We start from the raw sequence: 72,089 nt of genomic DNA, 5'->3' as shown, positions 1-72,089 counted from the left end.
TTCAAAAGTCAGTGTGGATTCTCGACAGGAAAACACTTCATGTAGTTGGTCTTAGTTTTTCCTTTGTTTCAACCAAAACAACACAACTACCAATTCCAAATGTGGTAGAGTAAGAAAACATTTTCACTCCACATTTCATGAGGTTTTATAAACCTACTTAGCTTGAAATAAGTTTCTAGATACGATTTGTAGTTACTAGAGTATGACTTTAAAACTTGATTTGGAAACGAAGTATAACTCATCTCTTGATTAAACCATTTCAACAATATCCGATTTCTCTTCTTAGTCATACAAATGCACTAAGATGTCCTTAGAGGATCAATTGTGACATGGTTGCATAATCACTAGGATGATCATAAAACACGATACTAAAGTATTTTCCTTTCATTTCAGATTGGAGAAACCTTTATCTTTCTGCCTAACAAATTCTTCATATTCATTCTATCACTATTTGAAACTTTTCAAAGTGTCAAAATTGTGCTTAATCTTATAAACACAACAATGTTTATTGACCATCAGTAAATCACGACGAATGTACTTATAGTCCTTTGTGGTGGATTTAAATAGTCCACATCAATGTGTACTATATCCTTTAGTCCTTCACTTTGATTCATATAAACATGTGATCAATGAATTAGTCTTAATTTTCCAATGATCAAGATTCTCATACATCACACAATTCGAATTGTATGACTCCAAGTTTCCATCCAATTGAAACTTGGGTGATGAAAATTCTCTTTTCACTTGGTCAATTATGACATTACCACAAATGATATACCAAATAATCAAATCCACTGTTAACATTGTTAATAATAGAAATATAACCACCAATTTCAAAAAATATCATTGTTAGGAAATATTCAAAGTAAACAAGATAAAACGAAAAATTTACTTTATTGATAATGTGTGGAAAAATTTGTCCTTACAATGCAAATACATATGGAAACTATGTTTCTACATATTTACTAAGCAATCTATTAATCTATCATAACTCCTAAGCAACAACTTCAAATTTCGATCATCAAATCATGTGTTTGAAATCCATCTCTCACGATCAGAATTAGTTTACTTCTTCTTAAGCTTCATCCTTTCTCTTAGATACTGCAAAATATCAAAATATGACTATCACATCATGTAATAAGAATATATGAATAAAAACTTAATAAAATAGAGTTAGATAGTGGATGTACATGAAGTAGAGTCATACAACTTGACTTTACTATTTTTGTGATCTTTCAGGTAAACAGGGCAGCTTCGCATCCAATGTCCTTTCAATTGGCAATAGAAACGTCTGGACTCTTCAGGAACAACACATGGGACTATCTCATAATTGTCCTTTCTCTTTACCATATGGTCAAACGGTTTGACCTTGGTCGATCCATTTCCATTGGGAAGAGAAACCTTTTATGGAATACCATTTTTGCTATTTTCCATGGAGTTTTGGGAGACAGATCCTTCAAACACATTTGCTTGACCAGTGCTCTTCAGCATTTCTGCTTTAGCAGCAATTATCAAATATGTCAGATCAATTAGGCTCACGTCGTGGTCCCTCTCACAGAAGTCTTTAATGAACTGACTATACGAGTTAGGAAGCGAAACTAGAACCAAGTCAATGGCCAACTCCCTTGGGAAAACGACACCCACCATTCCTAATATGTTAATGTGTGACTTCATTTTTAGAACATGTCCACACACAAAATTTACATCCAAGTGTTTGCATACCAACATGGTTTGAGTAACCTTGAACTTTTCAAATTGAAGAAAACGTGGGTCGGGGAGAATTACCGGAGGATATGGATAAAGAGTTGGAGAAGCATGATTTCCAGTTCTACCATATGAAGAAGGGAACATTCTTTGAACTTGATGGACTTGTGGAAGATCATCTTCAGATCGAGAAGGAAAACTATTTCCAAAAGGATTAAGAAGACCATTATTGTCTCGACTCGACATCTATAAATGGAGAAAAGAGTTCAAGTTAGTTGATCTATTTAATCCGTAATTATTAACCTAAAATTTAAATTAAGGATAGGATCCATATTTTCGATTCGAATTCTGAAAAGGGATGCCATAATCAAATTTGAATATATTTTAGGTAGGTAAGCATTTATCAGTTTTAATCTAATGAAACTCCTAGATCTTTTAAGATTCATTGAACTATTCAATGGCATGTTTAATCTCGATTATGCTCTCACTTTGTGACTGGGATGACGAGGATCACGAACGAGATGTGAATAACCATGCAAATTAGCTTGATACTCTCTGTAACACCGTAAATTTCAAAATAATTTTTCATTTTTAAACCACATAATGTATCACATCACAAATCAAAATCCATAATCAATTCTGTTTTCAAAAACAAATCCCAAGATCTCTACACATAAAAATCTCCAACAGTGTGCGTGTACGTGTCAAGCCGTCGCCTTCCCACGGTCCTCGCTGGTACCTGAGACATCAAACATAACAATTGTAAGCATAAATGCTTAGTGAGTTCCCCAAAATACCACATACCATAAATACGCCACTCGAGGCTAACCCGACCCTCTGGTCAAGATGTCTCGGCGGGACCCTCCAGTCCCGCAGCTCGTCGGACCCTCTGGTCCAGTCATAGCTCATTGGGCCCTCTGGCCCGTTCTAATTCGTTGGACCCTCCGGTCCGGTCTATATAGTCATACAGCATACAAATAACACATAGCATACAATCTCATAAATAACACATAATCTCATACATAGCACATAAGACCCTCTGGTCAACTCATAATGCCACTCAAGGTAACGTATAGAGAGAAGACTCACCTCGCGTGTCTCGGTAACTTGTAAAGCTCTCAACCACTAGTGCTCGATCTCCCGAGCTATCGTCCTCCTACAACACAAGTGTATTTCTACTTAATACTACTTGACCCTGGCTGACTAATACCACGAAGTCAAACCAGTCAACACTGGTCAACGGTCAACCCGACTCGCCGAGTCTGGCGTGGACTCGCCGAGTTCCTACGGGAACCCGATCCCTCTGAATCTCTTCCGACTCACCAAGTCACTCACCCGACTCGGTTACTCAACCCTTGGTTCGTAATCGACGAACAACTCGCACCAACTCGCCGAGTCTGGGAAATGGACTCGGCGAGTGCATTCCATGCACATCCCCAAATGACCTTTTGAGGTCAGATCCGCTTCACTAACTCCTAGATCCAGTCTCCTAAAGCTTATTGACCACGTAAAGTCCAAGTCTTGATGCTCATCAAGCATTGAATAGCTCATGAATGGTGTTTTAGCCTCAAATACATTGATCCCAAGCCAAAACCTCCATGGATGCATATAAAGCTTTGGCAATGAGGTGCTCTGGACCTCTATGGGTCCAGATCCAGGACCTTAACTCGCTATGGGACCATGAGGACACTAGATCTAGCCACAAATGGGTCCAAAAGCCCTAAATCTACATGAACATCACAACAACAGAGAATGATTCGAGATTATACCTCAGATGTGATGTTCCGGACCTCAAATCTTCAAGAATCCACCCTTCTCTTGCTTCCTCTTGGCTAGATCTCCTCTTTCCTTGCTAGACAACAACTCCAAGATCAATAATGGCTCCTTCCCTCACTTGAATCACTCAAACGATCTAGGGTTTCACTCTGGGGATTGATGAGTGCAAATGACGGCCATAAGGCCCTTTAAATACGCCTCAAACCTGAGAAATTAGGGTTTCATTAAACAGCGCGGACTCGCCGAGTCCATTCTTGGACTCGTCGAGTCCGGACGCGAACCTGCGTCCAAATCCGCGAACATACTCGGCGAGTCTAGGCTCCAACTCGCCGAGTCCCCTCACCAATTACCAAAATAAATAAATAAATAATACCTGGGAATCCGGGCTGTTACACTCTCGATGTCATTTATCATCTAAAATTAACATGCCGGTTAACCACACGCACTCCATTAACTTAATGATAATTTACAAGACACCCATTGCCAACAATATTAGTGTGCTAGTTAACCACACATGCTCCACCAACGATCAATAAGGTGCAATGTGCAATTTCATAGATTAGCATCAAATTCACATTTTTCCTAAAGTAACTAAGAGTGGGATGTTTAGAAAACGGTTTAGTTACTTTATCATTATACTTTAAATGAGAGTTTAGTGTTCTATCAAACCCGTTTGGCTAACAACCCTCCACTGTTCAAGAGAGTTGTGGGTAAGAGTGGATACTCAATGACGATCATTTTACAGACCGCTTCCTTAAACTTCCCTTATAGACCAGCTTCGTGAATGAGGCCTACTAACCGTAAGAGTGACTTTTCTTATATATATATATATATATATATATATATATATATATATATATATATAAATTAAACTTTTAAATTTTATATAGTATAAGGGTGTATTTTAAACTTTTAAAATACTAGGGATTTAATCTTTTAGTAAATTAAACTTTTAATTTGATTAAATTTAAACCTTTAAAATACTAGGGTTCTAAAATTTAAGATTTCAAAATTAAACTATTTAATTAAATTTTAAATTCCGAAACCAAAGGGACATTTTTTTAAAACTTTTCAAAAATACTAAGTTAAATTTTTTATAACTAAATTAACCATTAATTTTATCTTTATCAAAAATTAAACCAAATCATTAAATTTGATAAAGATATACAATTACCTTAAATAAAAATTCAATTTTAGGCAGAAAAACGAATTAACTTAATAATCCTAATCAAGTCAAGATTATCAAAATCGAAAAAAACATGTATCTGACAGGCCAACTCGTCGAGTTTGTGCAATGCACTCGTTGAGTTGGGCCAACTCGTCGAGTTCCACATATGAACTCGTCGAGTTCTATGAACAGAATGACGATTATGATACATTCTCCTTTGAACGATTCACAATTGCATCAAGTTCAACTGAAAAACAACCTATGCTCTGATATCACTGATGAGTTATGAACATAACTACAAATCTTATGTGTTCGTGTAACCCTATAATTAAGGATCTAGGTTTTCACTAGTTGAACATGCAAACTTGAATACAAAAGAGAAAACCCTAAGAAGCAAGTATATAATTCGAAATTTATACAAAATAGGATTCAGATGTGTACCTTACTTGTTATGTAGTAATAACAAGAGAAACCTTGTAGAACTTTAGCTCTTGAAAGCAAGTGCCTCAAATGTGACACCTCTAAGGGCTTACAAACACTCTTTGAAAGAGGATGAGAATGAGAGGGAAGGAGGCACACCAAAATTTCGGATCTTATGGGGTTAAGGTGAAGTGACCAAAACTCCAAGGAGTTACCCTCCTCATATACTTGTGGTTGCTTAGTCCCAAAGCTAGGGTTTGTAGGTGGAAACTCTAATTTCCTACTTAAGGCCTAAGCAGCCCATTGACTCCCTAATTAGAAGCATTGGAAGAAAACTTATAGGGCCACCCTATAATTTTCGTCCACTCATATCCAAGGGGTCCAAGAGCCCAGTTTCACAACTATCAATGATTTGAAAAAACAACCCTTGTATATTTAATTAATTCATTTAATCCCAAAATTAATTCCATTCTAATTTCTGTTTAAATATTAATTAAATAACATGATTTCTAATTAATATATTATTGTCAAAACATATTAATAAATCATTTATATTAATTTATTATTCCAAATAATAAATTCAACTTCTCTCCAAAAGTCATTATGTCAACTTGCAAGAGTGAAGGCAACCCAAAAGGACTTGTGCTTCTATCAATTTAAGTATATACCAATTATAGTTATGAGCTTAGACACCTAATCCAACAGAATCAACTCAAACAATGGAGTAATCACGGTCATCCTTAAACATATATCTCTGATCGGAGCCGCGACCGCCTTGCGGCTGAGAGCATCGGTCACCACATTGGCCTTCCCCCGGTGATAAAGGATCTCATAATCATAATCCTTCACCACATTCAACCATCGCCGTTGCCTCATGTTCAGATTCGGCTAATCCATCAGATATCCTAAGCTCTTGTGATCCGTGTAAATAGTACAACGAACCCCATAGAGGTAATGTCGCAAATCTTGAGGGCGAAAACCATAACCCCCAACTCTAAATCATGTATCAGATAATTTGCCTCATGAGGCTTCAACTGCCTCGAAGCGTAAGCTATCAAATGACCCCGCTGCATCAATACTGCCCCCATACCGGAGATCGAAGCATCACAATAAACCACAAAGTCATCAACACCCTCAGGCAGGGTCAGAATCGACGCCTCACACAACCGTGCCGAAGAGTTTCAAAAACTGCCTGCTGCTCAGACCCCTAACGAAATGTCACCGACTTCTTGGTTAGTCGGGTCAATGCAACAACGATCTTGGAGAAATCTTGGATGAATCTCCGATAATAACTAACCAGACTAGCGGTGTTCACAGTCCGTTTTTTCGGTTTTTAGGTCAAACCGAAGCCACATCGTTAGTTATGGTTATAGTCAAGCGAAAACTGAAACCGAACCATTCAAAAATTAAAACCGAACAAAACCAAACCGTTCCTAACGGTTTGGCTCCTGTTTGGTTTCACGGTTTGGGCTTTTTAGGCATATATTAGTCAAGTCTATTAGATTGTTAAAAAAATGCAATATTGTTAAAACAACAAAAATTCTGCCAAATATTGTTAAAAATACAGCAATATTAAAATAGTCAAAACAACAAAAGTTATGCCAAATATCGTTACAAAAACTGCAATTGAAGCTACCAAAACAACAAAAATTCTACCAAATATTATTAAAAAAACTGCAATATTAAAGTTGTCAAAACAGTAAATAAAAAACAGTAAATATTATTCCATTACATCAAAATGTGGACAACAAAGGCTTATGACCGTTTTAATATTGCATTTTGATATAATGGAACAATATTTGCTTTTTATTTATTGTTTTGACAAATTTAATATTGTAGTTTTTTAACATTATTTGACAGTTTTTGTTGTTTTGGCAGCTTCAATTGCAGTTTTTTTTAACAATATTTGGCAGAATTTTTGTTGTTTTAACAATATTGCAATTTTTTTTAACAATCTAATAGATTCGATTAAAATGGGCCTTAAAAGCCCAAATCGTGAAACCAAACCGGAGCCAAATCGTTAGGAACGGTTTGGTTTTGTTAGGAACGGTTTGGTTTTGTTCGATTTTAATTTTTGAACGGTTCGATTTCGATTTTCGCTTGACAAAAACCGCAACTAACAGTGTGGCTTCAGTTTTACCTAAAAACCAAAAAAACTGGATCGTGAACACCCCTATATTTCACCAGTCTTTTATTTCTAACTAGTGTTATACCCGTCCGATGGAAGGTTGACCGGTGTAAGAAAAAAATATATATTGATTTTACTTTGTTCTACATTATTATAATATAATTTGTTACCATGCATTATACAACGACAAATCTACACAAATAAAGAACATATGAATGAAAAAAACAATAAAAGACAATAAAATAAAAATCATAGCAATCGATTAACATACAATTAAATGAAATTAAGTTAAAAGCGAAAAAATTGAAATTTATTGTTTAATTACTTTAAACTCAGTTAGGAATAACATCATCATAGACTCCTCACACAATTGTGGAAGCCGACATGTCTTTGGCGTTATTGAAGATATAAACGATTTTTCAGAAGAATCAACTTCAATTTGAGCGGAAGCCGCCTAATTGTATAACCCACAAATGGTTTCTAAAACGTAATCTAGACATTGATAATCTAAAAATGGATGAAAGTAGGATGCTAATCTTTAAGAAATTCACATAAAAGACATTGCACTTTATATGATAACATAAAACTTCTAAATGTTCCTTTATGTGCTATATTTCCTAGGAAATAAAAAAAATGGTCAATCTGCTTCAAAATATGTTAAATGCAATAATATTACAAATTAATAGAAATCAATATTTACTCCCTTTGTTCGAAAAAGTTAACTTTGCTAACTCTTAAGTGGCCTTATATAATTGTGCGTAACTTTTACAAAATAATAATATGAATGGCAATTTATATGATTCCTCATGTTTTGTCTCCCTTGAACCATTGAACCATTTACAAAACATTCGATTATAGCTATATGGAAACTCAAATGAATACACATATTGTTTAATATATATGTAAAGTGAATTATATAAGTCTATTAAATAATAAGAGCACAAAATAAAAATTCAAAACCTAAACGGTGTAATATCATTTTTAATGTAAATGGAAGGACACGAACATATATCTTCAAATATTTTTACCAACGCAAATTAAAATTTGAGAAGTTAAAAATTACTAAGTAATTAGAATAACAATATAACTTAAAATTCCTTCAAACTAATTACCCGTCAAACTGATTACCAATCCCAAAACAGATCTAAATCGATTTGGTGAACGGTAAACTAATGTAAATTTAAATTTAAAATATATATTATATAAATGATAGAAAAGTAATTTAATAAAGAGTTTTGGTTTTATATTTTATCAACACATAAATACGTATTTTCTAACTCAAAACCTATTATTTTATCATTAAAAAAGATTTTGCATATTATTTCTTCAACAATGCTTAGTGGGTGGTTTTAAATGTTGATGTTGGCCATCAAATAAGCTTAAATGCCACCTAACTCTTATGATTTAAGCTTGCACCTACATACAAAGGGTAAATGGGTCATTTTGCCATTCACCATGTATGCACATCTTAATCAGTAAGCGATCAACATACACCATTAAGAGATTTAAAATCTGAATCTAAATCAACTTCGCTATGTATGCACACGAAACAACAATGAACTTTTATGGTTTATCCAGCAGCAACAAAAGAGCATCCAGTGAAACTTTTGTGGTAGTTAATAGGCTGATTTTGAATTTAAATATTCACATGTTGATTTTAGTTAGTTTACACTGAGTGGAACATGTGTAAAAAAAAGAATTGATGAAAAGTCAAGGGAAAATGTGTCTAAATATCAGATAATTTATGATGGAGCCCAAGTAGAATAAGAATTGCACCCAAGGGCAAATTTGTCATTATGGTAAAAACTTAGAGAAAACCACAGCAACAAACGATTACCATATTTATGTAGCCTATCAGCATTGTGAGAGATCCCTATTCACTGTCTTCTTTAAAATGACTAATATACCCAGGGCCGGTCCAAACGTATATGGGCCCGGGTCGAAGAGAAAAAAAAGGCCCCTAAAATATAAATATAATAAAATTAAAAAAAAAACATCATTTGTTCTTCATTATAGACGCGTTCAATTAGCAATAACAAACAAACCAAATTGTTTATCTTTTGAGATAGCTTGAGTTTGAACCAACTTTATGCCTTAAAAATCATTTAGGTAATAATTTTTTTTATATATACACTACATAGCCCAGAAATTTTGAGCCCCCTGGAGACGTGGGCCCTGGGCGGTCGCCCGAGTTGCCCACCGTCTGGACCGGCCCTGAATATACCCCTCCCCTCCTCCGCTTTGACAACCAACTCTTCTGCCACAACCACATATATATAGATACAGTCAAGTTCATATACACACATACACCCACATATAAAGAAATTTAGATATACAAATGATAACAATCTGCTTTCATTTATTTTTAAAATATATGAACTTACTTTCATCATTATTTTTTTAAACTTTTTTAATTATATCTTGAATTTTGTCTTATTAAACCATTGTACTTTAAAAGTACAATGTCATGACTTTATTTTATTTTCTTGATTTTACTTTATTTTCTATTTCTGTAATTTTATTTTATATCTTTTTCCCATCAAAGCATTGTAATTTGAAAATACAGTGCTATAATTGAGTGGTTGTTTTGAAAGTATATCCAAATATAGCCTTGGAGTGTTATGGGCAAGAATCGGAAATAATTCCAAAATAGTGCAACAATTTTAGCTGATATTCACGTGAGATATAAAAAAATCATATTATTTACATTTACCATAATCGGAAATAAACCAACCATGTCTTCAATTTCTCGAATCATGGACTTAACTTAGTTGATATAAAAAAAAAATTAAATATCCTCCTACCCATTTGAAATGATGATAAGTGTAAAATATGACACTTGTCATTATTTCACATGGGTAAGAATATAAGTAGGAGGAAATGGTAGGAGGATATTTTATTTCTTTAAAAAAAATCTACCAATATATTCAGATAACATGGTCTAAAAGCTGTTTATTTACTGTTACTAAACATATTATTTACATTTACCGTAAACTGATATTTGGTTACATTTTTCTTGGTCCACATGCTTCAACAACCAAACCATGTGATTACCCACTTAATTAAAATCAAAGCCTATGTATAAAATACATAACTAAGATGATAAAGTGTATGAGAACTGATAATTCCTTCCTTTCTTTCTTCTTATCTTTCAATACATACTCCAATTACTCTTACCACCTGATATAGTTAGAATTCTTAAACTGTAAATTTATATTATTTTACTAATTATGTAATTCATTTATACCAAATATTGTATATCTATTTCTTTACTAGTTTACTTATCTTTCCCAAATGCCGAATTAATAAATCGTACCAATTGCAATTGAAAGTGAGATTCAAACTAGATTTTGATGGTCTGACGTGGGTCAAATGGTTCAAGTGGTATTATTAATACAATGCACAATATGAAAGTGATATTCAAACTTGCCTTTTCCAAATTATAACTTTGGTATATGTAATGATTACACAAACAACGTAGCAAATTAATACATAGTATATAGTTTTGCATACATATGAAAGCACAAATAAAGAAATCAACCCATAACAAACGTAGAATCTATTTCTACAAAACAGGACTTGGAAAACCTTACTTAATTAGACTCTTTTAGAATCCAAAGCCATGAAAGTGCTAAGGTTCATTGGTTCCACATACTTTATACCATTAAATATTTCATCCACGATGATTCGATTCGCCCTCTCAGACGGGTGGTAGCCATCCCAAAACACATATGCATCCCTATTTTCACACAAACTTGACAACGGCGTGCAAAGTCCTAGCCCATTATATGGGCCTTGTCCACAACAAGCATCTTTTGATGTCTCAAATCCTACACAACATATTATAAAATCAAAATATATAATATCTAATGAAAACAATTACAAGAAATAGGAAATACTCAAATACCAAATGCTTTGGGATCGTTGATGAAATTCAAGTGCATATAGTTCGTGTTAGCTGTCACAAAGATGTCACCACCGAGCTTTTTGTTGAGTGCAGTGACCATGTCAACAAGTTGCGGGTTAAATAAGTTTGCAGCTTGTTGAAGTTCGTTTGCGCATTCTCCTTGCTTACTATGTAGTGCCAAGATAGCAGGCGCACACCCTAGTGGCCCTGTTCCTGTTACTAATACTTTTCGAGCTCCTAATTCGTAAAGTCTCTATAGATTAATTAAAACGTTAAATATTAGACTTTGGTTGTAAATGTAGAGTCTAATTAATTAAGATGGTTATTAGTTACCATTAAGATCTTCTCGTATTCAGAGATGAGGAATGGGACATAGTCGGGGAGTTTATACTGAATGGACCTAATCGAGTTAGGAATCAAAAAGTAGTTGTTCACGAAATCATTGCCACCACAAGTGATCAAAACCAATGCTTCGTTTACTAACTTTTTGGTTTTCTCCACTCCAACTAAATCAGATACACGTTTTTGGTATGTCTCAAAGTCTGACAATTGAGATGGCATCCGAATAATATTTATCTGCAAACATATGGAAGGAATAATATCTGTAATGATGTTGAGTTTTATTTTTTAAGTGTAATATCTTTAGATCGGTTACTTTACTTTAAATACGTGTAAAAAAAGAAAATATATTAGAAAAGTTAACTTACATGAAACACCGATATAAATAAAATAAATCATCATATAATTAATAAATATTCACCGGAAATTATGAGAAAAATCTCAATATTTTCGAAAAATTTACACTTTAGTCCCAAATCTTTTGAACATAAAATACATGATTATTCCATTTTGGCTCAAATTAACAATTTATGACATATTATAGTGTTTTTACGAATAATTGAGACTTTTTTGTTAAAAAATTTTAAAACTATAGTAGCTTTTCCAAAATATATTGAGACTTTTCTAACAATTTTCCCATGTTACACAAATAAACACATACTATTTATATAATAAATATCCACTTACAAATTGTACTCCGGTATCATTAAGGATCCCAATCCCAGCAGAGGCAAAATTAGCACCATTTAGCAACTTTTCATCCTTTAGCTCCGGAGACAAATATGGCAATAATGGATCAACACCAATGTGTTGCCCTAAAATCATAACATACATATTATCACATAACAATAATAGATCAAGTTGTTTTTCATTACACAAGATATAAACAGAAGATATGATTATGAATTAAGAGATTAACCAATAATATCTGGAATATTGAGGCCATTAGAAAAACGGCCCGTGGGACGATGTGTGGGATAGTCAATCCCATAAGGAGGTGAATCGGCTCGTGCAGTGGTAGCCAAGAAGTTGTTGTTTCCATTGTCGACCAATGAGTCTCCAAATACAAAGAAAGCCCGATGGCTGTTTTCAGTCTGTTGGTTAGTGTTGGATTTGCTTTCAATCCCTAAAACGAGACCAAAAGCAAGAAAAATGAAAATACTAACAAGTGGTAAGGAAGACATCGTTTTTGTGTTGTATTCTTGAAATGGAAGGGGTTCATATATATCATGTAAAGGGACCAAACCCCACAAAATATACACTTATTTATGTAGTGTAGTGTTGACTCCCATGGGTAAAGGAAGTTTCAACAGGGTGAGGTCACTTACTATATATAGCAATACAATTTCAATATGAAATATCAACATTCCTGATTTAGTAAATATTTAACACTTGTCGTAGAGGTAACATAGTATGTCCAATAAATGAAACATATATGAAGCAAGCGGTAATGAACAACTACTAGTATTATTTAATTGTTTTATGTGCTTAATAGTAGTAAATAATCTTTATCTGTTAGTAATGGTTGTAACCAAACACAACTAATGAACGAACACGAAAATATCAAAATTTGAGCATCATTGTAGATTTTTAATTATTAAATATATTTTTTGGGCCTTCCGTTTACCTAATAATGACGGGTTAGGTTTGGGGATCAAAATAATCATCATCATAAACAAACATGAAGGATATGCACATGCATATGACTTGGTGAGTCCATGCTATCTAATTCCTAACTCTAATAAGTGCAAATGTGACTTTTAGTAGTTCGAGAAACATAACTTTTAGTAGTACACGTAATTTATTTAATATGTACGTCGGATTTCAAAAAAGAATGTGTTATGTCTAGGTGACTATTTAACACTTGTAATAAAATCCACCGGCAAAGAAAGTAATGATGCTTCGTTCATTTCAACCAATTCGTTGGGTCGTATTTCAAATGCAATGTGATCCTTACAAACACGAAAACCATCTTGACAGGATTTAGACAACTGTGTATAGAATTCATAACAATACAAATCACACAAGTGTATTTTTCATCGTATATAAATTGTACTTTAGCATTAACTATAGTAGATAGGAATTTGGTAAAACAAAGAAAATCACAATAATAATAATCCATTCAAATTCAAAGAACTTATATAAATAGGAACCCAAATACATTGAATCAATCGTTGTGCATATATAAAATACTTGGAAAAAAAACTTTTGGTTCGATCAATATAATTAAGATCACATGTTCGAGTCGATGGACATGATGACACTAAGGTTCATTGGTTTCATGTAGTTGTGTGTCCCATTCATAATTTGTTGCACAATCAATCTACTTGCTCGTTCAGTCGGATGGTAAGCGTCCCAAAATACATACTCATCTCTATTGGGGCACAAGTTTGCCAAAGGTGAGCATGTAAATAGCCCGTTAAATGGTCCAATCCCACAACAAGCTGTCTTTGATGTAACAAAACCTACATAATCATCACATATACAATTTTAATTGTTAAATTTTTTAAATTAGGTGTTTATTTTAAGTGATTGTAACAATTATATACCATATGCTTGCGGATCCGAAATCATATCATGGTGCATGAGTTGGGTGTTGGCAGCAATGAAAACATTGCCATGATACTCAGTATTGAGGTGGTTGATCATTTCAGTAAGTTGTGGCTCGAACAAGGCCGATGCAGCTTGTAGATCTGTGGCACAATCACCAGTTACACTATGTTGGGCCCGTTCTGCTGGGGCACACCCAAGCGGTCCTGAACCCATTACAATCACCCTCCTTGCTCCCAATTCGTATAGTTTCTGTATCATAACGAATTTTATTCTTTTTTTAATGAACAAACGACTAATATCTTAATTACATCATAAATCAAGGACTGGGAAAGTCTTCATGGCATCACTTTTTATCAACAAAAACCGTCATAAAATAGTCTCGTCTATGGACTCAACTTGTGTCATAAATGTGTAGAATTGTATTCGATCCAAATTACAATATGAAACATTCTAAAATTTTATTATGAAGATTAGAATAATGTTTGGTACAAACTAGCATCATGTTTAGAAAGAAAGAAAAAACACTTACCACCAAGATTTTTCGATATTCGGATATGAGATAGCGAACATAATCGGAAAGTGAAGCTTCTTGAGACCTAACGGAGAACGGGTACAAGAAATAGTTGTTTACAAAATCGTTGCCACCCAATGAAATAAGGACCAACGCTTGGTTCACGAGCTCTTTGGCTCGTTTTTCACCTATTTTGTTACTCAGTCGTTGTTGATATTCTTTGAAGTACTCGAGTTGTAATGGCATTCTGAGTATGTTTACCTGTATATTTTCATATTTAAATCACACAAACAATCAAAAATTACAAATATATTCTTAGATGTTAGATATACCTTTTATCAAATTTGAAATAGTTTAAATTTCATTTGAATTTAAAAACATTAATATGGTGACTAATAAATGTCTTTAAAATCTTTATAAATACAATAACTTTGTTTCTAAATAAATCAAACAAATATTTTATAGTTATTATGTCAAACTAAAAAATTACGAAATAAGTATAATTACATTCTATATTAAGAAATAAAAAATAGAAATGCAATGATTTTGACTTACAAACTCAAATCCAGTATAACAAATATTTTATAGTTATTATGTCAAACTAAAAAATTACGAAATAAGTATAATTATATTCTATATTAAGAAATAAAAAATAGAAATGCAATGATTTTGACTTACAAACTGAAATCCAGTATCGTTGAGTATTCCAACTCCAGCCGAAGCAAAGTTTGCACCAACAAGAAGTTTTTCTCCCTTGAGCTCAGGACTCAAATACGGTAAAGTGGGTTCCGACCCGATATATTCACCTGCAATGACAATAAATCTTGATTTAACACATCGACCCAACTAAATATATAAAAAATCATTATGTTTTAATATCAAAAAAGCAAAAGAAAAATAGAGAAAAAACCGAACTAATAACATCAGGAATGTTGAGCCCATTAGAGAAGCGTCCTGTAGGCTGATGTGTAAGAGAATCGATGCCATAAGGTGGCTTATTAGCCTTTGCTGTTGTAATCAAAAAGTTATTGTTACCATTATCAACTAAAGAGTCACCAAACACAAAAAATGGTCGAACTTGGTTTCCTTTTGGGCTAGCATTAGGATCTATTGGTGTTGCATGGGTCCTACTGGCTGCAACATGGGTTCCATTGGGTTCAACATGAGTCACATTGGCGACAACATGTGTCTTATTGGGTTCAGCAGTGCTAGCTCCTACTGCAAAACACAATCCTAAAGTCAACCAAAGACTAGCCATTTGATAGTGAATCATTGAGAGATTGGTTTTTTAGTGAGTTTGAGGCAACTACAAATATGTTTTCAAACTTGAGGGAGAAGATGCGATTGACAATGGGTTTATATAGATGGTTAGTGTGATAATATTACTGTTTTAAGCAAGCAAATGTGAAAATGAATTTGATGAAATTAATGTTGACATTAAAAGAATCAATTTTGACCAAATATCAATCTTTTGGAAAATGGTATTATCATTCAAGATAGTCAACTAAATAAATTATTATTAAATGAATAACTATATTTCTAATTTTTTTTTTCAAAATATAGATATGAGCAGATTCATATGTATTTTTCTAAAACCATTTTTGACTAATGATACCTTTATTGTAAAATAATAGAATAATACTAAAGGATGGATTTGGTTTTATTTTGTAATGTTTCTCAAACTAGATTATGACCCGCGTTAAACGCGGGAAATGCATAAATAAAATATAAATGTATATAGATATTGCAGAATAATTATTAAAAAATCATGGTTATTGATATTATTGAAATGTGTATAAAATACATTGAAGTTGGTAAATATATATAGTCGTTGAAAGACCTCTTTGTAGACAATATTTTTTGTTTTATTAGTTGAACGACCTTCATCGCCACAAAGTACCTTCAAACCTTTTTTACTTGTGACACCGGAAACAGCTATATATAGTTAACCATGCGCAAAACGGGTCTACGCAAGTATAATCCAACGTTTGACAATGTACTTTCAAAATACATTGTTATTTTATGGTTATATTGCAAAATAGAATTGTTTATTTTAAAAAATAGTAACTTATTTATGTTTATTTGAAATGAACCACATAACCCCCCCCCCCCCCCCCCCAACACACACACACACATACAACATGAAATATAAAAAAACTCTAACAAAGAAATATAAAAACATTTATGCTTGCTCGATTTAGATATTGCCCATAACTCATTGAAAATGTCAAAATACATAATTGGCACACAACTTACTTGTTATTATGAGACGAATTAAACAATTTAAACAAATGATGATTTTTTATTTTTATTTTATGACAATGATAAAATAATGGAAAAATGAATGCTTACTTCAAGACATTTGCGGACGTTTGAGTAAGGTCTATGTTCTTAACTGCTGAGTATTCATATCTTTCACATATATCTATTAAATGGTTATTCAAGATGAATTAAAAGTTCATTGCTATTTCTTACCAATTTAGAAGTATGTTTTCGACCACTTTTGCATCAGATAAAAAACATATAGGTTCTTTTAGTATTACTGCAATCCTACTTTCATATAAAATTACTTTTTTTCGCATCAGACCAAACTCGGTGTTTTTAAGCATTATTATCATCATATATTATACATTCTTGATAGTTTTTAAAAGTTAGTTGCAATTTCTCATTTCTTTTTGAAAGTTCGTTGTTATTTCGTGTTGCTTTTATAAATAAGTTTTAGACTATTTTTTTGTATCAAACCAAATTTGAAGGTTATTTTTGCATTATTACCATCGTATATGTTACATTTCATTTTTATTATTTGAATATAGTTTTTGTAGTTCAAAACCGATACGCATATAAAAATAATGACTACATATTAACCGACTCTCTATAATGTATAATTAAAAATCAAGACACTATAATCATAATTTATTGATGTTAGTTAATATATAATTTATTTGGGGATGAGGTTAGTTTTTGGTTACTTATTTGGGAAGTATAATATGTATTATGCATTACAAGTGTTTATCTTTTAAATTTAGCATTTGTTACTTTAGAATTTTATTTTGGCTTGAAATAACCATGATCATCCCATATTTAGTATTTTTCTTTTCTTACACATTTACTTCCTACTGACTTGCATTCACTAAAACAAGATTTAACATTGTTTTTAAAAAACAAATATGAACAATAAACTATTAAACTCAATGGATATGCTAAAAGAGACATGAGACTTGTCTTTTATAAGATCAATAATACCAAATTGAACAACTTTCTGCAAAATAATTTAAGAACCGAAGAAAACCTGATTGCCCAGATATCTAATATCATTATTTAAGTCATAACCTGTTATATGCCGACAAAATTGAAAATTTCAGCCAAAACTCTGTTACATGCCATCAAAGTTGAAAAAAATCCTTTAAAGTTAAATGATGGTATTAATTTAAAAAATTATCTTTCACTTTTTGTTGGATGTATTTTTTTGATGACAAGAACAATTATCAGTCCAAACATAATCCGTAAAAACCAACATGGCCAAATCATAGATCGCTTCATCAACAAAATAGAATACCACGGTCGTAGATGATAATCCAGTTAGAACATTTTTTTCTAAAAGATCAAGAAATGGAAAATTTATTAAAATCTTATCACGTTGATAAAAGTCATAACAAAGTGACATAGATTGAATCGATGGTTTACAATAAATAAAAAAAAATGAAGCCCTATCAGAGATAGAAAAACCTGAGGATAAGACAAAAAAACATGTAACACTACAAAGTTGCAAACATAAAAAACACATGATGCTAAAAATCTAGAAAAAAAAAAACCAAAATTTATACATGGTTGTGATGTAAGCGTAGAGAACTTGTGTCAAATTCTTTGAGACATTTCGTCAAACACCTAAGGTGTCTGTTCTAATAACCCATATTTTGAATGTAACATGACAAAAAAATCCAATGTTACAGGAAAGTATAGAAATAAACTAAATTAACATGTATTTAGATTATACAAATTATTTTAAACAATGTTCCTTCAAAAATATACTTATTGTTGTTTCATACCTACATACAAAGTTTAATAAAAACAATGTTAATTGTAATTATGCAATTTGATTCTACAATCAAATAAAAATTTTCTATAATACCGTAAATATGATATTCAAGGAAATAAGATTATTCCTAGTTTAAATTATAACTTCTTAGCCTACTTTTGATATGGTTCATGTATTAATATTTAGAGAAACCGGTAGGAAATGATGTTGATATTAAGTGTTGTATATTGTTGTTACCGATAAAAAACTAAGTTGTAGTTTAAATTAAAAGTTCTTTTTTCATGGTAATTATGTTGCTATAAATTGTAAAAAAAATCACATAGCTATTGCAGTTTGTAGAAGTTGTTGAGTATCGAGTCCAAGTTAATAGGTTAAGAATTTAATATGAAAAATTATACAATTTTGTTTTGTTTGACTTAATCTAGACTGAATGACGTTAATCAATTTCATGTAAGTTGTGACAAAGAATATCAAAATATATATGAATATGTATATTTGATACGGGAACAAAAAATAATCGAGAAAAATATAAAAAAACGAAAGAAGGTACTGACCTTCAAGTGCACAACAATGAATGATTGAAGCATATAATGATGATGGAAGTGATAAACAATAAGAATGATGTTGTAGGAGAAGGTCTGAAGAAAAGCAACGATCGAAAATAAGTGTGAGCCTCAAACTTAAGGATGAATCGTATATGTATGTGATAATTTGAATATGATTTTTTGGTATTAATGGTTTCCTAATAAAAGTGGATTTTATATTAATGGTTTGCTAATATAAACGGATTTATATTAATGGTTGATATTTAATGTCTTAATTGAAATGGTTTTCAATAATATGTTTTTAAAGTTGACTATTTTAAAACTTTTATAACCGAAAATTCAAGATTTAAAATAGGGGGAAATTTACTAAAATTAAATACATTCTATTTCAATGGATTTAAGTTAATTTTGTTTGACAATTGGAAAACTTTTATTGGAATTAAATACATTCCATTTAGGGAAGATGATGTCACCAATTTAATCTAATGGTGGAAAACATAAGATTGAAATGCAATCAATGACCCAGATTGTTTCAGATGATATCATAAGATTTTTGTTTTAATATATATTAAAGATAACATAATTATTGATATGCTTATTTAATGAGTTTTTTTAAAAAGAAAAAACTAATCAAGTTTAAAATTTGAAGCCAAAAACTATAAATAATGGAATTAAATTATGAACAATATTAATTAGGGTTAATGATGACATAGACCGTCAAAAGATGTCTTGAAGGAGATGCTTGCTTCGGTTTGTAGAGATTTGTGTGATAATTGGAGATGCAAGGAAGAGGCAATATGCAAATTCTAAGAATACATGAGAAAAAGGAACCACCTTATGGTGCTACATTCTGTTATGAACACACAAAACATCAATTGAAGCACAACCATTGACATGAACACCCCGCTCCCGAGTTGTAGAAAAGAAAAGAAGAGAAGAGAAAAGAAAATAAGGAGAGAAAAGAAGAGAAAAGAAAGGAAAAAGAATCTGTTATTTTTGCTCCCGAGTTGGAGAGAAATGGAAGGAAAGTTCAACATTTTGTTCTTTCTTTTCAAATCCTCCCAAATCAGAAGGAAAGTTAGGAGGGAAAGTTTTCCTTCCATTTCCTTCCTTTAATGAAATTCGGGAGCAACAATCTCTCTTACTTTCCTCTCATTTCTATCCATTTCCTTTCTTTTCTCTCCTTAAGTTGAACTCGGGAGCGGGGTAGAAGAAGAAGAGGATTAGGGAATTCTGGTTTAAGAGAAAAATAGAGGAGAAAGATGGAGGCGGTTATTCATGTTTTTGGCCAGATTTATGGAGAAACTGATGTCTCATATATAAATAGAATGATATGCTTTAATTGATAACATAATTGGTGATTTTAAAGATTTTATAATTAAATATAATTATGCCCGAATTGTGAAATATATTTTCGAAAGTATAAATAGATTCTATAATTAAATATGAATAGATTCTATAATTAAAGATTCCATAATTTAATGTAATTGTGATTGAAATGTAATTGGTAAATTTAAAGATTCTATAATTAAATGTTTGAATTCTATTTTGAAAAGATGATGTAATCAATTTGATCTAATGGTGAAAATCATATGATTGAAATACAATCAAGGGTCTTGATTGCTTCATTGGTGAATTAAAGGTTCTCTTTTAATAATATTTAGAGATTAGAGATGAGTAATTTTTAACCATGTGTGATGCGTTAACGACGTTTGACCATATATGTCATTAGGATTATCGTTGATAACTAGTCTTATACTTTCCGGTGTCGGGTATAAAGCTTTATTGAATTATCAAAACAATATACTTTTTTTTTGAAACGGTGGAATGCTATAAAAAAACTACCAAGGTGTTAGAAAAACACTAATTACAGTAAATAAAAGCCAAGTATGGGTTTTACAACCATGATCCTACAACAACTTAGCTTTTCTATGCCTATTAGAAATCTAAAAAAAGTCATATCTACCACATCATAAAAAATAATAGATTTCCTAAGAATAGCAGTCCAAAAATAATGAATTACAAAATTTCATAAACATCATAACACAATCATCATTGGTGCATCAAATGTCTTCCATTCGCCTCCTGCAAACCAAATTGAATCCACCAAGGTAATTAAGAACTGAACCGTGATAGGAGTGGGGATATGCACCCCCACCCAATCGCAATACGACCCCACAAGTCCACCAAATCTGAGCATTGTAACGTCCTGAAAATCATAGGGTAAAATTTTTATTTTTAATATATATTCAAACATTCATTTATCTTTATCCAAACATTTATTCCAGAGTAAAACAATTATGAGAGTAGAAACCCAAAATCACAAATTGCGGAAAAGCACGGGTGTATGTGTTGTGATCAAGTCGGGCCCTTCCCTTTCGAACCAGAAGTACCTGAAACCATAAACCACAAATTGTAAGCACAAAGCTTAATGAGTTCTCCAAATACCACATACCATACATAAGAAACATACTGCCAAGCATATCCGAGTGCTGGCTTACCCCTTCGGTCTATTTCAACCGGATACAGTCGAACATATATGGGTGTTAGACCTGCCCATTCGGTCTATTTCAATCGAATAATGTCGAGTATATCCGGGTGCTCAACCTGTCCCTTCGGTCTATTTCAACCGGATACCAGGTCTATTTCACCCTTACCACTACCACATAATATCACACATAAATCATCAAGCAAAACATGCACCACTGACAATTATCACAAAGACAATCATCATACTATAACATGACTACTAGGCCGACCTTGGTGCCTTTGACCCACAGATTCTATGAAAGGAGACTCACCTCGATAGTTGAACCCATGAATATATCTTTCACTACAGATCCGCTAGAATCATCGCGCTAACAGACATGAAGACATTTGATTAACATTAAGGTTTCAATACCCAATCCAATAATCTATATATGGGGTAAAATACCATTTTACCCCTCACCTAGTTTGATCCAAGACTACGACCCAACCTCACAATCAAAGGCTCATAAACCAAAAACTCATCCAAAACCCACTTATCGCCCAATTTTCCAAATTTGGCCCAAACCCTTACATGGTCCTTACCCTAAAGCCCACTAACTTTTTTCCAAAGTCAACACTTTTCTACAGATCGCCCAACAAAGCACTAAAAATTCAATCCTGAACGATAGCCCGAACCCGAAATAACACCATAAGAGCCACTAGGACCCAAATATCCAAATTGGGCCCAAACCCATAATGAGCCTAACCCGAGAAGGCCCAACATCCAAAAAGGCTCAAAATAACCAATGGTCAAACTTCAGGTCAACACTCCATGGACAACAAGTCAACAAAACAAGAAAAGCCCAACAGACCGAGTATGCCCCACGTACTCAGCTGGTACGTCTAGCGTACACCCTTTAGGGCTAGTACACGCAACTTACCAGATGGGTACGCCCTGTGTACTCCCCTGAAACACAACCTTCTCCATTAAGCACTTAACCACTTAAGTCCTTGCTTCAAATTCTTATATCTGCTTCCCATAGATGACTTATCACGTAAAGTTGGCAACTTTACTTGCATACATGGCTTGATGGGACTCCAAAGCTCAAAAGAGCTAAATGAAAGGTCTTAACACATGCATGAGTCCAAATAAACCATAAAGATCACATTTTTATGCCGTTGGGATACTTAAAACGTCCAGATCCACAAGATCAAAACTCCGAAACAACCATAGCTCACAAGGACCACCAAAAGAGGCTAAAAGGACTATGAACAAACCCAAAAAGAAGATCTAACCAAAGAGTGAGCAAGATCAAAGCTTTTTACCTTCAATAGATTGCAAAAGATGTCAAATTTTTGGATTTACAAGCGCCTTTCCAGGTGGCCAATGATTCTTCAACAAGCTCCAAGCTCTTCAAAGTGCACAAAAATACTCCAAGATCCTTCATAATGGCTTAAAAGATCCAAGATATAGGTTAAGGCTTGACTTCTAGGATTTAAGAGGCTTAGAGGTTGATAAAAGATAAGGCTCATGAAAGAAATGAGGTTTAAATAGGGTAAAAGGTCACAATTTATGGTTTCATGGCTGAAGGGAGTACGCCTTGCGTACCCCTTTAGACACTCGACGTATTTGAAGACCACCCGCGACTACTCTACTCGGTACGCCCTACGTACATATCTTGTACGCCCCGTGTACTCGATGGCCCTCCAAAACACTCAAACTTCATTCGGCCATAACTTCTTCGTCCCAAGTTCGTTTCTAACGAACTTTATATCCACGGAAAGGTGTCGAGAAACTCTACTCTTCTAACAACTCACTACTGCCTTAAAACTTACCGAACAAGAACCCAAAATTCATAAGGCCTGAACCAACAAATTACAATTATACCCTTGGGCTCTAAAGCCATCGAACACTCGGATCACTTAAATTGTAGCACCGAGAACCAAAAAGTGGCCAAATCCTTTCTTCCACAAGACCCTAAGCCTCATGATAACTGATGATTGGGCCACAACCCCGAATAATGAAGCAATCCGAAACCGAGTGTTACAACTCTCCCTCATTTAAATTATATTTCTTCCTCAAAATCGCTCCTTGCTAAAACTCAGATTATACCAAGCAACCCGAGGAACGTAACTGAAAATCTTGAGCATACAACGACCTTCCCAAATCAACCGAGCCCAGCCCTATCAGAACTCTTCGACCGACGAAGACAAATCCATAAACCCATGCATGAAACAACTTCTACCTTTCTGAAACTTGAAGTCTCAATTTGGTTTGACTCAATGATAGACCGCCCACACTTAACCATTACCATGACAATTCCACATTGAATACCAGACTAAACATAACACTTCCACCCCTGATTATCTTGATGCTACCATTGGGAACAAATTCACTGACCATAAATAGTTGCAGAACACTTATACTTGACAGAAGGCTCAGATAATCTTCGACTAGAAGATTCATCCCTGCAACGGTTAGACTCAAACGAGAGCTATGCAACAGGGTCAAATCAATTACTATGATATTATTTAATCCAAACTGCAAGTGACTTAGCACATGCCTCAAATAGCAAACAACTCCACACATGAATCCCAAATCACTGAGACCACTCTGACTCATCTTGTTACCCCCTAATTGCTTTCCGAAAGTAGCCGAGACCTCCCTGGTCCCAATTTGTCTGCCAACTATCTGAAACTTGTTTGCCAACTATCTGAAACACTGGACTCTTGCCCGGTTGCCGAGTCGAAAGTCACACATGCACAGTCGCCCCATGCGACTTTTGAGAGAAACCTCATCTAGAAATTATTGCACAAGCCATCTCGCCACCAAAACCAATGCTAAAATGGATGCTACATGACCAACTATAGTCTCATATCATACCATGTTTCCAACGACCTACCATTTCCTGGTTCCAAACATGTTGTGGCCCTCCCACAACCTTGCAAACTGGCCCACCCAGGTCTAAACCATCTGAAGAAATCCGTGACCAAATCATAAATCTGCCACACTTTCACCGCTGCACAGGACCGGTGAATGCTACGAACCACCCCGCAGTCTTACAACACTCCCACACTAACTGACCACTAGTGAATGCTACGGGTCACCCCACATTCTTACAACACTTCTACACTGTCTGCTAACTAGTGAATGCTACGGGCCACCCCGCAGTCTTACAACACTTCCACTTTCCATAACCACCGCCCATGGTCTTACCGCTCATCTATAAATTCGAACACACCCAGAGTCGAACACGCATTCGACCAAGCACCCAAACTAAACTCGATACATGACTGGGATCCCCAAATTGGGTCCATTAGAAGCCTGCTAACCATCACCAATAAGGTGCTAACCAACTGTTGGGAAGTTTCCCAAACTCCCAACTCGCACAATCCTCAATCCAGATGGCCACTTGGGTCGCATTCCTCCCCGACGGGGATGCTAAGCTTATCTTAGTTTCACGCATGCTTCTACTCTTGAATACCCGAACGGTTCTCCCCTATTTTGATTCGACAAAGCTCGTACAGTGGTTGAGGCAAGACATTGTGAGATGTCGTGATGGTGTACCGAGTTGACCGAGTATGGTGTCCTAATTTTTGGTCATGTTGAGACTCGAGTCGTGGGATGGCGAGTGGAGCACCTAGTGACTTTTGTTCCAGTGGGAACCTATCAGTTAATTTTCGCCGGAGTGGGGCTGTCTAAGGGTGTATCTATGCTGAGAAAAGTGCCTTGCCTATGAGAACTTACATCAGGAATGGTGGTGCATAAGCCGGGTCGGTGTACGCACCTATCTTTGTTGAGATGTGGAGCATGAGTTGGTGAACTCAATGTAGTGACGGCTTGATGATGAGATTATGGGGTGATAAGAGAGCAAGTGGATCCGATTGGGAGTAATCGTTTGGGATTATCAGGAAAACCATGGAGTGATCCCATGGTGAGTCAGTGAGCAAGATAGTGTTGTAAGACTACGGGGAGCCGTAGCATCCATGAGTCAGTGAGAGAGTGTCGTGATACTTCGGGGAGCCGTAGTATTCACCGGTTAGCGAGAGAGTGTTGTGATACTGCAGGGAGCCGTAGCATTCACGAGTCAGTGAGGGGGTGTCGTAGGCTACCAGGGGTGACCGTAGCACTTAGTAGTCGATAAGAGCGAATATTGTTCTACTGGGATATGTAGTATTAACCAATTAGAGTATGACGCAGAGGAGTTCTTACGCTTAGGTAGCCTTACCACTTGAGTCTTCGGGAACCTGGTTGCCGGACTAGGGGCGAGACTGGGGTCTCCGTGACGGTCGGGGATTGTTGTATCCCGAGTTGAGGAGGGATTATCGTAATCGGAAGGAATTGGAGAGATCGTGTGTGCATAAATTCGCAAATCGTGGGTTCGGGTTGAGTATCAGATTGGAAATGAGTGGTTCCAATTCTATCGTGGAATCAGACTCTCGAGTTGATTTTGGGACAATTTGGGTATTGAGTAGGCGGGATGAGGTTCCGGATTCGTAGATGGGTCTCATTTTGAGGGGTATTGATCTCCATCTGTTGTCTCAGACCGGAGTGGGTTAGTTTCGTTGGTATAGGAAAAACACAAGATGCATGGAACCGGTAGGTGGTAGACGACAGAGGTCGGAGGTGAGACGACTTCTGATGGGGTTGTAGTATTCGCTTGGGGTAAAGCAAACTTCATGACTTGTGTATCACAATAAGCCGATATAGTTATTGTGAGAAGGAAGTCGATAAGTCGTTTTATTAGGTGTGCACTGGGTAACCTTTGGATGTTCAACTACTGGGTCGGAGTTAACCTGGTGCTCAGTGTTGGAAAGGACATTTGAAATGAATCGGGGGTTATGATTAAGGGTGTCATAGGATCATTCCGATCTGGCTTGACCGCTTCCTTGTCTAAGGACAAAGTTATGAGGATCTTTCCTTCAGAAGGGTTCTGATAGCTGTTCAGGCAGTGGGTCCTTAATGGGATATGACCTTTCGTTCCTTTTGGGTTGCGATCGGGAACGATTAGAGAATCAGATTTGGTAGAGTGTTCTTAAAGTCTGTTATCCGAGGAGCGATTAACATGATGATATTTTGCGAGGGTGGTCTGACAGAGAGAAATACCAGTAGAGTTTCCAAGTTATGGAGAGTCGGATCGAGTACCGCAGCGACAAAAGGGTCTGTCCTTCTTCAGGGACGGAAGTTCCTGTTGGGTTCAGGTGTCTTTGAAAGAGATTGTTGTATGATATGAGGTCATTTCGGTGGTGCTTCTCGGGTAATTGGGTTCCATCTATGTGTTGATAAGAAGCGATTTCGAGGGCGAAATCTAATTCAAGTGGGGGGGGGGGGGGGAATTGTAACATCCTGTTTTAGATCGTCTGAGATTAAGGTTTGTAGGCTACAACCCGGGCATGAGGAAGCCTCGGGGCTGCGACGAGTTGCTAGAAGCGTAGGGTATCTCGACACCTTTCCGTGGGTATGAAGTTCATTAGAATCGGAGTTATATCGAGGAAGCTATGGAAGTTTGGAGTTTTGGCAGGATAAGTCCCTTATTCAAGAAAGGTGGCAGCCGAGTGCAATGGGCGTACATGTGTGTACGCTTAGCATACTCATGTGCGTAACTTTTCAGCGGAGCCACCTAGTACGTTGGGCATACCAGGCATTGAATGAAAAACCCTAGTTGAGGGGTGTCCCTATATAAAGAATAAGCTGGCATCATTCTTGGCCACCACCCTCAGATTTCAAACCCTCTTAAACCCTAAACCTTCGTTCATGGAGCTTGTGAGTGCATTTGAGAGCCTTTGAGTGTTTTTGTGTGTTCTTAGAGTGAAGAAGAAGCTTTGGAGAAGAAGGAGTGAGAGTCCAGGCCCTTGGATCTGAGCATATCTATGTTGGGAGCTTCATATAGAGGTATAAAGCTTCAAGCTTTCTCACTCTTTTGATTTGTGCATCTTAGTCGAGTATTTTAGGGTTTTGTCCCAAAAGTTGGAGACTTTATGAGATATTGAGCTCCAGAGACTTTGATCAACACCTTTGAGTGTATTTGGTGGTGTAATGTCATAAAAATCAAGACTTGGACGTTGGAATCAAGCCATGCATGAGATATGAGCATTTTGCGATAAGAGAGTGAGAGTTTTGGGTGTTTGTGACTTTATCAACCATGCTAAGGCTTGAAGTCACTGACTTTATGGAGTAAGAGCTATTAAGGAGTCCAAATTTGTGATATGAGCCAAGGTCTTAACTGATTAAGACCAAATGAGTAGAAAGAGTGAAGTTGGGTCGTATGCTGAGCATAATCCCAGTACGCCCCGTGTACTGACCAAGTGTCCCCGGTGGCTAATATGGATTCGTGAGTACGCTGAGTGTACCAAGGGAGGTAGGCCCCGCGTAACCTTACTGTGGACTTTTGGGCTAAGTCTCATTTTGGGCATTGAGTGTTGGGCCTGGAGTTTGGTCTAGTTGCAATAAAGTTTTGGACCGGAGGAATATATATATATATATATATATATATATATATATATATATATATATATATATATATATATATATGCTTTGGGCCCTTCAGTTGGGATTGCCATTTAGATTTGAGAGTTGGGCCACGGGAGAGCCCATTTATTATTGGGCCTTGGTGGGGCCAATGGGTTTTAGATTATTGATGGGATGGTTAGTGGACTACCTTTAGACCTAATGAGTGAGAGTTTGGACTTAGTTCCTAATTGGGTTAATTGTGGGTTTGGCTCAGAGATAGAGGCTGGTGCGCAGCAGCAACGTTTATAGGGGTTGTTCATCATCCGATGTGAGTCTTCTCACTATATTTTACCTAAAGTGGTAATTCTTGTGTGACCGGAGGGTCTTTTGTGTTTATATTGAGTTCTGTGATATCCTGCATTATGTCTATGTGATTTATGTTGTGTATTATTCTGTGCTTACAAAGTTAGGACCCGATGGTCCACCTGAGTTAGGATCGGAGGGTCCACCTGAGTTGTGGAACCGAAGGGTCCCACTGAGACACATTCACCGAAGGGTCTTATTGAGTTATAGCCTCGAGTGGCTAATGAGCTGTGTGTGGTATTTTGTAGAACTCACTAAGCTTCGTGCTTACCGTTTTATGTGATATGTGTTTCAGGTTTTTCTCAGGATCGCGGGAAGACACCAGCTTGATTGTATACACCAGTGAAAGAGTTATGTTTTGAGGATCCTGGATTATTAATCAAACAATTATGGAGCTACGATTTGTAAATTAAATAAATGAGATTTTTTTGAAACGTGTTATAAGAGTTATATGATTTTAAATGAAAATTTTGTTTGAAAATTTACAGTGTTACATAATTGGCATCATTACTATAGTTGCTTAGTGTGTGCATCATAGTTGTACATAACTAAGATTCTATAGCATACAAATTTTTGATTTAGCCTTACTTCCTGTTCCTTGTCTGGTTGTGGTCTTAGGGTAGAATCAAATATTCGACTGTCTATAAGATCCAAAGTTATGTATGATTAGCATACACAATTGGCTATAGGGTTGCTGGAAGTTTCATAGGTGGGTGGGTCTGTGAGCAGCTAGCCAGATGAGGCGTGATTAAACACTCTTGAGAGAATGAGGATAAGATGTATGCATATCCTAGTTTTTGTACTTATCTAAGCAGTTTTGTGATGATTCTTTAAAGCAAATATGGGTAGGTGTGGAAGGTAGTATGGGCCCATACTACTGGAAACACAAGACTCGTACGCTTAGCAAGGAAGTCACAAATCCCAAGGGTTTCATTTGTTTGGGATGGTTTTATGGTATGAGTTGTGACATTTCTGATATATTCTGGTGTATTTTTCATTATGGTGTTTACGAGAGGATCTGGTTATGGTTCTAGCATGAGTATCCAGGATAGGCCAGGGTTAATTGATGATCAGATATGTGAGATGATTGTCGCTGAGGTGGCTACCGCTATCCGGGGATCAATTCCAGAGTTGTTTGGGTATATCAAGACTGCCATGATTGAGCTATTTGATGATCGTTATGCTGCTCTTACCGAGGCTGCTGCTGCTGTAGCTACCGCAACTGTTGCTGCTGCGAGGGTTCGAGTGGAGAGAGCTTTCCAGTACCCGTGATTCGATAATACGAAGCCCCCATAGTTTGATAGGGACAGGGACCCGATTGTAGCGATGAGGTGGCTATCTGATATGGAGGGTAGTTTCTTCACATGTTCTTGCCCTGCTGACCAGAAGGTCAAGTACGCCCTGAATCTTCTCAGGTTGGGGTTGAAGGAATGGTGGAGGTTGGTGACTGGTGCTTACACTCCTGAGCAAAGAGTTGTTGTTACTTGGGAGCAACTCTCAGAGATGTTTCAAGAAAGATATGTTCCTTTGGTGGAGAGGGAGAGGTTGGATTGAGAGTATTTGGATTTGAGGCAGACTACCGAGACAGTGATGGAGATCACCAAGATTGTTACTAAGAGGGGTCTTTTTTGCCTTGCATTTGCTGCTTCGGAGCAGGCTCAGATGGTTTGGTTCGGTACTTGAGCATGCTCAAGACGGATATCTAACAATTTGTGTCTACCCAGTGATGCGGTACCCTTGCCGAGCTCCAAGAGGCTGCAAGGAGGCGAGAGATTGAGATTGAGACGCAGATGAGGGAGCAACGTTAGGCTCTGGTTCAGTACCAGCTTGTGGAGAAGTGGTTCAAACCTGATGATTCGTGATCACGAGGTCTGAGGGGTTGCACTTGTGGAAAGTGCGGCAAGGTTCATGATGGGGTTTGTAGATATTATTCTACTGATTACCGTAAGCTTGGCAAAGAGGGTCAATATACGAGGGATTACCATCAGCATGCCTCCTTCAGAGTCGAACATCGTATATTATCTTCTGACTCTTACTGCAGTCACAATTATCGAACACCATCTCCATTTTAGAGATCTAGTTCATGATTTGTACAAGAGTTGGGTTATAAGATAGGCTATGTGGTTTGGCTGCCATGAATTCTTTATACTTACAATCATTTCCTTTATTCCCCTCCTTAGGGTCATTCCTTTTGACCACTCGGAGTTCCACACGACTAACAGCCCGACTGTAATTCCCTTCATACGAATATTCCTCCTTTAGCTCACATTGTACAATGGTGCAGTAGGTTATCTTATAATGTCCCGAAGTAGACGCCTTGTCTCCTCCATTTGACAGTCTAGCATCATCTCCATCATCGCCTGTACTCCGACCATTATGATTAGATCGGGTGCAGCTGCTACTTCTGGTGCACGCTCAATCACTCGCGCTCAAGCTTTTGGTCACCATTGATGGTTCCTAATATGTTGTGTGTTCTCACCATGACGTCCAATACACCAAAGCAGACTTTCAGTGTACAATGACTAGAATTAAGATAAGGAAGATTCTATAGACGTATAAATCTCCTTATCACTCTAAAAAGTTATATGTCAGTTCTAATACCGTAATTAGACGTATATAAACCTGTACACATAAAATTTTCAGATCTGGTTGGCAATATCCCATAGATCTGACATCCTAAAGCATCCAAGGCATCCTATAATTTATTTAGCACATAAAAACAATCTACGCATCTTTCCTAAAGTAAGCTAGTGATCGTGTCTATTTAAGCATACCTCATAAACATAGCAGAAACTCATCTCACAATCATCGTTTAGCATTTTATATTTAAGTTTAGAAATAAATCCTTACTCATAGTTCGCTTAAACTAATGCTTTGATACCAACTGTGACATCCTAATTTCTTGGCCAGAAAAGACCGGTTTATTTATGCTTATTTAAAATTAGAGTATAATTTTTAAAGAATAATATTGCAGAATGTGTTCCTAAAAACATGATAAAAACATTTCCGAAGAAATGTATTTTATTTATATTAAAAAATCTGGGATGTCATTGTCAATACAATAGATAAGCATAAACAGGAGTAACATAGGCCTTACAAATATATATTATTCAACTGGCATAAAATCCATAAATTTCTCATCCAATTATCACACCTGTGCTCTCGTGCCATTACCTGTAATACAATAAACTAAGCGGGTCAGGCTTGCGGGCCTAGTGCGCACATAGAGTTTTCAACCCACAATAATTAAAATTTTTAATTATATTCTATCATTCGAACATTAACCCGATTACCCATTCTCGCTATCCTCACTTTCTGTCCCTGACATCTATTTTCAAGGGACCTATCCTAAGGATAATTTTCAGGATAGAAAATAATGCTCATGGGATTCCTCAACAATACATATCAATAAGGTTTCCATGGGGGGATGGAGTACACCTGGTGAACACTAAATTCGACAACACCTATAGGTTGCGAGCCTGCTAGCGTTTGGTGGACCATCCAGAATAGTCTGTGGTTGTCATCTTTACTCTGCTAGACGATTAGATCATCTTTAAAGTCAATGCCTCTCATCATCTATATCATCTTTCATCTCTCAACATCTATATCATTTCTCATTTCTCATCATCTATGTCATCTTTCATTTACCCATCTTTACCCAATATATTTATAGGTAATAAAAATACATATACAATTTAAAAATGAAATAAAACATGTATATATCGCTCATTTAGCATAGATATTAGGAACACAAATAATAGGCACATATAACATGTAATTATCTTAAATACTTTATATCTATGTGTAAGATGAAAGTAACCATGCACTCACTTGTTAATGTGAACGACTCGAAATTCGGGCAGAGTTTCGCTTCTAGCAATTAACCTTTCCTTTGACGTGACCTAGGATCATTATCACTAAGTATTAGTCTAAAATTCTACGTGACTGAAAATAATCTAGACCTATCAATCATTCCAATGAATACTGATAGCTCTATTAAATAAGGATCAACCAGACAGGACAACTGGGAAGCATTATCCTTTCGGCATAAAGCTTTTCTGAAATCCAACAATCAAGCCAACATGACCATTCTAGACACCTCTCCCATAAGTATATTAATTAGTATAACGACTTGGAATCACATATAAATCTTATTTATTGGTTCATAATAACGGCCTATGACTATAAATATAAGTTACACTAAAAAGGCTAGAGTATAGCTTAACTTACAGAGATTTTAGCAAAAATAAGGAAATTTGAACTGACAGAACTCCAGGCTGATAGCTACTAGATGTCGGGTTCCTAGGGACTTCTAAACTTGCCAAAATACCCAAAACTCTAAGAAGAATTCGAACCAAAAGAGTAGAAATTGAGAGAGAGAGAGAGAGAGAGAGTTATGTAGATAATATATAGGATGGAATGAGCTCATGGAAGCTATTTATAGTTAGAAAATTAGACATGTGTGCTGCACATCCAAGCTACGTTGTTCCCCAAGTCTGTTGCCACGTGTCAGGTGCAGATTCCTCAGCACACCGCACCACCTATCCGCTGCCGCACGTTTCATATGGATTTCCACTTCTTTAAAATTTTGTATCTTCTTCATACAAGCTCATTTTTTGACATATTTTATATACACTAGTAATTATCGACGAGATCAACAACTTTCATTCTGATTCTGTCAACTAATTTTGGCTTTATTTTTAAATTTATATTTTTAATAGGCTTAGACTGTTAAAGTTCGTTATTTTTTTTTTAACTATCTTATCTGATGTCCGTTCTCAACTGTTTTTATATTGATGGAATCCTAACAACCAGATCTTAAACTCTCGTTTAGATTGTTTTGGCTAACAATCTACCGATCTAAAATTTGATATCGAATCTTAGAAAAATCATAACTTTCTCTATTGAAGTCAGATTTAGACGATATTTATACATACGGATTCGATTTTACGATAACTACGACTTTCGTTTAGATTAGTAAGGCTAATAATCGACCTATCTTCGAGTTGCTATTTACAATATCCATAGTCGTGTCGGTTTAAACGTGAAACTTTAACGGATCATAACTTCTTCGTTCTAAGTCCGTTTTGAGCGCTCCTTATATCTGCAGAATCCTTGTTACGACTATTGCATCTTACTCTTAAGTTATTCGTCCTAATCATTAATCTATTTAGACAAAAATTCTATCCCTATTTTGTTACGTAGCTATAAACACACTATCTTATATCTTATATCTTATATCTTATACTACATATAAAGCATATTAGTTATATATTGAATTTTAAGAGATACAAGATACAAAGCTTTTTGTACAAATCAATTATGCATAACAAAACCATTAATACTTGCCAAAATTTTGAAGACTTGAATTAAAGAAGGTTATTAAAAAAATTAATTTGGAGCAAAAAAACAATTTTATAATATTAAATCCATCAATATAAGTTTATTTACATTTCTTAAACTAGATAGTTGTTAGTGGGTTAGTAATCCTAATGTTTCTAAATGTTTTCTCATTTACCGTGGGAGATCTTTTGTCATGTGGTCTATTTCATTGTTCATTTGGCGATATGATACATTTTCTCTGTTCATAGTTATGGCTGAATGTAATGGTTGGGGTAATTGGGTTTATTTTGAGCTTTAGTGTTCCGTCTACTCTTTTCCTTTGTTGGCATTCTTTTTTGACCGGATAGACGTTTTTGATCTTGTGTATTAGATGCTTATGTTGAGGTTAATTATTATTAATCTCCACATATACTTATTTATAGTTCATAGGATGCATTTCATGGTTTGCTCTTGATTTCTTCTAGTTGTTGGTGAGATTTTTGGTCAGGACAAATGGTTTTGCCCTTGCTTCTTTTGTGGGCGATTTGCTTCTCTTCATAGAGGCTGCCTATTAGTTCATTAGCATGGTGTTGCTCTTGATTTATTCTGGCTGCTGCTTGTGGTCTTGCTTAGGTTTGGTCTCATTTTGTGGATTTATTGTAGTTTGCCTGTTGTTTTGCTTAGCTTTATTTCTTGTTTGCTTTCTCTTTTCCTTTGCAATCTCATGTTTGTTTTTTCAGCTCCTCGATGGTGTTATTCTATATATTTTTTTCGGAAAAAAAATCATGCTACCCCTTACAAAACCTGACTACGTGATGTAGTGGTCAAATGACTAAATGGCAAAAATAAACATATCTTTCAATAGATATTTACAACGGATAAAACTTAAAAGAACTTAGAAAGAAGACAAAACTTCAAAAATGGTCCCTGTGGTTTTCGAAAATATCAAGTTTAACCTCTAAGTTCAAAAAACCTCATAGATCGTCCCTGTGGTTTCAAAACTTTTAACATTTGGTCCTTCCGGCTCACTCTGTTACCATTTAGCCGTTAAGGCAGGGGCATTTTTGTTATTTCATTACACAGGGACCATTTATGAGGTTTTCTATTACTTTTTTTTAAATAAATAAATAAATGTAATATACAAGAGTCCCCCCCCCTCTCTCTCTCTCTCTCTCTCTCGTTTTAATACCCAAATTCAATACCTAAACCATCAGTAGCCATAAGACAAGTCTCACCACCGTCCCTCCTCTCACCACGAAACCATGATTCAACCACCGTAACTTATTTGAAGCAGATATGCCCACCAACAAGTAGTTCTCTTAATTCTGCCCAACCAATAGCAAAAATTAGCCCTACTGCAACCTGAAGATAATTTCGAAGGCAAAATCAAAAAAAGATTTGCAAACTGATCTCAAAGTTTCCCCCACTGTGAGTCTATGATGGTGGTTTGAACACTCCAATTCCTCCTAGTAATTGGAGGTTAATAATAGATTAACTTGATTTGGAAAGCCAATTTTGTGAAACAGAATCAAAATTGAAGTGAAATCCTCTAATTTCGATCAAAACGAACTCCAAACTCGACTCTAACGTCTGCCGCCTATAGTATTCTTTTAGAACTCTGATTTCGTGATTCCACAAATACTCTAACGTCTTTCGATTTCCACAAAGAAATCAAGCAAGAACAAACCCAAATGAGCTGCTTTTCGATTTTTGATTTTCAGTTTTAGATTTTAATAATCAAGCAAGAACAAACCTAAACGCCGTCCCTATCAGAGAGGTGGAACAACATCGTCGGAGAAGGAGAGAGATGAACGACTCAACCATCGTCTTCATCGAGTTGTAGATCGGAGAGATGGTTTTTTCGGAAATCAATTTTCGATCATATTCCAAAATGGTTCCAGAAATCAATTCTCAATCGAAATTAGAGGAAGTGATGGAGTGGTCATACGATGGTCCATGGCTAGAAATTACATATAGCTTGGTGATGGAGTGGCAGTGGTTTTCCATGGGAATACCAATCAAGGTACAAGCCATCTAAGCACCTCCAAATCTTGGGTTTTTAGTTTCCAAGTTTTGATTTTGGTTACCAGATATAAAATGAAGATGAAGTTGATGCTTTTGGTTATCTGGCATAAACGAGAGAGAGAGAGGTGGGACCCTTGCATATTAAATTTATTTATTTATTTTAAAAAAAGTAATAGTAAACCTCATAAATGGTCCCTGGGTAATGAAATGACAAAAATGCCCTTGACTTAACGGCTAGATGGTAACGGAGGGAGCCGGAAGGACCAAATGTTAAAAGTTTTGAAACCACAGGAACGATCTGTGAGGTTTTTTGAACTTAGGGACTAAATTTGTTATTTTCAAAAACCACATGGACCATTTTTTAGGTTTTGTCTAGAAAGAATTTTATGTGAATGACCCTAATTTTAGGTAATTCGATTTTGACTATACTCCAAGTTTCCTCCCGTCGGATTGGACTCTGGACTCTCCTCCCCATGGACTTGCCGCCTCCTTCATTCGCCATTCTCCCTCCACCTCCCGGCGCAAACCCGAACCCTAACTCTCAAATCTTTCCGCCCTACAACCACCATCACCACAACAATCCCACCACCGTCCCAACCCAACCTCCTGATCTCCACACTACCCTTTCAACCCTAAAACACCTGATCAACCTCTCTAAAACCACCATCCAGTCCCTTTCCAATATACTTCCCACCACCACCCCCGCCACCGATGCGATTGCCACTTGCCCTTACAACTCCAACCACCGGGTCCCTCCCAACTCCCTCTTCAACCACCACCTTCGATGCCCCTCTTCTCCTGCAGTTATTGATCTTGCCCTATGTGACTCCCTTCACTACCCTAACTCCCTTCAAGCTCCGCAATCTCCACTTAATCAGGAAAACAATTGTCTCACCCAGACGCTTTCCAACGATACGACCACAGACTTATGTCTTTCCCTAGATGGTTACCATATATCACTTGATTCGAATTTTTTCTACCGGGATTGTCCCGCGGTTGTTACATTTCCTCATGACAATAACAAATCTGATTGCACGCTTACGTTGCCTGCTGTTTTATCAGCTGAGTGTGCAGATTTAACAGGTGATCGTAGCATTGATATAAACGACACCATTGATGGTTTGTGTAGTAGTTCTGGTCTTGTGGAGCTACTTGCTTCTGAATACTGGAATATTAGAACTGAAATTAATCAATGGAATGATTATCCCGCTAGTTATTCTTACAGCGTCCTTCGCTCAGTTTTATGCTCTTACATATCTCAGAAGGAATATCTAATGGAATGGATCTTGGTGAATTCTCCATTTTATGGTGTTGTGATTGATGTGTTTATGAGGGATCACATTCTCTTATTGTTTAGGCTCTGTTTGAAAGCCATAGCTAGGGAAGCTGCTGGGTATCTGGTTTCGATTTCTAAAGGAGACCCAAAAGATGGTAAATTTTGCTTTCAGTGTCCTGTAATGTCCAGAGTATTGACATGGTTAGCTTCACAACTTGCTATATTGTATGGAGAAGTAAACGGAAAAGTATTTGCAATCAGCATGTTAAAGCAATCCCTACTGATTTCTGCATCAAAATCTTTGTTTCTTTTTGGTGAACAAAGGGCTAGCAAATCAGTAAATGTAAGTAAGATCGATGGTAAAGCTGTCATGGAACATGATGGAAGAACACCATGGATAATTTTGGTTTCCCAGGTAGCAGCAGCTGTTGCAGCATTACATGAGCGTTTCTTCTTTGAAACAAGAATAAGAACCATACGAGCTTCACGGTTTGTTCCAGTTTATCAAAGGTGCTTACATTACTGATTACTTAAACACACTTATTCAGTTATTCTCATAGTATTTTCTCATCTTCCAGTTAACATTTAACCATATTTCAGAGTGCAAGAACATGGATATATATCAAAAATGGCTGATGAAGAACGCGGAAAGCGTTCAAATTACAGAGCTATAATTGAACATGATGGAGTGCTTTGGCATCATGGAGGTAACCAGGTAGTAATCTAAACTTGTAAATTGTAATTGTCCCGTATTTAGTAATGGTTAATTTTGTTTAGTCTAATCTCAATATCTTTGGATAAATCATTATAGGATGGAAATAAGAATAAGTCACGAGAGGAATTGTTAGCTGAAGAAAGGGATTACAAAAGAAGAAGAGTGTCATATCGTGGCAAGAAAATGAAAAGAAGCACAACCCAGGTGAACAACTATAATATTTCTTTGTCATCAACATATCCTTTTATCAATGTGCTTATGTTTGTATTTTTATCATTAAAAGGTGATGAGGGATATAATTGATGAATACATGGAAGAAATCAAGCATGCATACATGGCTGGGAGTGGTCAATCTTCTTTAGATTCTACAAAGCTTGCATCAAAAGCTTCTTCCATGAATGATTTAGATAATGAGGCAAAGATATCAAAGAAAGCAGTTCCACAAAGTAATCGGAAAGAGAAAGACTCAGTTTCTGATATCAGTATGAAATCATCAAGATTTGGGGATGAGATTAAAGAAAAAAGTAACAGAAATAGAGATCAAGAATATCATACTAGTAAGAGCCGATCTCATGATCATAGGAAACAAGATGAGTATAAACACTCGAGAAAATATCAAAAGAGGAATGAATTTGAGGACAGATATGATCCTTCTAAATCTCATGATATGAATCATGATGATCTCTAATCAATATACCAATTTTGTTAGACAGCAACTAAGAAGAGGTATGTTCTTGAAATTGTTTTTGTTTTTTTTTTTAAAGTTATTTTTCATTTTTGGTAATGGGGATGTGTTGATTTAAGTTGTGACATTTTGCACGAAACTTGCAGTAGGAAATACTATCCAGGCTTCAGCAGTTTATGAAACTCTGTATCCACCCTTGTATCCTTTGTTGTTATTGATGTTCATTTACTTCCTATTTTTAATTTCTCTTTAATCAACATAACAAAAGATGTCCATTCACATTTAATTAGGGCCCCACTGATGTGATATGCATAGTTTCTTCGTTTTGACCATCAAGAACTTTATGGTTAAAATGGTAATTTATAGCACGTCACACACGTATATATCTAATGTGTGGATGTATATTAATTCTTTTCTAACTCCATTTTCAGATACACTTGTGTGTATTGGTTTTACCAATTCCATCTTCACACATATATCACCCTTGCTTCTTGTGGGGTTGAATAAATTCCCTTTTTTTTTTTTGGCTTTTGCAGGTGAAAATGGTTAATTTGTGCTGCAAGAAATATATAAACATGCAACAGCCACATGGATGACTTTGTTTTAGTAAATATAGATCAATTTTTATGTTGATGAGTATTTAATGATGATGGTATATTGTATTTACTTAAAAGACTTGTGATAAATTTTGAACAACTTTGAAGATCAAAAATCATAAGGGAAAGTGAAACGTATGGACATATGGATTATTATATATAATACTAATGCTTTATGGCTTTATTGCTTAAAAGTTAAAAGAAAACAATTTTGACAACTAATTGTAGGAGTATAGTTAAATGAATCAAATTTATGTAGTTAAAATGCTTGGAGCACTTGATTTCACAATCTTTATTTCAATCAAATGCAAAATGAGAAACCAGTTGGGTTGTGAGGTTCGTCTTAAAGCTGACATAGAAATCTTCGTTAGGAAGATCCTTTCAAAAAAAAAATTGTAATCTTTTTGCAAGAAATAATGTTCACATATGACAAAGTGCAATTTATTTAAAGATTTATTGTAATAATTACCAAAGTTATTAAGAAAATATCTGAATTTGAAAAAGTATATATATTTAAAATAATATGAACCAACTTGGTAGCTTTTTATTACTTTAAAGTTTAAATGGAAATGTTGCTGAAGTTGAAACATGAATTTTTGCTATTTTAAACTTTGGTGACCAAAGCAGACACCAGGAACGATTATTATTTTGTATTTTATCTCTTTTTGTAATTCACTCTGTTTAAAATTTTATAAAGGGACTACTATTGAAAAATGTTAAAACCTTAGGGTTGTTTATGACAGAACTTCTAAACTTCTGTCTCTGCCACGGTGACTCAGGATCCTCTTCTTTATGGCAATTGAGAGGATCAATCTTTTCCTTTTTAGCATCTCTTATAATCTTTTCCTTTCCGGCGACAGACATAAAAACAGAAACGACAATTACAACGACCGGTGGCGGAGAAACGGTGGCGATGGAATCTCCTTCGGAAAAAAGACTCGAAATAATCACGAAAACAACAACCAACAATGGAATCAAGTGCAAAGAACGTGAGCGCGCACAACAACGAGGACGACGGGGGATGTTGCTAGGGATAGGGTTTTGGATGCAAGGATTTCGTTGTTACCCGTGGATGGCGGTCATCTTCTTCCTTAAGGACGGACTCCATGTAGATCCATCGACGCTGCAAATCCTCCAGAATTCCGCAAATCTTCCGATGGTTGCAAAACCGTTTTACGGCCTTCTCTCGGATTCATTTTATATCTCCGGCCAACATCGTATCCCATACATTGCCTGCGGAGGTACCATTACGTTTTTATCCTTGTTCTTCGCATCTCGTGAATCTAATTCTTCATTTATTGATTATACGTTTTTTATTCTGCATCTTAATTAACACGTACTTGTATGCGGCTGTGGTTGTAATCATAGTAAACCGTTTTTCAATCTATTCCGCCATTTACAAATCAAAAATCGGTTACGATTTTGATTAAATTCGATCGTGGTGATGTTTTGCAGCGTTTTTACAGGCTGTATCGTGGTTCTCCATTGCATCCCTACCACCTTCAAGCATCTCCTTCTTCACAATCACCATTAACCTCCTCCTCGGAAACCTAGGCGCTTCAATAGTCGAGGTCGCAAACGACGCCGTAGTAGCAGAATGCGCGAAGCAACCCGCCGGAAATTCAGCATCATCCTCTTCCTCCGATCTCCCATCATTCGCGTGGGTGGCTGGATCAATTGGCGGTGTAATGGGAAACCTTTTGGGTGGCATTTCAATCGAACGATTCTCCTCACAAACAATGTTCTTATTCTTCGGAATCCTATTAACTCTTCAGTTCTTCTTCACAATCTCTGTAAACGAAAAATCCCTCAACTTACCAAAAAGCAAATCCAATCACGGAATACGAAAACAATTCTTAGATCTCTTACTCGTGCTAAGAAAACCCGAGATTTATCAACCGATTTCATGGTTTGCAGCATCATACGCCATAATCCCAGCCCTAACAGGAACAATGTTCTACTACCAAACACAACATCTAAACATCGAATCATCAGTTCTCGGAATGTCAAAAGTATTCGGTCAAGTCGCGATGTTAACATGGGGCATCGTTTACAATCGTCGTCTAAAATCCATCCCCCCACGAAAACTAATCTCTATAATTCAAGCAATACTGGCGATTCTAATGGTGTCAGATTCACTATTCGTTTCCGGTTTCTATCATAGAATCGGGATACCAGACTCGCTATACGTCATCTTTGTTTCTGGGGTTCTGGAGGTTTTGTATTACTTCAAGACTTTACCTTTCAGCGTTCTAATGGCGAAGCTATGTCCACCTGGTTGTGAAGGGTCTCTAATGGCGTTTGTGATGTCTTCTATTGCATTGGCGTTTATTATAAGTGGGTATATTGGCGTTGCGCTTGCTTCGTATGTTGAGATTACAGAAACTGATTTTTCAGGGCTACGTAAAGCGCTGTTGATACAGGCGGCGTGTACTGTTGTGCCTCTGTTTTGGTCGTCGTTTATTCCAGAGAGCCCGAAGGTTGAAATTGGAAAAAAAGAAGAGTGAAGCAAAGAGTATATATAGAGATATGTTCTTTGATCATAGACAAAATTAGTGTATTTACGTGTAAGTATTGGATCTTGTTTACTTTTACAAAAGACAAATGCACAAAAGGCACATGGATCCGGTTAAGGGCAGGACCCGACCCGGCCACCACCATTACTAGAGACTGGTTAGGAACAAGATTGGCATATTACTAATTTACTAGGGACCGGTTAGTGTCATAATGGTCTTTTTATACATATGAATTTATTACCATCTCTTTATCTTGTCTTATATTTATTTCAATTTTTATTTATTTATTTATTTATTTATTTTTTTATTACAAATACTTAAAGGTTGGTATATGCATGGTGAAATATTTGGTTTGGTTACCGTTTATGTTTTTTTTGTATTTGTTTTGCAATGTCAACAAAAAGATAAACATGCATCAAAATTCAAAAGAATCATATATTTATTTTAAAACCAACACCTTTTTGCATCGTGTAATAAAGAATCCAACAGTAATGTATGAATGAAGAGCAAAAGATACACATTCTAGGTATAACCAAAATAAATTATCAGTATATAATAAATTATCAGTATATAATAAATATTTTTATTATCAAAATAATAATTTTATTAATGAAACAACTAACAATATTAAATATAGGCTACTATAATTTAAAAAAAATGGCATGTTGACTTTCCACTAATCATTTTGTGATTGCCCGGAGTTAAGAAATTTGTAAGTTGCAAACAAATACAAAAATTTCTTTATATGGTGTCAACTATGTTGTCTTCAAATAAACAATAACGTCTTGAATATATAAAAACTTAAATAAACTTTTGATTAAATAAATATAACAAAATAAAATACGTGATTAATAAATGCCTGGATAATCTATTAGAATTTTTTAAGTGGTGCTTCTTTTGTTTCACACTGGAGTAATATTTTCCATCATTTATAGAAAGCAGTCCAACAATAACTCAACATTAGTTTTTTGTATTTTATTTTATTACTTGTATTGATATGTCATCTACAAAGTAATCTTTTAGAATCTAAATCTCTATCTGAAACAGCACGTGGAAACATCATCTATCAATTGTTGATTTTAAACAATTTAATGGTCACACGTAGTTAAATTATGTTTCCTTATGCATATAGACAAATGTTATGCAAAAAGTCAGTGACACCACTCTTTCAAGGAGAGGCATCTAGTACATCCTTAAGCTATTTTCTTCATGGGTTCATGTGTGGTGGTTGATATGACATCTAAATGGAGATAGGAGCTTGGATCTGAGGATGCTACTTCAGATCTAAGCTTGGGATGGTCTTGTATGTCATAAAGTCCCTGTTAATGAGTGATTGAAGGAGCTATCTTGTCCCAAACCCAAACCCTAGAGTGAAAATGCCTAGATCTCCTTGGATTCACGTAAAGTTTGCCACTTTACGTGATGGATGGCCTTAGGAAGGGTAGATCTATGGTTTGAATCATCTGCATGGCTTGGAAAGCCTCTGTATGGATTCAGACCCGGTGGTACTCGGCGAGTCACATGGGTGGACTCAGCGAGTTGCTTGAAGATAGGCTGGAACTCGACGAGTTGGAAGAACAACTCGGCGAGTTGGTTGAAGATAGCCTTAGACTCGACGAGTCTGTTCTTGGACTCGGCGAGTCTTGTCGAAGAGTCCCAATCTTTTCTGGTTGAGTCGTGAATCGGTGAGTCAAGGGATGACTCGGTGAGTTGTGTGTGAGTGGACTCAGAGTTGTTGAACTCGGCGAGTCTCGGGGTGACTCGGCGAGTTGAGTCGCGGATTGGGGAATTTCTGAGCATGGGGAATCCGCGAGTCATCGGGTTGACTCGGCGAGTAGAGTCAGTCAGGGGTTGACTTTGACTTTGACCAAGGGTTGACCAGTTGTCTTCCAGGGGTATTTTGGTAATTATTGAGTTCAGTGCTTTGGTGTTGTTCAGTGGAGGAGTTCATGTCGGAGTTTGGAGCAGTGGGATCTTATTTGTTCAGTCGGCAGTTTCGAGGTGAGTTATCCTTACTATATCAACAGGGTCTAAGGCACCAAGGCCGACCCTTTATCGGATTGAGATCTGGGTATTTGTTGTATGTTATTGCTTTGATATGTTGCATCCTGGTAGCTAGGATGATATATGTTAGAGACTTGGTTGAGATCGGTATCATGAGATGTAGGGTGATGCTATGCTAGTGACCGGTTAGGTCGGTATCCTGGTTAGGATGATGATATGCTATGTGATCTGTTTGATCGATTTGTTGACTATGAATGCTTATATGATTGTATGTTTATCTGCACATGGTTGTTTGGACTGGAGTTGGGTTGAGGCGGGTCCTGCTTTACGCTGTAGGCCAAGATACCCAGGGCGGACCGGTTGTACCGAAGGCCTAGCGAACGGTCCGGATAGGCTGTAGGCCCCAAGAGGGCGGACCAGACGTGCCGAAGCTCGGAGAGTGGACCAGGCCGACTGAAGGCCCGGTGCAGGCGGACCAGTCATACTGTAGACTCAGAGAGTGGACCAGGTGGATTGAAGGTCCGGTGCGGGCGGACCAATCACACTGCAGACTCGATGTGTATGGCTAGACTCGGAGGGTGGACCAGGTGGACTATTGGCCGGTGCGGCGGACCAGTCACACAGTAGACCCGAAGTGCATGGCTATTCTGTGATCGGATATGTTATGGCATGTTATGCGTGTATGGTATATGTGGTTGGTATTTTGGGGATATCTCACTAAGCTTTCGGGCTTACAGTTGTGGTTTTATGTTTTTTTCAGGTTCTTCAGGAGACCGTGACAAGGCAAAGGCGTGATCGTACCGCTCCTCGTGTTTATGTTGTGATGAGATTCTGGGAATACTTTAAATAAATTGTATTGAAAACCTTTTTGTAATAACTTTAATGGAATCAGGTTGTTTTTGAAAATTTTAAATTGGTTGGAATTTTCGGTCGTTACAGAAATATTCAACGAATTTATGCATATATTGATTCATTCTATTTAGGCTTATATTTGGCGTGTCTATCTATTGTTTATTTTGTTCTTTACTTTTAGATAATACTGGTAGAAGATTTTATTTTGTTTTCCTCACCCAAACAATCAGTTGGATTCCAAAACTATTGAGGACCATTGTACCATATTGGAAAATTTAATAAAATGGATGCTTAACCATTTTATTCACATGTGTGTATTCTTTTTCATAGGGTTATATTTTGCAATTCTATGTATCATATTCAGTGAATGCGTATCGTTGATGTTTGTAGGGGAATGTGATCACTATTTTTTGGGTAGTTCATCTTGATATCTTGTCTTGGATCAAACTCATGAATTTGTACCATTTATTATTATCCACATATCACGAGCTAATAGAAAGACGATCTTACAAAAGTTAGAAATGCTTAACATATTAAGTGATTATAATTTTTTCTTATTTTAGGTTCCAATGATACACATGGAGAAAGTAATTAAGCATGGAAGATTGAAATTTAGGCATATATTCTACTTTCTAACAACTTAACCTATTTTTTCTAGGATAGAGTTAAATGTGAGTAAGATGATATAGTAAACACATACACTCAACCTCTTTTAAATTTTTAAAGAATTATCTTATAATTAATTTCATGAATCTTTAAAGAATTATCTTCTAATTAATTTCATGAATCTTGATACTCTAGAGCAAGAAGATTGACGATTAAGCCAATGTATGTTTTAAAATTTGATTTTTGTTAACTATAGATATTAGATTTTTCTATATGATCTTTTTTTCTTTTGTTACATACAAGTTTTTTTATTAATTTGTCTTTGGGTTGGTTCAACTCCAATTACTTTAATAGTTGGTCCAATTTTTTTGTATAACTCTTGGATAAAATTTCCTTTTAATATGATTCTAGATCACATACAAGACTTCATCAGATAACAGATTTATTTTTAGTTGAACTATTTGAAACCAATCTTAATAACCTATGTGTATGTGTTTATAGATTTTTCTCTTTGTAGTGTTTTTTTGAAGCTATAATCGTTCATTAATCAGAGTTAATTCATTTGTAGTTCAGTGGTTATGCCTAAAACTTTCTCTTAGAATGCAGTTTTTATTGTTTTATTGTTGTTGATTTTTTAATCTTGTGGATGTTTATGATTTGCATCGTAGTCCTTCTATTGAAGGGTTTATGTTACTTTTTACTTTGAGGGTAAAATTGACAATTGCTACTAACATGCTTCAAAGGCAATGAATCAACAGTTTACGTTTTCAAGTAAATAACCCTACTATACTAATGTAACATCCCAAAATTTCAGGCCAAAAATTTCATTTTTAAATAAGTTATTACATAAAACCATCAGTATAAAAACATTCATTATAATATCTCGTGACAAACCGAAGTGTCGGAAATCAAAACATATTATCATAAAACCATATCAGAGTGTAATCCCAAAGATCTCATGTGCAGAAAACATAGTGTGATGTGCTGCGATCGAGCCGGCTCCTTTTCTTGAAAACAAAGTACCGTAAGCATGAAGCTTAGTGAGTTCCCCAGATACCACATACCATACAACCCAACTAATCCATACATGCCATACATAGCCAAGAGTCATACATAACCAACATATCCAGAATCAAGTAAGGTGCTATGTGCCAAACATAGTCTTGCTAAGGTGCTATGTGCCAAACATAGTCTTGCTAAGTGAAACATCCCAAAAATACGACCCGAAAATTTCATTTTTAATATAACCAAAAATCATAAAACTGAGTATCATATAATAAAACCATACGCTACTTATCTCAAACTATACTAAAATACTGTGAGAAAGCTGTGTCACAACTGTATCAAAACATATCTAAGAAAACTGTATCAACTCCCAGGACAAAAACTGAAGCTGTGGTGTGTGATGCCATCATCCCGAGCTCTTACCTTTACTTGCGGAAGTACCTGGAACCAAAAACTGAAACCGTAAGCACGAAGCTTAGTGAGCTCCCCCAAACTACCACATACCACACAATAACAAATAAAACACATACTGGGCCTTGCCCACTGCATCAGACTGAAGTCCGGAACTAACTGCATCGGACCGAAGTCCGGAACTACTGCTAACTAAACGGGCCGGCATTGTGGCCGTAGACCCGTTCCTACTGGAAGGAAACCCACCTCGTGAACTGGCTGCTGTGTGTATGGCTCTGGAAGCTATCTGCTGCTGTTCCGGTATCTCCCCGGCTACAATTCCATAAACACACTCAATCAAATACTAATCACTACATTGGGGTAAAATGACTCTTTTACCCCTGGTCAAAGTCAACTCTCCCGGTCAAAGTCAACCTACAGTTGACCTGACTCGCCGAGTTGGGCCGCCAACTCGCCGAGTCTCTATTCTCATTTCTCAACCCTACTCGTGGCTACTCGTCGAGTATGGCATCAACTCAACGAGTTCCCTTTTGATTCAAAAACTCAAGCAATCTGCATCCGACTCGCCAAGTCGTATGAACAACTCGACGAGTTGTTCTTCGAGCTAAGAAGATTGCCTTGGACTCGCCGAGTTGTATGAATAACTCGTCGAGTTCCTCTATTACTGAGTCTGACCTCCAACTCACTGAGTCCACTCTACTACTCACTGGTCCCCACTCGACATCACTCAAAAGGGGAAAATCGGGGACTCGCGACTCGACTCGCCGAGTCGCTTGCATGCAGCTACTCTAGACTCGATTCTGCTTGAATCCAGCGTATAAAACTTATAGATCTGGGCTCCCTTAGCTCGATTAGCATGTAAAGATTCTATCTTTACGTGCCCATAAGCATCCATGAAGATAATAAGGCTCAAAAAGCATAATAAAGGCTAGATCTAGGGTTCTCATGCAAAGCATCTTCAAAAAGGCAATAGACCCGGGCTCTACAACTCCTAAATGAACAGATCTAGGGATATCTCGACCTATTAAGGCATCCCTAAAGCTATAAGGTTTTGAAAATACATCAAACTAGCCCTAGAAGTGTTCTAATGGAGGTTTAAAGCATAAAACAAAAGGAATCCGGGAAATACCTCAATGAACTCTGATTTTGACCTTGGATCTTTGCTCTACACCTCTTCTCGTTGGTTCTTTCTTCTTTTTTCTTCTTCAAGCCTTGAAGAAATCACACAAAAACACTTAATCAATCAAGGGATGGTTTAGGGTTTCTCACAGGCTCTCTGAGGGTGAAGGAGGCGAGTTTGGGGCACATAACATTGCTTAAATAGTGAGCAACCCGGGGATTTAGGGTTTCTACCTGGCAGGCAGACTCGTCGAGTCCCGAATATGGACTCGCCGAGTCGCCGACTTACACGTGCTCGAAATCCCGTCCCTACTCGACGAGTCGGGCTATAGACTCGCCGAGTCCTTCTTGAAAACTTCTAAATAAATATCATGGAAACAACATACCAGAGACGGGTCGTTACAATTCTCCCCCACTTGACTCAGACTTCGTCCTCGAAGTCTGCTACGGCTGAATCTGCAAATAGCTCCGGGTAGTGCTCTCTCATCTCCTCCTCAGCCTCCCACGTCCACTCAGACACCTTCCGGTGCTGCCACTGCACCTTCACTAACTGATTACCTTGTTCCTCAAGGTCTTTGTCTTTCGGTCCAGAATCGCGACCGGCCTCTCAATATAATTCAGGCTGCTATCAACCTGAATATCTTCTAAGGGAACAACTGCTGACTCGTCCACCAAACAGTTCCTCAACTGAGACACATGGAAAGTGTTGTGGATCTGGCTAAGCTCTGCTGGAAGATCCAACCGATAAGCAACCCGACCCACTCGGGCCAAAACCCTGAAAGGACCAATGAACCTGGGACCCAGCTTGCCCCTCTTCCGAAACCTGATGACACCCTTCCAAGGTGAGACTTTCAGAAGGACCATATCGCCCACTCGGAACTCCAAGTCTGAACGCCTCCTGTCGGCGTAGCTCTTCTGCCGACTCTGAGCAGTCTGCAGTCTACTACGAACCTGCTGAATCAACTCGGTCGTCTTGAGCACCACCTCTGTGCTCCCAATGACCCGCTGACCGACCTCGCCCCAACAAATCGGGGTCCTACACCTCCTCCTATAAAGCATCTCAAAGGGAGGTCGATCAATGCTCGCATGATAACTGTTGTTATACGAAAATTCCGCTAACGGAAGATACGTATCCCAACTGCCACCGAAGTCTAGGACACATGCCCGGAGCATGTCCTCGAGAGTCTGAATCGTCCTCTCGCTCTGCCGGTCCGTCTGAGGGTGGAAAGCGGTGCTGAAATGGAGACGAGTACCCATCTCGTCGTGAAACCGCTTCCAGAATCTGGATGTAAAACGGATGTCTCGGTTTGACACCACTGATACCGGCACTCCATGACGTGCCACTACCTCGCGCACATAGATATCGGCTAACTTTTCTGCCGATATGCTCTCCTGGGTCGGTATGAAATGAGCACTCTTCGTCAACCGATCCACTATCACCCAAATCGAATCTACCCCACGTGCGGTCCTGGGAAGCTTGGTGATAAAATCCATGGTGATGTCCTCCCATTTCCATACGGGAATGTCTAACGGCTGCATTTTGCCGTGAGGCCTCTGGTGTTCTGCCCTGACCTTCCTGCAGGTTAGGCACCTCTCTACATACCAGGCGACATCCCGCTTCATGCAGGGCCACCAATAATCGAGTCGAAGATCTCTATACATCTTCGTTGCCCCTGGGTGGATAGAAAATCGAGACTTATGAGCCTCGTCCATCAACACCTGCCGTACTCCGCTCCAGTACGGTACCCATACTCTCCCATGAAGGGTCAACAACCCTCGACTATCATAATCAAATGAAGCTACTCGGCCCACTATCCTTTCACACTTCTGTCTCTCCTCCTTGAGGCCCTCAACCTGAGCCTCCCTGATCCGATCCAACAATGGAGTAATCACTGTCATCCTCAGACATAAGTCTCTGATAGGGGCTGCTGACGCCTTGCGGCTTAGGGCTTCGGCCACTTCATTGGCCTTCCCTGGATGGTAAAGGATTTCACAATCATAATCCTTCAGAACATCCAACCACCTCCTCTGTTTCATGTTCAGATTCGACTGATCCATAAGGTACCTCAAACTCTTGTGATCCGTGTAGATGGTACAACGAACCCCATAAAGGTAATGTCTCCAAATCTTGAGGGCAAACACAACCGCCCCCAGCTCTAAATCATGAGTAGGATAGTTAGCCTCGTGAGGCTTCAACTGCCTCGAGGCGTAAGCTATAACACGGCCTCGCTGCATCAACACTGCTCCCATACCTGTGATTGAGGCATCACAGTAGACTACAAAATCCTCTACTCCCTCTGGCAGGGTAAGGATCGGAGCCTCGGACAACCTCCGCCTGAGGGTCTCAAATGCTGCCTACTGCTCAGGCCCCCAACGAAACACCACCGACTGCTTGGTCAGTCGGGTGAGCGGCACTGCTACCTTGGAGAAATCCTGAATGAACCTCCGGTAATACCCTGCCAACCCAAGGAAGCTCCGAATCTCGGATGGAGACTTCGGGACCTCCCACTGCATCACAGCCTCTATCTTGGTCGGATCTACTAAGATACCCTTCTGGTTGACGAGGTGACCAAGGAACTGCACCTCGCGTAACCAGAACTCGCACTTGGAGAACTTTGCGAAAAGTTTCTCCTTCCTCAGAACTTCTAGCACCTCTCTCAGGTGCTCCTCATGCTGCTCCTGCGTCTTGGAATACACCAAGATATCATCTATGAATACTATCACAGACCGGTACAGCATCGGCCTGCACACACGGTTCATGAGGTCCATGAACACGGCTGGAGCGTTGGTGAGCCCAAATGGCATCACCACAAACTCATAATGACCATACCTGGTCCTGAAAGCAGTCTTCTGCAAATCCTCATCTCTGACTCGCATCTGATGATACCCGAAACGTAAATCGATCTTGGAAAACCAAGACGCTCCCTGAAGCTGGTCAGACAAATCATCTATCCTCGGGAGTGGGTAACGGTTCTTCACCGTTACCTTATTCAACTCCCGGTAATCTATACACATACGGTGCGACCCGTCCTTTTTCTTCACAAACAAAATCGAAGCTCCCCAAGGCGAACTACTCAGTCTGATGAAACCCTTGTCTAGCAGCTCCTGCAACTGCGTAGACAACTCCTGCATCTCAGGGGGAGCTAACCGATATGGGGCCCTAGCTATCGGCGCCGCACCCGGAATCAGATCAATCCCGAACTCTACCTGTCTCTCTGGAGGTATCCCAGGCAAATCCTCTGGGAATACATCAGGATCGTCTCGCACTATCGGAATATCATCTACTGCCATCTTAGCCTTCTCCCTGGCATCCAAAACATAAGCTACATATCCGGCGCAACCCTGCTGAAAATAGCGCCTCGCTCTTGCGGCTGAACAAAAAGCTGGTCCGTGCTGTGGCCTCTCGCCCTGAATCACTAACTCTCTCCCACTGGGAGTGCGAACTCTCACTAACTGCAGCTCGCAATCAATCACCGCCCCATTGGGACTCAACCAATCCATGCCTATTATAACCTTATTCCCTCGTAGGGGAATAGGGACCAAGTCCACCGAAAACTGCTTGTCGAACAACTGAAGAGAACATCCTCTATGCACTCTGGCGACCCTCACGGTCCTGTCATCTGCTATCTCGACCTCGAGTGGACAATCCAGCTCCCCTGGAGCTCTACTAAGTCTCTTGCTAAGCGCTAGCGATACGAATGATCGGGTAGCCCCCGAATCAAATAATACTGTAGCAGAAATGCCGTTCACAGAGAACGACCCAATACAAAACATATAACCATAAGCAATAATCAATCAATGATAAAAAGAGATGAAAGGAGAAATACATACCCGTCACCACATCAGGAGTCGCTCGTGCCTCCTCTGCTGTCATATGAAAAGCTCTACTCTTCGCCACTGGCGCCTTGGCTCGGCCCTGCCGGCCATCTGTAATCCTCAAAGTAGCAGGGGCAGGTGCAACCACCTTCCCTGCTGCAGCTAAACTCGGACACTGGGACTTTTTATGTCCCCTCTAATTGCACTGAAAGCAAATCAGATCTGATGTTGCAATGGCGGTAGCAGGGGCCCTACAATCCCTGCTCAAATGCCCAGTCCGACCGCACTTGTAGCAGCCGGAACTCCCTGCCTTGCACACCCCATCGTGCAATCTCCCACACTTGCCACATCGGCCGTGGCTCTGCTAACTCCTGGATCTGTGATCTGAAACCTTAGGCTTTTTGCCCGAACTACCTGTACCCGAAACCGCCTCCGGTTTCCACTTCTTCTCCATCTCAAGGTCAATCTCCCTCTCCCGAGCCCTAGCAATCATGTCATCCAGCGTTTTACAGCTGGACCGGCTCACAAACTGGCGGATATCGCTCCGCAACATCTCATGATAACGGGCCTTCTTCATCTCCTCATCGGCTGCATACTGAGGAACGAGAAGAGCCCTCTCCCTGAACTTGGAGGTGATCTCCGCCACGGTCTCTGTAGTCTGGGTGAGGTCCTGAAACTCTCTAGCTAACTGCTGCACCTCAATAACCAGTGCAAACTCCGCCCTGAACCTGGTAGAGAAATCAGCCCAGGTCATGGCATCTAGCGCTGCATCATCTCCAATGGTATGTCCGACCTCTTCCCACCAATCCCGTGCCCTGTCCTTCAGAAGACAGGACGCCAATCTAACCTTGTCCCCCTCGGGACACCTGCTCGTGCGGAAAGCGTTGGCCACATCCGCCAACCATCTAGTACTCGCTATGGGGTCCCGCGCCCCGTGATAATTTGGAGCTCCACATGCCCTGAACTCCCTGAAAGTAAGCGTGCACGACCCTATCATGGCCGCCACCTCGGCACGGAAGGTGCCCAACCTCTCATCCATCAGCTCTAGGATACCCTCCTTGATCGAACCGAAGATCACAGGAGTCTGCTCCAGTATGATACAAGTAATCTCTGAAGAAAGAAACTCTCTGGTCTGCTCATCCATACGCTCGGCCCCCGAGCCTGATCCTGAACCCTCCCCGGCACCGGTACTGCCGTCTGCTAGCCTCGGACGCAAAACCACCATTCTGAAACACATCAAGGCAACATCAGAAAACTGAAATATCTCAAGGGATCATTGATACTACTACTAGCTTCCTGGTCTTGCCTCAGCCTTCCTTGATTCGAGTACGGATCATCTGCTTTCAGTAGTACGGGCCCATAGTACCTTCCACATCTATCCGTACTTTCCTCAAGAACTGCCTTGACTCCACCAAGTCACTACTATTACCACTGATCTCTGCTACTCTCATCCTAGGCTTGCCCTAGGGAAATCTCTGACTCCAGTCAATCCAGTCCTCAGCTATTGGGTAACAGCCCGGAATTTCAAGTATTGTAATAATTATGTTTTTGGGGTGTTTTAAGAGGGGACTCGGCGAGTTGGAGCCTAGACTCGCCGAGTAGGATCGCAGACTTGGTCGCGGGTTCGCGACTGGACTCGACGAGTCCAGATATGGACTCGGCGAGTCTACGCTGTTTAGCGAAAACCCTAACCGTTCAGGTTTGGGACGTATAGAAAGGACTCATTGGCCGTCATTATTCATTTTAGCTTTCTGAGAAGAACCCTAAATCGATTGGGTGCATCTGGAGCAAAGTTCAAGGGCCATTGTTGATCCTGGAAGTGATGTTGTGCAAGGAAGAGAAGGGCTTGGCTAAAGGAACAGCAAGGGAGTCACGTTCTGAGGATTTGGGGACACAGAGGGCACATTATTCAGGTAAGAATTCGAGTTATGCTCTGCTATGTTGATGTGTTTATGGAATTAGGGTTTGTGGAACCCTTTTGTGATTAGATTGAATGCTACCCTAGTCCCCCAAACGATTGTGACTCTGTATTGGGACCTTTGGAGGTCCAGAATGTCCCATGCCTGTACATTTCGGGAATTGATGAAGGTTTTGGATTGGAATCCTTATGCCTTAGGTCAATATGTATGTTATGAATCATGGGGTGTATCATGAACACCAAAATGAGGACCTTACGTGATGGACCAGTCTAGGAAGGCCAGGCCTATGAATGGTCGGAGCATTTCTGCCATTAGAAAGCAGTTTGAGCGGTTGCATGGCATGGACTCGCCGAGTCCGATGAACAGACTCGGCGAGTAGCTTGAAGATTTACTGGGACTCGTCGAGTCGTTCTTCAGACTCGGCGAGTTGAGTCGGGGTGGCCCCGCGATTCTTCCAGGAGGAACTCGTCGAGTAAAAAGGGGATACTCGACGTGTGGAACGGGTGTCTTAAGGAATCGGTGAGTTAAGGGCGAGTGGACTCAGAGTGGTTGAACTCGGCGAGTTAGGTCGCAGGTTGAGTGAAGTTCCGAGTATGGGGACTCGGCGAGTCATAGGGTTGACTCGGCGAGTAGGGTCAGTCAGGGGTTGACTTTGACCTTGTCTTTGACCAAGGATTTACTAGTGGTTTCAGGGGTATTTTGGTAATTGTTGTTATTGTTTGAGTTCAGTGCATTGGTGACTGTCTAGAGGTGGAGATCGTATCAGTGATCGGAGCAGCTTGAGCTATCTGTTCAGTCGGCAGTTTCGAGGTGAGTTATCCTCACTACATCGCTAGGGTTTATGGCACCAAGGCCGACCCTCTTTATCGGATGGAAATCCGGGTAGTTGTCATTGTTATGATATAGGCCGGAAGGCATTACATGTTATGGGCCGGAAGGCGTTGCTATGTGGACCGGAAGGTCATGGCCTGGAAAGGCGTATGTATGCATTTAGTATGTTGACTGATTTATAGGGTAATGTTATGCTAGTGACCGGCTAGACCGGTATCTTGTTTAGAGTAATGCTATGATATGTGATCTGTTGATCGATTGTTGTCTATGAACTGCTATATGATTATTTGTTATGTTATATATGCATTTTATGCTTATGGGCCGGAAGGCAATATGTTATGGGCCTGGGCCGGAAGGCGATATGTTATGGGCCGGAAGGCGTATATGTGGTTGGTATCCTGGGGGTATCTCACTAAGCTTTCGGGCTTACAGTTGTGGTTTTATGTTTCAGGTTCTCAAGAGTCTGTGGCAAGGGAAGGGCGTGATCGTACCGTTCCACGCGTTGGTGTTTTATGATATGAACCTGGGAAATTACTCTGTTTAATAATGTATTGAAAACCTTTTTGCAATAATGTTAATAAAATGGGTGATTTTGAAAAGTTTTAATTGTTTTGAAATTTTGGATGTTACAAGTTGGTATCAGAGCCTTGGTTTGAGTGAATTGGGGAAACATTCGTGTGACTCCAGTCTCAAATCGAGGAGGATTTCAAAAAGAGAAAATTTAAAATGAGAAATTAAAATGGTTTTCAAATTTGGTAAAAGGAGGACGCGGAGGTACGATCAGCCGGAGCCAGTAAGTAACCCCAAGATACCATACATGATATTTGTTTATTTGAGCTTGATAGCACAGCATGCTAGAGTTAGGCTAGGGATCTTCAGGAATTCATGATAATGTTGCCTGATATGTGATGCCTGTAGCCTAGGGTCCCTTATGGGATGTTCTCAGTGTTCCTCTAGTGGTGAGGGTTGATAGTTGTTATGCATGTTCCCTAGGGTATTGTGGTAGTACTTCATACAAATATGGGTAGGTGTGGAAGGTAGTATGGACCCGTACTACTGAAAGCACAGGACTCATACGCGTATCAGGGAAACCATGGTCTCTAGGGTAGGGTTGCGAGAGTTGGATCCCAGGATTTTGGGAAGTGTCTGAGATTGGTATGGTGTCTTCGGTATGGAGATTTCGAGGCATGATGATAGTGGATCCGGATCAGGATCGGGAGCTGGAGAGCGAGTTCCGGGTGGATCGGTGCTGTCGGGGGTTATCGATCAGACGAGCACGAGCGAGCGGGATGCGAGGATTCGCGAGATCCTGCGTGATGAGGTTGCTGCATTGTTACGGGCTGAGTAGCCAGAATTGTTTGGGTCGATCAGGACCGCCATGGTTGAGTAGTTTGATGAGCGATATGCGGCTCTCGCAGAGATGGCTGCCGCGGCAGTTACAGCGGCTGTAGCAACGGCAAAGAGAGGAGCTAGTCGGGGTTTCAGTATCGGGACTTCTATTATACGAAGCCTCCCACATTCGATGGAGTTCAGGACCCGATTGCTGCTATGAGATGGTTATCAGACATGGAGGGGTGTTTCTCCACGAGTTTATGCCCTGCTGATCAGAGGGCAAGGTGTGCTCTGGACCTATTGGTGGAGATTGACCATGGGGTCATATTTCGACGCGCAGAGGGCTGCGGTTTCAGGGGATCAGTTAGAGAGATGTTCAGTACTCGCTATGTTCCGCGAGATGAGAGGGAGAGACTTTCTCGGGAGTTCCTTGAGCTGAAGCAGGATTCGGAGTCGGTGACTAAGATCGCCAGGATGTTTATTGAGAGGGCGATGTTTTGTCCTGAGTTCGCTTCGGAGCAGGCTCAGATGTCCTGATATCTGAGTATGCTCAAGAGGGATATCAGACAGTTCGTGTCTGCGCAGAGGTGTGAGACCTTGTTGGAGTTGCAGGAGGCCGCCATGTGGCGTGAGTTAGAGGTTGAGTTGCAGTTGCGTGAGCTGAGGCAGGCCCCGATGCCGTCGCAGTCGGCGCCGAAACGGTCCAGGACCGTAGATGTTAGAATGGGGGATCGGAGCGGCCACAATTGTGGGAAGTGTGGGAGGGGTTACACCGGAGCTTGTTGGTCCGGTGGTGCATGCCGCAAGTGCGGAAAGGAGGGGCACGGTGCACGGGATTGTCGGCAGTCAGTGCCAATTCGGGATTTGAGGATTTGTTATCAGTGTAGGCAGGTTGGACATTTGAGGGTCAACAGTCCACAGCTTTCTGCAGGACCGGTGCAGGCTCTAGCACCGGCCACCTTGAGGAGTTCAAGAGGAGGACAGGATGGAGCAGAGCCCCAAGGGCTCAGGGTTGTGCTTATCGGCTTGTGGCAGAGGGAGACGGAGCAGTGCCGGAGGCAGCTGCGGGTATGATGCTTTCTTGATATCTTGATTGTCTTGCATTAATTGTGGCGTATTGTTTGTGCTGGTATCTTGTGTGGATTTCGATGCGGTATTCGTTGTTTTGCGGGTTTGGCATGGTTATGGATTGGTGCTTCAGGTTTTCGCTTTGGCATTCGTTGTTCCCTGATGGTTTGGTATGGTTATAGTTTGGTGTTTTGGTGCCGGTAGCCTTGTGCGGTTTTCGATGTGGTATTCATCCTTTGGCAGGTTGTGGGTTTGGTTACGGGTTATTGTTGGGAATCCCGTTGGTTATCGTTCGTGAGGGTTGTTAGTGGAGATGCGGCACTGGGTTGAATGTCGGGTAGCATCTGCAGTCGTAGAGTGGATAATTGAAAGACCGGATTCTTTTGAGTGGATTGATCAGGGAGGAGATGTGTTTTGCTGAGGGTTGTTTATGCTTGTGGGAAGCAGTCAGTGGGTAAATGTTCTCTTTGTGCAGGATTGTTCTGAAAGGTCATTAATGACTATCGGTGGCAGTTAGTCAGTGCTTTAGTGGGGGAGAATTGGAGAATTCTCCGGGAGATCGATGAGTATGTGAGGGTGCTTAGCTGTTGGGATTCAGCAGTGTTTGTCAGCACAGAGTATAGGCCGACGAGAGCGAGTGTCGGGTATGCGGGGCGGGATACAGACCTAGGGCATTTGATTGTGGAGGCCTGAGAGAAGGCCGGGATCAAGCTTGAGTAAGTAACCGGGGTTATGCGATCAGAGTATTGGTATGTTTGAGGTACGTGATGGGTTGTACTGCATTAATCCCACGGGATTATGTTGTGCATGTTTCTAGGACTGGAACCGGAAGGTTCCCAGAGTTAGAACCTGAGGGTTCGCAGAGTTGGGTGTACGGACCCACAAAGATATAGCCTCGAGTGGCTAGTATGTGTTATGGGAGTCGGTCCAGTCATGCTGGAGACTCTGTTGGTATTGCTGGATCAGTTTGAGATTGCGGATCGTGTATGTTGCAATGTGATTGCATTGGAAGGTCTGGCCCCGGGTTAGTGATCTGTTTAGCTGAGGCAGTGATTTTGATGAGTGGAGAGAGTGCATGGGATTGAGAGCCCCTGCAATGAGAACCAGAGTATGTGAATAGCGGTTACGCAAAAAGGGTGGTGTCACTTGGGGCAAGCATCGTAGCACCGGTTGGAGTGGCATTATGGCCAAGAGGGTCCCTTGGAAGGAAAAGAGAAAGGTGTGTAACTCCGAAGGGGAGTGCAAGTTCACGAGAATGAAAGCTGCAGAGCAGAGTTATGGTTAGAGTATTTCGGGTATGTCTTCGAGCATCGTGTTCGCGGCAGCGAAGTAGGAACCCATCCGGTTTGGGATGTCTGTTGAGGCTCAGAAGGGATGCAGGGGGAGAGAGAATCTTAAATTCTCAGTGTGATTCTGATCAGAGTGTAGGGTAGATGTAGTGGTTCATCTTGGAAGATGTTCGAGGATATCATCAGTGTATCGGGTCTTTCAACCTGCGGGTGTTGGGACTAGTTCAGTATGTGTATGTGATGGCAAGAGGAGAACTTGTGAGAGTTGCTCTGAGAGTGAGAATGGATCTCTCAGTCGGTCCGGAATGGACAAAGTGGGCTTTGGATCGGGGATCCGGTGGTTCATGGTTTCCTAACCCTTATGGGTCGAGTGATCGTTGAGATTTAGAGCAGAGTTGCATCTTGGGTAATTTTCGGTTACAGAGAGTGATGTGCAGTGCAGAGATTGTGCTTCAGTCGACAGAGCAGATTCGACAGGGCCGACAGGGAAAGTTATGCAGACAGACGCCTGTCCGAACTTGAGTTTCAGGTCGGCAACCTCGTACTCCTGAAGGCCTCTCCTTGGAAAGGAGTGATTCGCTTCAGGAAGAGAGGCAAGTTGGGGCCCCGGTACATTGGGCCATTTCGGGTGGTTGCAAGGATAGGCCGGGTAGCCTATCGATTGGAGTTGCCAGCGGAGTTGGGACAGATCCACGACACCTTTCATGTGTCGCAATTGCGGAAGTGCTTAGCCGATGAGTCGGCAGTGGTTCCATTAGAGGATATTCAGGTGGATGCGAGCCTGAATTATGCTGAGAGACCAGTGGCCATCAGGGATCGGAAGATCAAGGTTCTGAGGAACAAGGAGGTACCTCTGGTATTGGTTCAGTGGCAACATCGGAAGGGATCGGAAATGACTTGAGAGCCGGAACGTGAGATGCGGGAGCAGCATCCGGAACTATTTTCAGAGTGAGACTTCGAGGGCGAAGTCTAATCCTAGTGGGGGAGAATTGTAACAGCCCGGAATTTCAAGTATTGTAATAATTATGTTTCTGGGGTGTTTTAAGAGGGGACTCGGCGAGTTGGAGCCTAGACTCGCCGAGTAGGATCGCAGACTTGGTCGCGGGTTCGCGACTGGACTCGACGAGTCCAGATATGGACTCGGCGAGTCTACGCTGTTTAGCGAAAACCCTAACCGTTCAGGTTTGGGACGTATAGAAAGGACTCATTGGCCGTCATTATTCATTTTAGCTTTCTGAGAAGAACCCTAAATCGATTGGGTGCATCTGGAGCAAAGTTCAAGGGCCATTGTTGATCCTGGAAGTGATGTTGTGCAAGGAAGAGAAGGGCTTGGCTAAAGGAACAGCAAGGGAGTCACGTTCTGAGGATTTGGGGACACAGAGGGCACATTATTCAGGTAAGAATTCGAGTTATGCTCTGCTATGTTGATGTGTTTATGGAATTAGGGTTTGTGGAACCCTTTTGTGATTAGATTGAATGCTACCCTAGTCCCCCAAACGATTGTGACTCTGTATTGGGACCTTTGGAGGTCCAGAATGTCCCATGCCTGTACATTTCGGGAATTGATGAAGGTTTTGGATTGGAATCCTTATGCCTTAGGTCAATATGTATGTTATGAATCATGGGGTGTATCATGAACACCAAAATGAGGACCTTACGTGATGGACCAGTCTAGGAAGGCCAGGCCTATGAATGGTCGGAGCATTTCTGCCATTAGAAAGCAGTTTGAGCGGTTGCATGGCATGGACTCGCCGAGTCCGATGAACAGACTCGGCGAGTAGCTTGAAGATTTACTGGGACTCGTCGAGTCGTTCTTCAGACTCGGCGAGTTGAGTCGGGGTGTCCCCGCGATTCTTCCAGGAGGAACTCGTCGAGTAAAAAGGGGATACTCGACGTGTGGAACGGGTGTCTTAAGGAATCGGTGAGTTAAGGGCGAGTGGACTCAGAGTGGTTGAACTCGGCGAGTCTTGGGGTGACTCGGCGAGTTAGGTCGCAGGTTGAGTGAAGTTCCGAGTATGGGGACTCGGCGAGTCATAGGGTTGACTCGGCGAGTAGGGTCAGTCAGGGGTTGACTTTGACCTTGTCTTTGACCAAGGATTTACTAGTGGTTTCAGGGGTATTTTGGTAATTGTTGTTATTGTTTGAGTTCAGTGCATTGGTGACTGTCTAGAGGTGGAGATCGTATCAGTGATCGGAGCAGCTTGAGCTATCTGTTCAGTCGGCAGTTTCGAGGTGAGTTATCCTCACTATATCGCTAGGGTTTATGGCACCAAGGCCGACCCTCTTTATCGGATGGAAATCCGGGTAGTTGTCATTGTTATGATATAGGCCGGAAGGCATTACATGTTATGGGCCGGAAGGCGTTGCTATGTGGACCGGAAGGTCATGGCCTGGAAAGGCGTATGTATGCATTTAGTATGTTGACTGATTTATAGGGTAATGTTATGCTAGTGACCGGCTAGACCGGTATCTTGTTTAGAGTAATGCTATGATATGTGATCTGTTGATCGATTGTTGTCTATGAACTACTATATGATTATTTGTTATGTTATATATGCATTTTATGCTTATGGGCCGGAAGGCAATATGTTAAGGGCCTAGGCCGGAAGGCGATATGTTATGGGCCGGAAGGCGTATATGTGGTTGGTATCCTGGGGGTATCTCACTAAGCTTTTGGGCTTACAGTTGTGGTTTTATGTTTCAGGTTTTCAAGAGTCTGTGGCAAGGCAAGGGCGTGATCGTACCGTTCCACGCGTTGGTGTTTTATGATATGAACCTGGGAAATTACTATGTTTAATAATGTATTGAAAACCTTTTTGCAATAATGTTAATAAAATGGGTGATTTTGAAAAGTTTTAATTGTTTTGAAATTTTGGATGTTACATGTTGAAGGCCTCCTTATAATGCTAATTAGCCATCACCTGAATACCATCACATGTGATGAGGCTTAGATAATCCTTCGAGTAAAAGCTCGTCCCTACAACGGTTGGACTCAAACAAGAGCTGCGCAATAGGGCCAAATCCAATACTCTGAGATTATTCAACCCTGATCACATGTGACGTGACGTGTTCACCTAATGGCTAACTCCCATCACTCGGAGTCCCACAAAGCACAAAGCAAGCAGCATTCGGACACAAGAAACTACTCAAGCAATTCTATCCTCATAACGAGAAAACTGTACTAGCATACAATGCTAAACTCATACTATCGGGCATAACCTAAACAAGCTATCCTACTGCTGTCTACTCAATACTAGCATGCAATTCTCATAAAGCTGAAACACATATAGCAGGCACATAAGGCATCCTCCTAGATCCTCAGTCCTATACTAGCATGTTGTTCTACTGAAACTGAAACTGAAACTGAAACTGGAACTAAAACTGAAACTGAACTAATATACTTGTATGGTAATTTGGGAGTACTTACTTGAGCTCGGCTGATCGCATGCACCACACCCTTATCTCGTTTAAAATTCTTTTCTTTCTAAGTGCCTTTTAAAATTCTTTCGAAAACATTTTCCTTTTGAAAATCTTTTTATTTTTCCCTTAGTTTGAGTTCAGATACACCCGGAAGTGCATCCGAATCCCTCAAACCAAGGCTCTGATATCAACTTGAAACATCCCAAAAATACGACCCGAAAATTTCATTATTAATATAACCAAAAATCATAAAACTGAGTATCATATAATAAAACCATACACTACGTATCTCAAACCATACTAAAATACTGTGAGAAAGCTGTGTCACAATTGTATCAAAACATATCTAAGAAAACTGTATCAACTCCCAGGACAAAAACTGAAGCTGTGGTGTGTGCGATGTCATCATCCCGAGCTCTTCCCTTTACTTGCGGAAGTACCTGGAACCAAAAACTGAAACCGTAAGCACGAAGCTTAGTGAGCTCCCCCAAACTACCACATACCACACAATAACAAATAAAACACATACTGGGCCTTGCCCACTGCATCGGACTGAAGTCCGGAACTAACTGCATCGGACCAAAGTCCGGAACTACTGCTAACTAAACGGGCCGACATTGTAGCCGTAGACCTGTTCCTACTGGAAGGAAACCCACCTCGTGAACTGGCTGCTGTGTGTATGGCTCTGGAAGCTATCTGCTGCTGCTCCGGTATCTCCCCGGCTACAATTCCATAAACACACTCAATCAAATACTAAATACTGCATTGGGGTAAAATGACTCTTTTACCCCTGGTCAAAGTCAACTCTCCCGGTCAAAGTCAACCTACAGTTGACCTGACTCGCCGAGTTGGGTCGCCAACTCGCCGAGTCTCTATTCTCATTTCTCAACCCTACTCGTGGCTACTCGTCGAGTATGGCATCAACTTGACGAGTTCCCTTTTGATTTAAAAACTCAGGCAATCTGCATCCGACTCGCCGAGTCGTATGAATAACTCGACGAGTTGTTCTTCGAGCTAAGAAGATTGCCTTGGACTCACCGAGTTGTATGAACAACTCGTCGAGTTCCTCTATTACTGAGTCTGACCTCCAACTCACTGAGTCCACTCTACAACTCACTGGTCCCCACTCGGCATCACTCAAAAAGGGAAAATCGGGGACTCGCGACTCGACTCGCCGAGTCGCTTGCATGCAGCTACTCTAGACTCGATTCTGCTTGAATCCAGCGTATAAAACTTACAGATCTGGGGTCCCTTAGCTCGATTAGCACGTAAAGATTCTATCTTTACGTGCCCATAAGCATCCATGAAGATAATAAGGCTCAAAAAGCATAATAAAGGCTAGATCTAGGGTTCTCATGCAAAGCATCTTCAAAAAGGCAATAGATCCGGGCTCTACAACTCCTAAATGAACAGATCTAGGGATATCTCGACCTATTAAGGCATCCCTAAAGCTATAAGGTTTGGAAAATACATCAAACTAGCCCTAGAAGTGTTCTAATGGAGGTTTAAAGCATAAAACAGAAGGAATCCGGGAAATACCTCAATGAACTCTGATTTTGACCTTGGATCTTTGCTCTACACCTCTTCTCTTTGGTTCTTTCTTCTTTTTTCTTCTTCAAGCCTTCAAGAAATCACACAAAAACACTTAATCAATCAAGGGATGGTTTAGGGTTTCTCACAGGCTCTCTGAGGGTGAAGGAGGCGAGTTTGGGGCACATAACATTGCTTAAATAGTGAGCAACCCGGGGATTTAGGGTTTCTACCTGGCAGGCAGACTCGTCGAGTCCCGAATATGGACTCGCCGAGTCGCCGACTTACACGTGCTCGAAATCCCGTCCCTACTCGACGAGTCGGGCTATAGACTCGCCGAGTCCCTCTTGAAAACTTCTAAATAAATATCATGGAAACAACATACCAGAGACGGGTCGTTACACTAAGGTGCTATGTGCCAAACATAGTCTTGTGGTTATGCCACGGGCCGCACTTGGTCTTCCTAGTCAAGCCTGGGGCCACTACCTGGGTCTTACAGACATGTGCCAAGGGCCACCCCTGGTCTTTCATGCAAGTATCACAAAGACAACTATACATACTACTCTACTAGGCTACTCCGCATATAGTGTGCTAGGAGCCTCCTCCTGGTCTTTCATACACAATGGCATACAGTGCGCCAGGAGCCACCTCCTGGTCTTTCATACATATTGCCTAGGGTTAACCCCCGGGTCTTCCTATCATACATAATAACATACTATGTGCCAGGAGCCGCTTCCTGGTCTTTCGTGCATAATGCGTAGGGCTAACCCCCGGGTCTTCCTATCATACATAATAACATACTATGTGCCACGAGCCGCCTCCTGGTCTTTCATGCATATGCCTAGGGCTAACCCCCGGGTCTTCTTATCATACATAAACTAAATGGGCCGACTTTGGTTCCTTAGACCCATACAAACAGTGAGGAGACTCACCTCGCACTGCTGAACTTTGCTGATGATCCTCTGGTTGCTGACCGACAACTCTCTGAGCCGCTGCTCCACTAGCTCCACCAGTTACTAATATCAACATAACACTTAGTTCCAAACTGAACTCTGGAAGCCAAGCTAAGTCAACTCTGGTCAAAGTCAACCTTCCAGTTGACTCAGACACTCTCAACATACTACTCAACTCGCCGAGTCACCCAGAGACTCGTCGAGTCAATGATCTCTGAGTCCCATCCTGACCAACTCACTGAGTCACCATTCAACTCACTGATCTGAGCCTTAACTAGAAGGGTTTGGGGTTTCGCGACATGTCTCGCCGAGTCCAAGAACAGACTCGCCGAGTCTAAGGCAATCTTCAACAGGCTCGCCGAGTTGTTCTTCCAACACGTCGAGTTCCTGTCCATCCTCATACAACTCGCCGAGTCTACCCATGTGACTCGCCGAGTTACTACGCGACTCAAGTCTGATATCTAGCCCGACTCGCCGAGTCCATATGTGCATTCCCATAATTTCGAGTCACAGAGCTTCTCCTTTGCTCCAAACAATAGATCTGGTCTTCTAAGGCTATCTGAACACGTAAAGTTGCTAACTTTACGTGTGCCTATGATGCAATGAAGCCAAAACACAAAAAATTAACTATTAAGGAGGCTAATTGGGCTAGAACAAGGTCATGGCTACCGAAAGATGTCTTTCTTGAGCTCCTGGAGCTCAAGGATGTCTAGATCTACATTATGAACCGATATAACTGCTTCATCATTACGAATTTATGGTTTTTGAGCTCAAAACCATCCATTTGGGGGCAAACTAGATCTAGAAGTACAATAGCCAAGGTGAGAACTTTATTACCAGAAAGTGAAGGTTGAGAAGCTAATCCTGGACCAACAAGCTTATCCTTGGACCTCCCAACTCCTTCTCCTTCTTCTTCCTCAAATCTTGCAAATTACTTCTCCAAGGCTAGACCTTGCTCCAAGAAAAGGATATGGTGGCTAGGGTTTGGGGTTCTGGACTATAGGGGCCGCAAATGAGCCCTGGGGAAGAGAATAAGGTGCTTAAATAGGGTACCAAGTCCCGAAATTAGGGTTTTCCAACCCAGACCAGACTCGCCGAGTCCACTTGCCGACTCGCCGAGTCGGTCACTTACTTTACACCCGGATCCCGCTCCGACTCGCCGAGTCCTCCTTGGACTCGACGAGTCGACCCTCTTTAACTTGTGGTTTTCCTTTCCTTTCTTGACCTTTCTGATTTCGGGTGTTACAACTAAACCAAAATCACTTCACCATAGAAGTCAAGGCTCTCATTTTCGTTTATTTCCCCAGATAATGAACCTCTCTCTGAAGCTTCTCAAACAGAACCTTTCAATAAGAACAGAAAATGAATGGAAGAAGTTATGTTTACAATTTGTTTTACATTTTCCATTTCTATTTTTAGGTTGTTATTAGAATTTAGTTTTAATATTTCTATTTTGCTCGAGAGGTTTGACTAAATGAGATTTTTTTCCTACCATGATGATCAGGTTAGAACTTATATTTCAATCATTTTTTCATTTTTAGAATTCCGAATTTAGTAATTCCATGCATTTTCTAGTCAATTTGTTCGTTTATAATAGTTTTAATTAATAAATTCACAATGCTTAACATTTAATAAATTGTAAAGATAAAGATATAGGAAATTTATAAAGAAGTTAGACTCTTTTACTTTAAAAGATGTCAACAAATAGACCTGAAAAAAGATGAACATGGCATTTCCAACATATTCCAAAATGACCGCATTCGTTTGCATACTGCCTTTGATTAAAGCAGACCAGGCTTTGAGTAGATGTCTTTATAATGTGTTGTTAACAATTAGTTAATGTAAATATAATATAATGTGCTATCAATAATGAGTTTATGTTAGTTTTTACCGGTTTTTAGTTTTTTTAGAACAGTTTCTTACAACAATACTATTATCTTTTTTGTTTATTGATGAATGTTCTTGTTTGATATTAACAGATCCAATTGCTGAATCAGTCGCTTTACATACAAAATCAAAGAAGAATGAGCAATCTATTAACCCTCCACTGGTATGTTTTCTGCAAGCCCTAATTAAAAAAGAAGTTTTCCTGCTTTTTACCCTTAATCAGAAAGATCCATGAAATTCTGCCTCCATGATACTATTCGAAAATTGTCCCTTATGATTTTCTTCCAGAATTTGTTCCAGTATGTAATTTCACAATCTTAATTGGCAAAACCATAATTTGTCGTTCCTAAATTCAAGTATCCTTTGCATTTCAACGATTATTTCTTATTATTATCTTTTGATAAATCACTTTTGTCAGCACTAAAGAACGCCTAAATTAACCCCCATATGTTTTGCATTTGCTGTAAAATATGTTTTACATGTATGCAAATTTGATCTTAATTTTAATATTTCTTCATGAGCTTAAAATATGTTTCCCCTGAATGCTGTGACTTACAATTCTCTTTTTCAAATACCAATTTGTTTATATCATTGTTCCTGTAATTAGATGAATGGGTGATGTTTCCTCATAAATGTTAAAAATTCGAAAATGGTCTCAAGTTTAATGTAGGAAATTAATTAAAGATATTTCCTTTTGCATTATTTCTTCAAAGATGGAGCAATACAAATATTTATATCATATGAACAAGTTCGTATTTTTGGCATGCTTTATAAAAAATCAATATAAGAATAGCATCATTACAATCTTTTTTTAATATATTTATAGGCATATTAAGTTACATACAAATTAAAGTCGTATTCAATTAATTCAATCAGTGGAACAACCGATCATTTAAATAAAACTTGCATTTAGGTATAATCATAATCTTTTTTAACGAAAATTACAATCATAATTTATTTGTTAATTGAAATTGATGAACTAACTATCGGTAATGAACCAGATCAGATCAACTACTCAAATGTACCAGATTTACAACTGAAAAGTGACTCCAACCAAAACGACCCACACATGTGTCATGTAAGTCATTACTTACGAAGTATCTTAATTTTTTTCGTGCACAATATTATAATCTTTATCAGAAGTGACAATAAAGTGACAATTACAAGACTCAGATAAGAATAACACATATAGTTATATGATATACCAATTAAAATTATTAAACGATTATCATCAAATTTCAATACCATGATTGGTAATCATCGACCATCAACAGATTACACAAAAAAAACTATTGGTGGTTGCTCCAAGCTAGATAAGAAACTATATAGGAGGATAGCTATCATAAATTCGATTTTTTTTTGATAAATGTGATGAGATAATAGAGAAGTTGAATATGCTTAATGCTGCTCTTGCTTATAAGAAACAATTAAGAAAGGAAGCTGTTATAAAATGGAAAAAGAAGAAATTAAAAATGACCTGCAATACAAATGTTACAATAAACAAGTCAAACAAACAATTAATTGATACCATACACAAAAATATATGCAATTTAAATGAAAACATCACTAAAGAAAGCAAAAGACTTAACAAAAGAATACTTAGAGATTTGGGTCCATCAAATGAGAAATCTACAAATATAGGCAAAAAAAATAGCAACAGAAAAGGAAAGCATCTCTTACAACAAGTAATTTTTTCTGCCGATGTTCTTCTAGAAGTAAGGTGTTGTTGCTATTGTGATGTTGTGAAATTTTTTTCCGAAACATCAAATTTTTGTTGTTCAGAAGGTCGTATTGTTTTATCCAGTAATGAACTCCCACCCGTCATGCGAGATTTATTGACATCTAACTCTAATGAGGAGAAATCATTTAGAACATATATAAGAACATATAATAATCATTTCTCATTCATTTCATTGGGTGTTAAAGCTGATTACACTTTTAGAGTGCAAGGTCAAGTATATCACTTCATGAATGATCTACAACCTAAAGCGAAAAGTGCAAAAAACCTTCAATTATATTTTCACGATACAAAAAATGAAATAGAAAATCGACAAACATCTTCTCCACGATTATCCAAAGGCTTAATTGCAACGTGTATAACTTATCTACAACATAATCCATATGCATGTTTTTTTAGAAATTTAAGAGACATTCCATCTTTGAATGAATATAAGATTATTCTTAAGACTATCCGCGACAAGATCAACGAGTACGTAATAAACCAGAAGTTTCACAAGTTGCGGCACTATGGGTTGAAGGGGAAGAGAACGGAGAACATGGTCGTAGAAATATACAAGTAAGAACACATAGTGACCTTCAAAGGACTGTTGAGTACCATTATGGTTGTTATGATCCTTTATAGTACCCTTTAATGTTTCCATTTGGAAAACTTGGCTGGCATCAACACATTCCCAAAAAAAGTACCAATAAACAAGGTAATAGTGGAATAGGAAAAAGTTCTACAGAAAGGCTTATTTCGCCATTTGATGCTACAGATACAGATGAATTATTAAATATAGAACAAACAGGTAAACATGATCCATTAAGTTTTTTTCTACAATGTAGTATTAAGAAACTAATTATATTTTTTTGGCAGTTATGAACAAAACTATAGAGAACTCAAATTCTATCTCTGTTAGAGAATATTATGCTTACAAACTTCAAATACGTTTACATGATAAATCATGTATATTGCTTTTCGGTTACTTATTACAACAATATATAGTTGATAGTTATGTAAAATTAGAGACACAAAGATTAGCATTTTATAGAAATCAACAACAAGAGTTACGACAAGAGTTACTTCAAGGAGTTGTAGATGCTATGGCAAGTGGTGAGACAAATGCATCAGCAATTGGTCAACGAGTGGTTTTACCATCAAATTTTATTGGTGGTCCAAGGAACATGAGACGAAAATACATTGATGCTATAGCATTAGTCCAAAAGTTTGGTAAGCCAGACATTTTTTTAACCTTAACATGTAATCCTAATTGCCAGAAATCAAACAACACATGATGCACCACAAGGAAGCACAAAATAGGGCATATTTAATTGTTAGAGTATTCCATGCAAAACTTGAGCAATTTAAAAAATAGATTTTCAAAAATGAAATATTTGGAAAGGTTGTTGCATACACTTATGTTGTGGAGTTTCAAAAAAGAGGTATTCCACATGCTCATCTTTTGCTAATACTTGGAAATCCTTATAAGATGTACCATGCTGAAGAATATGATGAAATAGTTTCAGCAGAAATACCAAATGAAAGATCAAATCCTCATCTATTTCGCATGGTATGAAACATATGCTTCATGGTCCCTGTGGTGATCTTAATCCCAAAAATGTTTGTATGAAAAAAAGGATATTGTAAGATTTTTATCCAAAAGCATTTTGTGATGTAACAACACAAAATAATGATGCATATCCAGCATATTGAAGACGTGACAATGGAGTTGAAGTTATAGTTCGAGGTGCCAAGCTAGATAACAGATGGGTTGTTCCCTACAATCCCCATTTACTTTGTAATTTTGACTGTCATGTAAATATAGAAGTATGCTCTACAATTAAAGCTATCAAATACATTTATAAGTACACATGCAAGGGATGTGACAAAATAAGTTTTTCTGTAACACAAGATGATCACTCATCTAGCATAAATGAAATAGATCAGTTTCAAGCAGGTAGGTGGATATCACCCCAAGAGGCAGCTTGGAGAATTTTTTGAATTTTCATTGGGTGAAATCAAACCAACAGTTATTCATTTGCCTCTACACTTGGAAAATTACCAATCAATAACATTCAAAAAGAAAAAACAGTTGACTAATATTGTAGATAATCTAGGTAAAAGAAAAACAACGCTAACCGATTTTTTCTTAAAAATACTACAAATAGATATGCACAACATCTTAATTTAACATATGTTGACTTTCTTGACCATTTTATATGGAAACCAGATAACAAAGTCTGGTTATCTAGAAAAACTGAAGATTCAATAGGACGAATAGTGTTAGCACACCCAAGTGAAGGCGAAAGATATTTTTTAAGAATACTATTATAAAAAAAAAGATGTCCAAAGTCATACGATGACCTTAAGCTTTGTAAAGGACAAAGAGTTGACACCTTTCGAGAATCTGCATTACTACATGGATACCTACTTGATGATAACAGCCAACAATTATGTTTGGAAGAGGCATCAAGCTTCCACATGCCATATGAATTACAAAGACTTTTCGCTACCTTGTGTATACAAATCCAAACAATCCAAGAAAATTATGGGAATCATTTGAAGATGTCATGCTTGAAGACTTTGTACACTATGGTATTCTTTCACTAACTGAAGCAAAGCGATGCGCATTTTAGCAAATTAATACATTGCTACAGTCTAATGGAAGACAACTTCGTAAGTTTGATATATTGCCAAATGATTTATCATATGCTGATTTAGAAGATGACACAAGAGAACTAGCAACATAAAAAAGTGTCATTGTATCAGAAAAAGATCAAAGAGCAATACAAAATCTCAACAAAAAACAAAAACTTGCATTTGATACAATAATTAGAAAAGTATCAAATACAATAATTAGAAAAGAAAAATGCCCCACCATTGTTACTTTCTACTTTTCTAATTATTGTATCAAATGCAAGTTTTTGTTTTTTGTTGAGATTTTGTATTGCTCTTTGATCTTTTTCTGATACAATGACACTTTTTTTATGTTGCTAGTTCTCTTGTGTCATCTTCTAAATCAGCATATGATAAATCATTTGGCAATATATCAAACTTACGAAGTTGTCTTCCATTAGACTGTAGCAATGTATTAATTTGCTAAAATGCGCATCGCTTTGCTTCAGTTAGTGAAAGAATACCATAGTGTACAAAGTCTTCAAGCATGACATCTTCAAATGATTCCCATAATTTTCTTGGATTGTTTGGATTTGTATACACAAGTAAGGTAGCGAAAAGTCTTTGTAATTCATATGGCATGTGGAAGCTTGATGCCTCTTCCAAACATAATTGTTGGCTGTTATCATCAAGTAGGTATCCATGTAGTAATGCAGATTCTCGAAAGGTGTCAACTCTTTGTCCTTTACAAAGCTTAAGGTCATCGTATGACTTTGGACATCTTTTTTTTATAATAGTATTCTTAAAAAATATCTTTCGCCTTCACTTGGGTGTGTTAACACTATTCGTCCTATTGAATCTTCAGTTTTTCTAGATAACCAGACTTTGTTATTTGGTTTCCATATAAAATGGTCAAGAAAGTCAACATATGTTAAATTAAGATGTTGTGCATATCTATTTGTAGTATTTTTAAGAAAAAATCGGTTAGCATTGTTTTTCTTTTACCTAGATTATCTACAATATTAGTCAACTGTTCTTTCTTTTTGAATGTTATTGATTGGTAATTTTCCAAGTGTAGAGGCAAATGAATAACTGTTGGTTTGATTTCACCCAATGAAAATTCAAAAATTCTCCAAGCTGCCTCTTGGGGTGATATCCACCTACCTGCTTGAAACTAATCTATTTCATTTATGCTAGATGAGTGATCATCCTGTGTTACAGAAAAACTTATTTTGTCACATCCCTTGCATGTGTACTTATAAATGTATTTGACAGCTTTAATTGTAGAGCATATTTCTATATTTACATTACAGTCAAACTTACAAAGTAAATAGGGATTGTAGGGAACAACCCATCTGTTATCTAGCTTGGCACCTCGAACTATAACTTTAACTCCATTGTCACGTCTTCGATATGCTGGATATGCATCATTATTTTGTGTTGTTACATCACAAAATGCTTTTGGATAAAAATTCTTACAATATCCTTTTTTTTTCATACAAACATTTTTGGGATTAAGATCACCACAGGGACCATGAAGCATATATTTCACTACCATGCGAAATAGATGAGGATTTGATCTTTCATTTGGTATTTCTGCTGAAACTATTTCATCATATTCTTCAGCATGATACATCTTATAAGGATTAGCAAAAAATGAGCATGTGGAATACCTCTTTTTTGAAACTCCACAACATAAGTGTATGCAACAACGTTTCCAAATATTTCATTTTTGAAAATCTCTTTTTTAAATTGCTCAAGTTTTGCATGGAATACTCCAACAATTAAATATGCCCTATTTTGTGCTTCCTTGTGGTGCATCATGTGTTGTTTGATTTCTGGCAATTAGGATTACATGTTAAGGTTAAAAAAATGTCTGGCTTACCAAACTTTTGAACTAATGCTATAGCATCAATGTATTTTCGTCTCATGTTCCTTGGACCACCAATAAAATTTGCCGGTAAAACCACTCATTGACCAATTGCTGACGCATTTGTCTCACCACTTGCCATAGCATCTAGAATCTTTAAACCTTGCTCTTGATGTCGTTTCTCCTATGTGACAAGATCTACCAAATGATTATCCTGATTTAACGAAGTCGGATTTGTTAGAGGAGAATGAGAAATGCTAAATCAGTGGATCTTTTGATTTAAATTTGGAGAAGATGAAACATTAAAGGAGAGGCGAAGAAGAGACGTGATACATT

General features: G+C 38.6%; 4 protein-coding genes across 5 annotated transcripts; 2 read left to right on the top strand and 2 right to left on the bottom strand.

Moving 5' to 3' along the window:
* Positions 1 to 10,610: 10,610 nt before the first annotated feature.
* LOC111921311 (GDSL esterase/lipase At5g33370) lies at positions 10,611 to 12,720 on the bottom strand. Its single transcript, XM_023916881.2, has 5 exons — positions 12,362 to 12,720; positions 12,130 to 12,257; positions 11,437 to 11,679; positions 11,104 to 11,356; positions 10,611 to 11,026 (listed from the first exon to the last, which is right to left on the bottom strand). Exons 1-5 carry the CDS (start codon positions 12,624 to 12,626, stop codon positions 10,794 to 10,796), a joined length of 1,122 nt encoding a protein of 373 aa, XP_023772649.1. The 5' UTR covers positions 12,627 to 12,720; the 3' UTR covers positions 10,611 to 10,793.
* A 954-nt stretch (positions 12,721 to 13,674) lies between these two features.
* LOC111921297 (GDSL esterase/lipase At5g33370-like) lies at positions 13,675 to 24,179 on the bottom strand. Its single transcript, XM_023916872.2, has 9 exons — positions 24,121 to 24,179; positions 23,958 to 23,994; positions 16,655 to 16,663; positions 16,103 to 16,121; positions 15,422 to 15,739; positions 15,185 to 15,312; positions 14,525 to 14,767; positions 13,992 to 14,244; positions 13,675 to 13,907 (listed from the first exon to the last, which is right to left on the bottom strand). Exons 1-9 carry the CDS (start codon positions 24,177 to 24,179, stop codon positions 13,675 to 13,677), a joined length of 1,299 nt encoding a protein of 432 aa, XP_023772640.2.
* An 11,942-nt stretch (positions 24,180 to 36,121) lies between these two features.
* Positions 36,122 to 39,173, top strand: LOC111921205 (U11/U12 small nuclear ribonucleoprotein 48 kDa protein). 2 transcript variants are annotated; one of them, XR_002860114.3, is made up of 6 exons: positions 36,122 to 37,503; positions 37,594 to 37,708; positions 37,805 to 37,912; positions 37,992 to 38,434; positions 38,540 to 38,748; positions 38,930 to 39,173. XR_002860114.3 is itself a non-coding variant. In XM_023916773.3 (5 exons), the coding sequence occupies exons 1-4, from the start codon at positions 36,191 to 36,193 to the stop codon at positions 38,394 to 38,396; spliced, it is 1,941 nt and encodes a 646-aa protein (XP_023772541.1). In that variant the 5' UTR covers positions 36,122 to 36,190; the 3' UTR covers positions 38,397 to 38,434; positions 38,540 to 39,173. The 2 variants fall into 2 exon arrangements, 1 of the variants encoding a protein (XP_023772541.1); XM_023916773.3 differs by having other exon boundaries at positions 38,540 to 39,173.
* A 133-nt stretch (positions 39,174 to 39,306) lies between these two features.
* LOC111921206 (probable folate-biopterin transporter 7) lies at positions 39,307 to 41,778 on the top strand. Its single transcript, XM_023916774.3, has 2 exons — positions 39,307 to 40,230; positions 40,445 to 41,778. Exons 1-2 carry the CDS (start codon positions 39,726 to 39,728, stop codon positions 41,494 to 41,496), a joined length of 1,557 nt encoding a protein of 518 aa, XP_023772542.1. The 5' UTR covers positions 39,307 to 39,725; the 3' UTR covers positions 41,497 to 41,778.
* Positions 41,779 to 72,089: the final 30,311 nt, after the last annotated feature.

Source organism: Lactuca sativa, chromosome 9 (assembly GCF_002870075.4).
Source record: "Lactuca sativa cultivar Salinas chromosome 9, Lsat_Salinas_v11, whole genome shotgun sequence".
In the NCBI taxonomy this organism is placed as follows: Eukaryota; Viridiplantae; Streptophyta; class Magnoliopsida; order Asterales; family Asteraceae; genus Lactuca; species Lactuca sativa.
Note: the sequence above shows the minus strand (reverse complement) of the source record. Positions and strands in the feature narration are given on the sequence as shown.

Coding starts and splice junctions, on each gene's coding strand:
- LOC111921297 (XM_023916872.2), bottom strand. CDS start 24,179: ATGAGTCAGAGTGGTCTCAGTGATTTGGGATTCATGTGTGGAGTTGTT. Junction 14,768..15,184: donor ACGATACTGGATTTCAGTTT/GTAAGTCAAAAT, acceptor GAAAATATACAG/GTAAACATACTCAGAATGCC. Junction 14,245..14,524: donor AATATCGAAAAATCTTGGTG/GTAAGTGTTTTT, acceptor GTTATGATACAG/AAACTATACGAATTGGGAGC.
- LOC111921206 (XM_023916774.3), top strand. CDS start 39,726: ATGACAGAACTTCTAAACTTCTGTCTCTGCCACGGTGACTCAGGATCC. Junction 40,231..40,444: donor CCCATACATTGCCTGCGGAG/GTACCATTACGT, acceptor GATGTTTTGCAG/CGTTTTTACAGGCTGTATCG.
- LOC111921311 (XM_023916881.2), bottom strand. CDS start 12,626: ATGTCTTCCTTACCACTTGTTAGTATTTTCATTTTTCTTGCTTTTGGT. Junction 12,258..12,361: donor CAATATTCCAGATATTATTG/GTTAATCTCTTA, acceptor TTATGATTTTAG/GGCAACACATTGGTGTTGAT. Junction 11,680..12,129: donor ATGATACCGGAGTACAATTT/GTAAGTGGATAT, acceptor ATATGTTTGCAG/ATAAATATTATTCGGATGCC.
- LOC111921205 (XM_023916773.3), top strand. CDS start 36,191: ATGGACTTGCCGCCTCCTTCATTCGCCATTCTCCCTCCACCTCCCGGC. Junction 37,504..37,593: donor TTTGTTCCAGTTTATCAAAG/GTGCTTACATTA, acceptor ACCATATTTCAG/AGTGCAAGAACATGGATATA. Junction 37,913..37,991: donor TGAAAAGAAGCACAACCCAG/GTGAACAACTAT, acceptor TATCATTAAAAG/GTGATGAGGGATATAATTGA.